The sequence below is a fragment of the Azolla caroliniana genome, unplaced genomic scaffold (genome assembly GCF_043228905.1).
Source record: "Azolla caroliniana isolate FFs.n. ecotype wild unplaced genomic scaffold, voAzoCaro1.0.p SCAF_22, whole genome shotgun sequence".
Taxonomy (NCBI): domain Eukaryota; kingdom Viridiplantae; phylum Streptophyta; class Polypodiopsida; order Salviniales; family Salviniaceae; genus Azolla; species Azolla caroliniana.
In genome coordinates, this window is record NW_028230457.1 from 3,287,702 (window position 1) to 3,359,292 (window position 71,591).

Consider the following 71,591-nt stretch of genomic DNA (forward strand, 5'->3'; position numbering starts at 1 on the left):
AAACCGTTGTCGATTCCTATTGATGACACGAGTTGCTTGCTTAATCATTACATCTTCAAAGGCGACATACATACATACTGTTGAGAATCAAGCTCAACTTGGTCTAGTGTGTGAACTCACCTTGAGAGTGAATAAACACTCCAACGGTCAAGAGTCACCATTATGTCACCTCTTTGTATTCTAGCATTTAGTATTAGTCATAGAATCACATTCTATGACACATAACTTATGAGCTTTCACATTCCCCATGCTCCATGAGTCTTGTAGTTAATGAAGAGAGAGGGTGACTATATAAAGCACCCTCCTCCCACCTTGTAAAGAAGTCGTGTCTTTCCCCTTTGTTAAAATACTTAACCTTGCATATACACTGTGTGTGTCTCTCTCTCTTTATCTCATACACACACACACACACACACACACACACACAGTTCACACCTATTCCGCTTCACAAGAATCAATCTCTTGATTCTTTACATGGTATCAGAGCGATTTGGTAGCTCGATCTAGCCCATTCGCCTCATCGTGATCGTGTGTTGTGCTCCACGCCGACGACCAAGAACCGGCTCCTCGCTATCGTAGCTTCGCTACATAGCTCGCATTCGAAGAGAGAAGAAGAAGAAGAAGAAGAATCGACATAATGAATACTCAAATGGGGAGCGCTCTCCCTACTAAGAAGTTGGATCGAAACAACTTCGCATCTTGGGAGTACAAGATGCACCAATACCTTGTCGGACAAGGCTATTGGAGCTACATCAAAGGAGCGCATGAAGACCGACCCGCCGAAGCAGCTCCCGGATACGCGATATGGGAGCAAGCCGCAAGCCCGCGTGATGTATTGTTTGGCGACATGTGTTCACGACCACATGCTCGGTTACATTCGAGAAGCCAAGACGCCGAAGGAAGCGTGGGAAAATCTACGAAAGATTTTCGCCGCCAACACGACCGCAAGGAAGCCTCAACTCCGCCAAGAGTTGAACAACAATCAACAAAGGGACATGTCCATCACGACATACACCTTGAAGATTAAGGAGCTTTGTGACTCGCTCGACTCAATAAGCGTAAGTATAGATGATGATGAGATGGTGCAAATATGCCTCAACGGCCTCGCACCATGGTTCGGCATGATGCGAACCGTCGTTCTAGCACAGGAGAAATCTCCCTCCTTCTTCGAGCTCCAATCAATGCTATTGGTCGAAGAAAACCACGTGCGTACAAGGAGCAATGAGTCGGAAGGCCACATGCTCTACATGCACTCTAATGGAGGAAGAGGACGTGGATGAGCGAGAGGCCGATTCGGCCAAGGACAAGGCGAACGAGGTCCGACCTACGACAACAACTCCCAATTTCGGCCGCAAAACGGAGGCCAACAAGGAACCTTCACAAGAAGGGGGCGCTTCCACTCCGGCCCGAGCCGTCAAAACGCAATTGAATGCGGATATTGCGGAAAGCTCGGCGACCACGAAGAAGAGTGCCGAAAGAAGATGCGTGAATCAGCTTCCACAAGCCTAGAACTCACGAATTACGCACACAATTCCGATTACGAAGAGTATAGCGGAATGTACGGGAACAACTCCGACTACGAAGATCATGGTGGAATGTATGCACACAACTCCGACCGTGGCGGAATGTTCATGATGAAACATAGCGCAAACTCTATGTCGGCCTCTACCTCAACTAGTGCCTCCGGTCCGGAAGACGTATGGTTCCGTCGATTCTAGTGCCTCGAACCATATGACATCGCATCAAGAATGGTTCCGAGAACTTCAAGAGCCGGACCAACCCGGCTATGTCGAAACCGGAGACGACACTACACACCCGATTCGGCACATCGACAATGTTCCGTTCGGAAAAGAAGGTAAGCAAAATTACATTAAAAATGTCTTGCATGTACCGACCATTACGAAGAATTTGGTCTCCGTCGGCCAAATTGTAGAGCAAGGGATGCAAGTTCGATTTAATAAAGGTGGTTGCTTCATCGAAAAAGAGGGCCGACTCATCGCACGCGGACGAAGAGAGGGCCAAATGTTCATTCTCGACTCACACAAGATGAAATCAACCATGTTCGCAAAGGGCATGAAAGCCGACTCTGACATAGAGTTCTGGCACAAGTGGATTGGCCATATAAATCTCCAAAAGCTCAAAGCAATGAAATCGAAAGGACTCGTCATCGGACTCCCAACATTTAAAGAGAAGGAGATTGAAGGTGTATGCGAAGCGTGCCAATTCGGCAAGCAACACTGACACCCATTCCTGAAAGAGCGGAACATTAGCAAAGGTCTACTCGACGTAGTCCATTCCGACGTATGGGGACCGGCGCAAACGGCTACATTCGGCGGATGCCGATATTACGTGCTCTTCATCGATGACTTCTCCAGGCACACTTGGATCTACCCGATGCGGCAAAAGAGCGAAGTGTTTGGACACTTCCAAACTTTCAAGAATGAAGTCGAGAAAGCCACGAGCCGACATGTACGTTGTCTTTGATCGGATGGTGGTAAGGAGTACTTCTCGGACAACTTCACGGCGTATCTCCAAAAGGAATGAATTCGGTGAGAATTCACTTGCCGACACACTCCGCAACAAAACGGGGTAGCTGAGCGCAAAAATCGGCACATCCTCAAAGTAGTGCGGGCCATGATGAATGAGAAGCATATGCCCACGTCATATTGGGCCGAAGCTGCAAATACGGTCGTCTACCTAATGAGTTTCCTACGATAGCGTACGTGCACATCCCCGACAAGAAGCGTCAAAAGCTTGACCGGAAGTCGGAGAAATGTATCCTCGTAGGATACTCATTGGAGCAAAAGGGGTACAAGTGCTACAACCCTTAAACTCGAAAATCTCGAGTAAGTCGAGTGTTGCCTCTTAGGAACACGGTCCGTGGTCAGTCCTTCGACCTAGACCCCAAGGTGGGTGTGGAACAACGAACAGAGCTTAAGCGTACTGCATAAGGAGAGACCCTCTGTGATTCCTTCGTGTGTAAGGGGAGACGGCTACAACCGACTCCTTATCACAGGTTGCACTTACGTATCCGAGACACAGACACTGAATTAGTCGTAGCTATACACAGAAACTCAGAGAAGATAGTATTCTATTATCAGGCGTTCTTTTACATTTCCCAAAATTTACACGCACCTCCTTAAGAGGTTTTCTGCCCTTTATATATGCAGGGTATAATTAGCCGTTCCCGCTTCCCCGCGTGAACCGTTACATACGTTACGCTTTATATAGTTTCTTATTCCTACGCTTTTGGCTGTCGGTTACTATTCCGGCGGACAACATCGAGACGTCGTTTTTGACGAGTCCGCATCTTGGTACGCACCAAAGACAACTCCAACTCTGACTCCGCTCGACCCGGAATTCGCCGAACAAGATATCGAGGATGAAGATCGCCTTACGCGCATATTCGAAGAAAGTCCGATCACGACCCGATTGAGCGGACCACAAGAGCCTTTGAGCAATCAAAGCACATCACGGCCTAGCCCGAAGATGGACAAAGGCAAGGCGAAAATGTCGGAATACGAAGCCGATCGCTTCAACGACGATGAGTCGACTCACTCACTCGACAGTGAGTTCGGCGGTTTCAAGGTACCAATCGGAGCTAAGAAAGCCCTCATCTCTGCAAATGAAAAACTCTGTCGATCCACCCGTGAAAAGAACACCGTAAGCGGATTCGGCTACAACAATTATATGGCGTACCATTACGCCTTTATGATGAAGGTAGCGACAGTACGGGAGCTGGAAACCTTTTCGGAAGCCGCGAAGGACCCGTGATGGATCGAAGCAATGAACGAGGAGATGCAGGCACTACGGAAGAACGAGACATGGGATCTCGTTTCCACCTCACCACACAAAAAGGCGATCAGATGCAGATGGATCTACAAGGTGAAGTATAATGTTGATGGCTCCGTAAACCGCTACAAAGCTCGACTCGTAGCGAAAGGATACGCTCAGACGCATGGCGTCGACTACGAAGAGACCTTTGCCCCGGTGGCAAAGATGACGACGGTGCAGACCGTAATTGCGCTTGCCGCGGCAAAAGGGTGGCACCTCCATCAAATGGACGTCAAGAACGCCTTTCTACAAGGCGAATTAGAAGAGGAGGTGTACATGATACAACCACCCGGCTTCAACTCGAGCACCCATCCGAAAGTTGTATGCCGACTCAAGAAGCCACTCTACAGCCTCAAGCAAGCACCACGTGCTTGGCATTCGAAGATAATGCAATATCTTCATCAAATCAGCTTCCGTATGTCATAATTGGACAACTCCCTCTACATATGAAGCGATTCCACAAGTCCGACCATCATCATTTAATATGTGGATGACCTAATAATTGGAGGTGAGCATCTAGTCGAAATCAATAAAGTCAAATCCCTCCTTTCCGACAAATTCGAGATGACGGACATGAAGGAGCTCCACTACTTCCTCGGCATCGAGGTAATTCGAACTCTGGCCAAAATCATAATTTCTCAACGGCACTACATCCTCAACTTGTTATACAAGTTCGGTATGGCTGAGTGCAAATCCGCGGCAACCCCGCTCGATCGCAATCTCAAACTCGATGCGAACTCCGGCACCAAAGTGTGTGAGCCGACTCAGTATCGGCAACTCATCGGGAGTCTCATCTACCTCACGATCACATGACCCGATCTCAGTTATCCGGTCGGTCTCCTTAGCCAATTCATGCAAACACCGCGTGATACTCACTTGGATTGCGCTAAGCGAGTTCTACGATACATGAGCGGCACAATGGATTGCGGCATCCTCTACAAGACCACGATGCCAATACGACTCGAGGGGTACACCGACGCCAATTGGGCCGACTATAAAGCTGATAGAAGATCAACCTCCGGATTTGTTTTCTCCCTCGGCAGCGGAGCAATATCCTGGAGTAGCAAGAAGCAGCCTATCATTGCTCTTTCGAGTACGGAGGCGGAATACAGGGGCGCAGCCGTAGCTGCGTGTGAAGTCGTATGGCTCAAGAGGATTTTGAAGGATCTGGGTGTACCCATCAAGGATTCGACCTCCCTTTACTGCGACAACATGAGCAGTATCTATCTGGCTCGGAACCCGGTGTTCCACGCGCGGACAAAGCACATCGAAGTGCACTATCACTTCATTCGAGAGCGCGTTCTAGCTGGCGATGTCGACCTACAACACATTAGCACCAATCTTCAAACGACTAACATCTTCACTAAAGCCTTAGGAGCCGACAAGCTATGGCAATTCATGACCGATCTCGGATTGACGATCCCTGACCTGCCAAGCTTGAGGGGGAGTACTGAAGAGACTATGCAATAACGCGATTCCGCAACCACGCAACGAAGCCGCGAAGAGTTGATCTACCGCGCAAAGCCGCGAAGAAAGACACAAGCCGAAGCACAGACTTCGTAACTACGCACAACGCAAGCTGGAGCACGGATCCCGTAACTCTACATAAATGCGAATCGACACGAGTCGATGCGGACTCCAGAACGCGAGTCGAAGCGAATTTCGGATATCGTCTGAAATCGACCCGACTTGAGCTTGAGGGGGCGTGTTGAGAATCAAGCTCAACTTGGTCTAATGTGTGAACTCACCTTGAGAGTGAATAAACACTCCAACGGTCAAGAGTCACCATTATGTCACCTCTTTGTATTCTAGCATTTAGTATGAGTCATAGAATCATATTCTATGACACATAACTTATGAGCTTTCACATTCCCCATGTTCCATGAGTCTTGTAGTTAATGAAGAGAGAGGGTGACTATATAAAGCACCCTCCTCCCACCTTGTAAAGAAGTCGTATCTTTCCCCTTTGTTAAAATACTTAACCTTGCATATACACTATGTGTGTGTCTCTCTCTCTCTATCTCATACACACACACACACACAGTTCACACCTATTCCGTTTCACAAGAATCCATCTCTTGATTCTTTACACATACATACATACATACATAGTACATACGTACATACACATATACATACATACATAGTATGTACGTACGTACGTACGTACACATATACATACATACATACATATCGTGGAGAAGGCAAGCCAAGGCCCAATGACCCGAAAAAACATCGATGTAAATCCGAGAGTGAGTTAACGGCCGGAGTTTGTTGTTGTCCGGACAAGTGTGAACGCAGAAGAAGAAGGTGTGCAGAGAGAGACAAAAACTTTGGAAGAATTAGGTCACATACATACATATATAAAGACCAAGGCTCTCTCTCCCCTGCACCAGGTAAACCCTAACCAATCCCTAATCCCCTTGGATCTGTGTGGATTTGTTCTCATCCCCATGCTTCTAAACCCTAACCCTACTTCTAAACCGTGTTTGATTATTGCAGCATCAACTGCTATCCCTTTGTAGATATGGTTCATCCCACCCCTGCCCTTACTGTTGTAGAAAACAGCCGCATCGACGACAAGCCCTGTGTAGATATGGCAGAGCCAACCCTAGCCCTTAACCCTGGTCTCAGTGATGAAGGCAACAGCAGCGTCAAGGGCAACCTAGGTGGAGGTATGGCATCGCCAAGCCAGAATTCTCACCCAAGCCCTAGCCCTAAATCAGAACAAAACCAAAGCCCTAATCCCAACTCCAACTCTAACTCCACCCTTGACCCTAATGGTGATGCAGGAAGCATTATTGTGAGCACTTCCACCAACACAAAGGAGAAGAAAGTAGCCCCACGCAGGTTTGTAAGGCAACAAGTACCGGATACAATCACCAATGACCCATCATTACTTGCAGCCATTGCAATTTTGCCTGCCCATTACAACTTGGAAATCCCAAAGACAATTTGGCGCCTGCGCCAGTCGAAAGCTAAGCGAGTTGCCCTCCAATTGCCAGAAGGTCTCCTCATGTTTGCACTTGTTTTATCTGATATCCTGGAGAAATTTGCCGATCTTGAAGAATGCTTCGTATTAGGTGATGTCACATATGGTGCTTGTTGTGTTGATGATTTCTCAGCTTTTGCACTGGGCGCTGACTTTTTGGTACATTATGGGCATAGTTGCCTTGTTCCCATTGATTCATCCATGATACCTTGCTTGTATGTGTTTGTTGAGATTCACATTGATGTACTTCATTTAATCGATACAATTAAGCTCAATTTTGATCCACATGAGAGGGTGGCGATGGCGGGGACAATACAATTTGGACCAGCTGTTCATAGTGCAAAGGCTGCCCTTTCAGGTGTACATTTTGAATCGGATGTGATTGTACCGCAAGAAAAGCCACTCTCGGGTGGAGAAGTACTGGGTTGTACTGCCCCTTCTATGCCACGCAACTCTGTGGATTCTTTTGTCTTTGTCTCAGATGGTCGCTTTCACATGGAAGCCTTCATGATTGCCAACCCTAGCATCAAAGCATTCAGGTTGGTTTATTTTGAAACCAAAAAACAAAATACATTAGGTTTTTGCCCAAAAAGAAAGCTAAAAGGCAGTTTTAAATTGTAATTTATATAAGGACTTTGGAATTCATCAAAATGAAAACATTGTCAGACTAACATGTTTGAAGAAGTTTAAAGCCTTGTTCTATTTATAAATTGTGAATTTACTCAAGGTATACAAAGTATCAAAATATGAATGTTTTTGGTTTAGAAATTCTTCAAAGTCCCATCTTTGCATCAATTTGAATATTTTATTTATGCATCATGAATTCATGACATAAAAATCTATCAAACTTTGAAAGTATTTCGTTCTAGGATATTTTTAAAGATGTGGATGTAATTTACGATTCAAAGATGGTTTACAAAATATGGAACCAAAAGTTATGCTTAAAATTCCATATTGGTTCAGGTATGACCCTTATTCTAAGGTTTTATCTCTGGAAGAGTATGATCACAAGGGCATGAGAAGTGGTCGAGAGAAAGCTATCAAGCAAGCGAGTTCTTTTATTGGTAAGCAATGGGGGGTTGTCTTAGGTACCTTGGGGCGTCAAGGAAACTTGAAAGTGTTATCCCATGTGGAGAAAAGGCTTGCTTCTCGAGAAATTGAATACAATGTATTTCTGGTATCGGAACTATCTCCGACAAAGATATCGTTGTTTGAAGATTCCATTCAAGTATGGGTGCAAATTGCTTGTCCAAGGCTATCAATTGATTGGGGAGAAGCATTCACTAAGCCTCTTCTCACACCTTATGAGGCAGAAGTTGCTCTTGGCTTTGTTGATGCACCTTGGAGCCGTAGCTGTTCTTCTTGCTCGTGCAACGAAGAGAAGAATGGTGATGGTAATCACAAAGAAGAATACGATGTCTATCCAATGGATTACTATGCGAGAGATGGTGGACCTTGGAACTCTTCTTATGCACCAAAACCACGGCCAAGGAAAGTGTAATCTGAAGGCGTTATTTGAGGAGGGTTATAGTATGTAATTGAAAGATGAAAAATACTATTTGAACTTTGGAGGCATTATATGAAGATGGTTTTGAAGATTGGAAGCGCTAAATTGCCAAGTATAATTTGAAGGCACTATAGGACCTGGAAGTATAGTTTGGAGGCATAAATATGGATGATTTGGCGTTGTTATCACGAGCTTGATTAAAAGTTGAACCTGGGAGTACAGGTTAGACTTTATACTCTTTTTTCACTTTTTTTCCTGATATATGCTCATTATCCTAATTTGGGTAGCTGCATTGAGGTCATTTTTAATCTAAATATGAACAAAGATGATATTATATCTTTATTGATTGGTCTATTGTGCACATAGATGGATGAATCTTCTTTATGTTTCCATACTTGAAGTTAAATCACATAGTTTTGTATTGTATTAGTGAATAATTATTTATGAGTATATTATATGTTTCTTATGTTATTTGCAAGATAGTGTGTAATGAGATATATATTATATATCCATGTTCTTTGGTGTATTACATGTTTCTTATTAGATCTTTGGTGGTTTAAATGGTGTGTAGAACTTTTCTTACATTAGTAAAAGTAATCCGCACAATACAGGTAGGCATTTGTTTTCACTGCCCATTATTTTTTCATCTCATTACCTTTTTAGTTCTTTGTGTGCATGCTAGAGAAATTGCTTACTAATATAACTTCCCTTCAATATTTTATCTAAAGTGAGTGAAGTGTGGGAACTACAGGGTTTCTCTTACAATTGGTGGTGGTACTAAACAAGGAATTGTCCTTATTCTTGGTGGTATGCATTAGTGCATTACTACTGTAAATGTGGACATAGATTTATTGACCGGTAGGTCTGCGGTGACTTTAGATGGTTGTGTAGAAGTTTTGATACAGCCATAAAGGCAATCCGCACAATGACCCACTGGTGTTTGTGTCATTTAATCATGATTATTTGCTTTTCATGTCATCAAGTTACCGTCCTAATTCTTGGTGGCTTGCATTGGGGGCATTCTCACTGTAAATATGGACGAAGATAAAATTATATCATAGTTTAACTGTGGAGAACTTAGATGGGTGTGAACTAGTATATGTGTACATCCATAAAGTTGAACCAAACAGTTGTGATTTATAAATATACGGTGAAAAAATTCCACAATGGCCTTAAGAGTTTTTCTCGATTTCCTCAATACCCTGTGTGTGTATGTTTCTCTTGAAAAATACCCTTTTGGCATTTAGGGGAATAAATAAAAACTCAAATGGGTATTTTGGAGTTCTTCCCTAATATAATATCATATGTAGTATGTATTACTATGTTTCTAATGCACAATATTATATGTTGATATATGTAAAGTATATACATACATACAATGCAGAAAATATGTTGAATGTAAAATATATACATACAATATAGCAATGCAGAGAATATGTTCTGCATGTGCATAATGCATGTAATATTGTTTGTAAGGTTGTGTCTGCATCTTTCAGTGATAATATAAGAGAGATTTGGATGGTGTTTGAATTTTTGACACATTGAATCTGAAATATTTACAGGGTTCTTATTATGGAGGCAAGATTTTGGAAACGCTCAGTTGATAACAGATTAGAGGTAATGGTGGCAGTTTCTCTTGTTATGTACTTTATGCTTTCTTTCCAGAATTTATCTTTGATGTGCAGTTACTTTTGGATGGTTGGGCAGATCATCGTCTTTCATAATGGAGATGTAGTAAAGTGACAAGTGACACAGCCTAGTTTGCACACTCTTATTTATCTGTAACACACAATGTGGGGTTATAACAGGGAATTTTTACTCTTATGATTCAGCTTCTCGAAGCTTTTCTCTGATATTTGTGATATCCTTGTAATGTTGATTAGCTGAATATGTGATATGGGTTTTATCAATGACTTGGCACCTTATTTTCTGCTGTGTTATGTATAGAAACAAGTGCAAATTTTCTGCACTGATTTTATCTTCTTTTGTCCAAGCATAGAAATGAGTATGTACAAATGTTAGACGTGTGATTTTGTCCCGTGGTCCTCAAACATAGAAATGAGGACAATAGTTCCGGTGCTCGTCTTTTTCATGCATATAAATGAGTAAACATTTCTTTGTCCCAAAAAACAAAAAAATGGTAATTTTTAGATGGTAAATAAGTAAATAAAGTGGAAATTAGGGAAATGAGCCATTTGTTCTCAAAGCAATATATCTAATGCATAGAAAGGTAGGTAAATTAAAAGGGCATTTCTTCTCTTTTTGAGTCATCTGCAAGTAGCCAATAATGGCACAATAATGACTTGGATGAAATTTATGGAACGGTTTGGAGAGATATTCTACCATATGTAGGGGGATAATATGCCCCAATGGGTTGCTTCCTTTTACTTACATAGAACACTTTGGAGAGATATATTTTACCAGATGTATGTAGGGGGTATCAAGCAAGTGCAGTAACTCATGGCTCTTTATAGTTCTCATTTTACGGTGTCAAGTAATGGTACTCATGACTCTTTATGATTCCCTGGAGGTATCATTTTATGGTCAAGCAAGTGTCATACTCTTAAACATGCACTCTGAATGAAATTGACTTTCACATGTGAAGCATGACAACTCCCTCTACATGTGAATCCACTGCCATGATGCCATTAGAGAACATATGGATATTGTCAAGAGAGTGAACCTACAATATTTGCCAAATTTGAAATGTACATATAGATATTCTTCATTAACTTTTCTGCATTGAGGTACTCTTCCATATATTTCATATGATCTTGTTTTCCCAACACTTGCATTTTCGATTTCGTAGTGATGCAAAGTGATCATGACATTGTTTTATTGTAACCTGAATATACAAAACTGCTTCCAACTCCATATATTGATGCAGCATAGTAAAGACATAATCAGAAACCTTCGTTCTTTTACAGTCATCTGTTCAGCCTCCATACCAATTCCCTCAGGCACTATGCAGTGGGTACTTCAGATTGCATAAAGTAGCTGATGTGATTATTAATGCAGGTTGTGGCATATTTCACAATGCAAAACTCCATGAAGACATTAATATATCTTTCTTTCTTAGTCTCTTAACCATAAATAAAGGGTGACCAGTGACCCATGTAATATCACCATAACATGGTCAATACATAATGTATGTATTGAACAATTGCTCCATTTTTTCTCTGAATCTCGTTGCTATGCCCCAATACCATAGGAGGCAGTACGGTTGCAAAGTAAATAAGGTAATAGGAAATTTAGGAAACTTTAATATCACATGCATACATAATTGTTCAACCAATTGTGTCCATAATCATAGTACACCAAGGTATATGGTTGACCACCAAAGGTACCATATTGATGAGCTACATGAATACAGTAACCTACCACTTAACAAAGTACCTAACTATGAGATTCAATGTCTTCATTCTTACGCATATGAAATTCCTATCATGCAATGTATACAATACACAGTGTTGACACTGCACATTAGGGATATGTTCAAGCGACAACATCTATGGTAGGTGTTTGGAGAGTTAAAACAAAAGACATAAAATCATCGTCGTGTGCATTAGTTGGGAGACATTATGGAAATGAAAGCATGTGTGAGCAATGGTGAGGAGAATGAAACTGTTGATGGGGTTGGGATAGGGTGTTGATGGGGTCACCAAGTGATAATGGGTGGGGGGTGGAGCCTTGCTCCCAAGGGGTTGAGCGTGAGGGGGGAGGGGAGAGAGATTAGAGAGGAAGAATTATTGTTATTATCATCCCATGTGGGGTTATATAGTACAGGCGGATTACACATCAACGTTATACATAGGGGTACATACCCCTCTATCCAATCACACACCCAACTCACTCATACTTTTTCATATCTACACACATGCACACACATGTGCATGTGTTCACATACGAATATCCTTACTCTTGTGCACATTACAAATACACTTAAGACAATACTTTTCACACAAAGGCTCTCACTCATCCATTCCCGTAGCTCTCGTACGGATAAGAAAAACATGGAGTATAGGTATGTGCTGTGACTCAAGTGGAGACAGTTGAGGACAAGGGGGATGTAAGAAGAAGTAAATAGGCCCTAAAAACGGGAATGGCCAAAAAGAAAAATACGTAGAAAATGGAGCTTACAAAGGAGCACAAGCCTACAAAATTATATACGTCGATGTACACATGCAAGAATTTGAAAATGGACATAGATGAATAACATCAATGTGCTGGAATATGTAGCTTACAATGAATGAACTACATTCAAAAACAATTTCAGCTGCAATGCCATTGATGTTTTTCTCTTAATCAGGTGTAATCGCACATATTCAGGTGCCGATGTAGATTCATGAAGATAAAAATTTCACCCAACAAGGTTCCATTTTCACTAACCCCTGATATGCAGATAAAAATAATGAACACTTTAAAAGGAGACTTACATGTAGCTAAACAATTCAAGATCAGAAGTTTTTTGTATGAAAGCTAAATTATTATATACAAATGCAAAATCATCACCTGTCTGTTATAATTACTCATTACATATGCACTCCCGGAATGACTCTGATAAGAGCTCCTTGTTCAAGCTCTTACCTGCATGACGCTCACCAAGTTACAGAAACTCAGGTACATTAAAAGGTAAAAGTGATCAATATTAATGCTCAAAAAAATGCTTCTAACCAATAAAGACAATCTTGTTGATTTGCTTCTCATCAACTCCCCATTTCTGCACTGGTACAATTTCATAGATATCTCGAACTGCCTGGACAATAAACGCAAACTAGAAATTGAATCGAAATTTTGATCTTGAAAACATGAATTATTTTCCAGGGCAAATAGCTCGCAAATGAAAGTTACTTGTATACACCATGTCTTTAACCTGGAGCATGTGTGACTGATCAGAACCATGTATATTCAAAACTCCTTTAGCTCGAAGAATTTCAACACCTTGTTGTTCCCATAGTAGTTGCTCCAACCACTCTTTCACCTACGTGGAACCAAACATTGACATGAGTTCACAATTCATCTTCATAAAGCTAAAGTTTTCTTTTCATCAAAACACAGGCCCAAAGTTTGATCATACCTTGTCTAGATAAGCTTTACCAATTTCAGTTATACAGACAGTGATCACTTTCACATTGTGATAATCCGGATTCGAACTTGAATCAGCCAGATCCAAAGGTATACTCTTGCTGGAAAATTGCTATCATAGATAAAGAGGTGTTTAAGTTTTCATGTTATGAGTCTTCCGAAGAGAAAGAAGATAAGAGTAGAGTTGAGGTATATGCAATTTCACCTCTCTATCATATGCTCTGCATTCAAGAATTTCACTCCAGTTAACCCGGCAGTGTTCCGTTCGAACTATCTTTGCCAAAGAATTTATTTGATGGATTTCATTCTCTAAATCACTGATTCTTTGTGCTATACTGCCTTCATCCACCTTTCCAAGCGAATCAATCTTGTTGACAATCACAACATCCTGCAATATTGACTTACAGTCAATAATAACTGAACAAAAAAGCAAATCGCTAGCTACAAGCACATTTCTGTTATTGGATAAGCACATGCCCCAGACTTGGCAGAGGATTAATCTTTAATGAGTCAATAATAACAGAACAAAAATGCAAATCGCTAGCTACAAGCACACCTCTGTTATTGGATAAGCACATGCCCCAGACTTGGCAGAGGATTAAACTTTAATGAGTCAATAATAACAGAACAAAAAAGTAAATCGCTAGCTACAAGCACACTGCTGCTCTAAAAAGCAAAAAATACCTTTGGAAGCTCCAAATTACAATCAGTGTATCTGTGGTCCAACTCCAAACAAAATAAAATATCACAACTCTTATGCTACGCTAAACAAAAATATATTTGGGATAGACGCATACATTTAAAAGAGATTCTGTATTAATGAAACTAATGATGACTTCTTTGCAATTTTATAACATTTGCGACCAGATCACATTAGAGACTTTTCCTAACCGCATACGCTATCTGCAGGAATGCCTCCGATATTTTCCCCGATTCTTTTTGCTCATGCAACTGGTAATTGAAGTTCTTTGCATCCACAACCTGTAATAGCACCAGGGAATGAATAAAGTCAAATTCTCTATTTGACATATTCGTACCTACTACTTAGATAATAAAGCTTCCATTTTTTTTAGATGTAAACCGTAATTATTGAATTGATGTAAATTGTTGACTCCAGTTCATCATCAACCCATAAGGCTGAAACTATTGCGCCAGGGTTAGCAAGGCCTGTTGTTTCTAGCAAGATATGATCAAATCTGCCACCCAAAGTAAGAATAAGAAATCCATTGCGAGCTAGCAAAAAAATACAACATTCTGAAATTATCTTTTTGATGTCTGACACATAATTTAATGTTTCTCAGTCTCAGTTCCATGCTAAATCAATGTCTAGTGCTTACAGATAAGCGGAATAAAACAATTGATAGGCCAAGTATCGAGATTGTTGATAAAGATTGGCATCATGTAAAGGGTAAGTCAAAGGGGAAATCAATGAATATGCGACATAATAATGTGCCCACAACTCGTCATACTACTTATCAAGGTAGTTCAGGAACAAGAAAGGGGCCTCAGAAAGCTCCTTGACAATGACAATTTAGAGAGAAAAAATTATCCCTTCAACTTCAATTTGATTCATTGGGATGGGTTGTAAATCCATTGAACCCTCGAGGTTCTCGTCAAGTGGGAGGACCTAAATAAAAGGTTTTTGTAGATGGCCCTGGGGATGTGGTGCATGAAAACCCATATGCAACATCAGAACACGCTTTGATTAGTTTCATGGCATCAGTTGCTCTAAGGAGCAAATGCACCCATAATATCATTGTGAGAGGGGGCATATCCTCATAAGAAGAATGTATTATGAAAAACTTTGTTTAGTAGAGAATGGGATATATTATGTGCAGTTGGTTCAGCATAAGTGTCATGAGTTAGCAGGGTCTACAATTTATTTACATGGACATTCATCAATCCATGCAAGATATCTTAGTAACCATAACTCAGGTGTGGTGTTAATTGTGCGGGATAAGTATTATCCTCAAGTTGTGTATAATGATCCTTTTGATTGGTCTTTGATTGGTCTTTGATTATAGGAATCTTCAACTGTTTAAAGCCTTCTCACTTCCACTTTTCCAAGATTATTCTCTCTTATTCCTCATTTATTGTACCTGATCAGTAGTACAAGAGTCACTTAACTACCAAACAACCACTTCACCCAAGTTCCCCGAATTTGTATACCAGCCTCTTTAATAAGAACTTTTATTTTCTCTACACTTTGGTTGTGTCGCTACTTTTTGCAACTATTTTGCTTTGTTGTCTAACAGACTTCTCACAGCTTGGCTGTATCTATTTTTTTCTTCTAACTGTTTCGCTGCTGCTACTAACATCTTTTCTCACATTGTATCAGAGCTATGAGGTCTCTATAGCCTCAGCCTGATTTTTGCCTAAGAGCACACAACCCTATCTTCTTTTATCCCATTCTCCCACCCTTAAGAGGTATGTTCTTTTCTTTGCAACCTCCCTCCCCACCCTAAAGAGGAGGTTCTCTTAGCTTGGTATGACAAAATTGATGCATTCTTTCTCTCTCCTGGGTTTCAGCACTATTATGCTGACAATAATCTCTATGTCTTTTACCAAGATGATTTGTTATGCTTCTAATTACAAGGTCCCCTCCTAAAATACAGCACCTCCACACTGACCTCAAAACCACTTGAAAAGACTGATTTAGAACTTCTCTGTTACTTCTTCGGTATGAAGGTCTGTAAATCACATGGTGGTATCTTCCTCGGCCAACATAGGTATCTCATGCCATTTCTTAAAACCTATGGCATGTCAAATTGCAAGCCACTCTCATGTCCCATGGATCCAAACTCAAAGGTATCTCATGAAGATGATTCGCCCATATTTGAAGAAATCACAAAATATAGAACGTTAATTGGGTCTCTTCTTTACTTAACTTACACCAACCCTAATTTGTTCTATAATGTGAGTACTCTCAGCCAATTCTCAAGTGCTCCAACACAAAGTCATTTGCAAGCAACTATTCATGTTCTTAGGTATTTGGCCACATACTCAAATATGGTTTCTTTTCCTAAGGTCAGGCTTTAAGCTTGTTGGCTCTTCCAACATAGATTGGGCAAGTGACATTGATTCTACACATTCCACATCCGGCTATTGCTTTGTGCTAGGCTCAAGCTTAATTTCTATTTCTTGGAAATCAAAGAAGCAAAATTCTATTTCTACTTCATGGACCGAAGTTGAATATCAAGCCTATTTGGATACATGTTATGAGTTGCTTTGGCTAATGTAATGCTCTGTCACATTGGGTGTTGCATCTCAATCTACAAAACATTCAATCATGGATGATCTTGAGCAAATTGCTTGGGTTGTGGAGGTTCTTAACTTGGATGTAAGGACATGGTTGCATGGCAATGATCCAAGATTTACCTTCCAATTTGCATAACATAGACAAACATCTGTGGAGTTTCTTAATTTGGATGTATGGACATGGTTGCATGGAAATGATCCAAGACTTACCTTCCAATTTGCATAACATACATAGACATGGAGTTGGCTAGATAGAATGTATGTGATGCATAATAATTTCTTTTTACCAACATCACTTCGTATAACAATCCAATGAGATGTGGAATTTTCAAACCACCTCCCTATTTGTTTGGAAATGTGCAATCATGCAATTGACATGTATAAATCCTTACTTGGAAATCCTCCATTATGCTTTCACTCTTCTCTTTTGTTCAACCTCACTTTGATTCTCTTATGGATCAAAATTTGGTGAATTTTTCACAACAAGTGGATAATAAGGGAGTAAAGGCATGGATACAACTTTAGAAATATTAAGATCATTCATCATATGTATGGGTTTACCAATGCCCAACAACAATGGGATCTCACAAGTGCTCTCTAGGTGTAATGCATTATTGATACATCCACCATTAGATGAGGAGCTTTTGGATATCCGAAGTCAATTGCAAGTCATTATTCTCAATTGAAATGTCAAAGTTATTGTTATGTCAAGATATGACAACTAAAGGATGGGCTCATAGATAATCAAAGTCAACCTCATTTGTTTTTCCAAAGCGAGCTAGCAAAAAAATACAAATGAAGTTTTTTTAGGCAATATTTCCACATTTTAAAGGGGCCCCTAACTTTGATGTTTCAACATTGTTGGGATTCTCGTTTTATGCCCAAGCATGGAAGGTTGGTCTCATTACATTAGTTTTGAAGTTGGCATCCAGAGTCATTTCACTAGTGGCGACCTATTCCTTTGATGGGGGTTTTGTATAATATATTTACAAAGGACTTGGCAAATAGATTACAAAGGTAGTTGCCAAAGTTGATACATCCCGCCCAATATAGTTTCAATGCAGGTAGGAACATATTGTATAATGTGTTGAATGTTCAAATGGCCATAGATTATGCATGACACACTCATCAAAATTTGATTAACGTGCAATTAGATTTGAAGAGAGCTTATGATCATGTTAAGTGGTCCTTTGTTTTGGAGTTAATGCATACAATGGGCTTTGGACCATGTATGTGTCACATCTCATATTTTTATTAGGATAAGATGTTGGGATTACATCAAATATTGCTCTCACGAGATTTGTTCATCAAGGATGCCCAATTAGCTCATTGTTGTTTGCTATTGTTACTCATCCCTTATTGGTGACTAGCAACTAATGGTGACATTGTGAGCTTACACCTTCCATCTGGGTGGCAATTGATAGTGTAAGCTTTGGCAGATGATTCTTTCATGTTTCTATAAGCCTCGCATGACAATCTTGGGAAAGCGATGCTCATATGGAACCAATTTACATTGGCAATTGGATTGCATATTAATTGGAGAAAGGGATCTAAGATGGCAAGGATCAGATAAATATAATCATGATAAACCCCAAGTTGTCAATTTATCCCCACAAGCATTCTTAGAGTGCACATTTTGTGATAGCGCCCCAAATGAGAAGTAGCTATGGTGCAACCCGGCCATGTGGGTCAATAATGTGTCAATGTAGGAAACCATAGATGACTAGGATAGAATGTATTTAGGAAAAAGGGAAGTAGGGTAATAGGATGGAATAGTCAAGTCGACTAGAAGAATATTTTGTGGGCAAGTTAAGATGTACTTAGGCTTGAAGTATGTGCCATTGACTTTAAGATAAGTACTATCTAGCACTAGCTTCTATCTAGGGAGCTAGATCATATTAAATATCATGTCAATCGACAAAAAAGAAATATCCCCATTACCATCAATTGATTTACACATTAAAGGCAACATTGAGACCAAACAAAGAATATAATCCACTCTCTCTATCTCTTACCAAGTGGCTGTGATTATTATCTGTCCCCACTAATTTTGTAGTCAACTGGTCTACATCCCATCTAAGCTCTAAGGTGTGAGCACGTGTGGACTACCATTGCGAGCTACTCTCATATGTAATAGAAAGTTTATTTTCATAAATACATCTCTATGATTATAGCTCCATATGCCTATCTAATCGATTCTCAATCTTTTTAACAGGATCTATGGTTAGAAAAGTATTTTTCGACACTTAGGGGTATCTATTGGTTATGAATGAGACGAATGGCCAATTCATTGAATGGATGTCTAGCAAGTTAATGGATAAGCTCATGTATTGGAAGTCACAATCTTGGCCATTTAGTGTATGCCTAAGCTTTGCATTTTGTTTTGCAACCTCTTCGATATTTTTTGTGGAGAAAAAGAGATAAGATGGGAATCACATGGTTTGTATGGAACAATCTAGCAACTCCTAAGCATTGAGAGGGAGTGGGAACGACAATATGAGACTTACCTATGCATATTATGGCTCATATATTTTCGTTCTTGCAAGACATGTGTTCAAACTCACAACCATGGATATCTATTGCCCAATATTTCATTGAGAATGATGGCATCATGGACAATTATTGGGTGGATGTAGTCCACTTAAGATTCCCCACTATTCATGTGCAAAACACTTGGTTGTCTCATGGCATGTAGCACTCTTGTTATTTCTATGGAAACCATTATCTAGTAAAGAGCATTGTAATTCTCTGTAAAAATTGTTGCACGTGTCTTTTCGGTTATCATGTTGAACTAGAACAGAGAGATTGCACTCTTAGGTTTAATCACTTGTTTCGTTTGGAAGTCAAAGAGGTTGAGGCTTAATCTCAAAGAATATTGGAGTTTGTTGAAGCACGACAATCATTATGTATTCTACCCAATTATTTATTTATCTAGCAACAACTACAAAATATAACATTGTTGCAAGGTCCTTTACCTCTACAAATCATAGAGAAACCATGGTTTGATAGGAATTTACAGGAACACACATCATTGAGTTTCTAGTGTTATTGTTCCATTGAGTTTCTTCGATGGCTATCATCTAAGGCTGCCCAATTATTTATTTATCTAGCAACATCTACAAAATAATTGGGCAGATGTAAGGAAGGTCTTCATTCACAAAGTTTTGATTGGGAATTTGCCTTTGGTATTATCTCTAAAGCAATATGACAGCACGCAATTACTTCTTTTAAATTGTTCAAGTGGGAGATAGAACTCATCGTTTCTTATGATGTTTGATTGCTTGTCAAATCTAGAGTTACATTTCTACAATTCGACAAGCTTTGTCATGGTGTATTTAACTCCAAGTGGGTGGGTGTTGGCACAATTAATACAATTGACCCAAAATCAAAGATGGAGATTGTTTCCCTATTTCTAAGATATTAGGGATTGCATCATAATTGGGATGTGCACAATGCTTTTATATTTGATGGTAGGCATAGAATCAAAGCATATCTACAAAAGTTGAAAGGGGTACTAATATGACAATTTTCCTTATTGGGGCAAATAAAAATTGTTTCCTCGGTGGAGTCTTTGTCTTGCCCATTGGCAATTCAATATGCTTCATTGCTCGTGTAGTGATGACCATACTCCACATGGTACACATTGTAAGTAGTGTTTTTCACACACATTTTTCAAAATAATTCTGTTTTCACCAAGAGAGAGAGAGAGAGAGAGAATAGAATACAAAATTTTATCTTCTATGATGAGGCCAATTTTGTCCTATGGGACTAAATAAACATATCATCTTGTTGTGACTCCTTCCTAAGAAGGGTATTACTAAGAATTTTGACCTATGGAACCAAGAACTCTCGATGTGAAAATAATGCATGCACACATGTGCCCACCCTTCTCGGTGGAAATTTGGGTATGACACTCACATTATCATGCCCATTTAGCAGAGAGAGAATGTAAGACAAATTGAGAGATAAAGAATAAGGAATGCACACGACACACCATAAAGGAAGGAGGGGGAGGAGGAGGAAAAGCAAGAAAGACGAAGAAGCAAAAGGAGAAAGAAGGAGGAAGACCATAAGACAAACAAAGAGACAACGAATAGAGCATGCACACAACACGCCACAAAGGAAGGAGGAGGAGGAGGAGGAAAAGCAAGAAAGAAGGAGAAGCAAAAGAAGGAAGAAGTAAGGAGTAATAGTGCAAATTAACTATACTTGTCTTGATGCTCGGCCAACTGTTCAAGTGCTTGAAGAAGACTATGTTTTACACTGCAACACACACAACCATTGGGTAGCTCAATCCACTCTTCAAAAAGGCTCTCCTCTTGGCCTCGATTAACTGCCAACTTTTCTATGCCAAGCGCCTCCCCAAATTCATTAAGTATAACTGCGATCCTTAGGCCATGTTGCTCTTTCAGTATATAATTCACAAGCTGCAAAGGATGAAGAAATTTGCCAATGAGGATGAAAAAAAAAAACTTGAAACCCAAAACCTAAACCACAAACTGTTATCTTTCTCTATGCCTAGCACCTGCTGAACTTGTTAAATAGAATGGCAATCTCTAAAGCATTTTGTTCAAAAACACTAAACCCAGAATATCATAAGATATATTGGCAATTTGAAGGCATAATTAGATAAGCAAGTTCTCATGAAGAAAAAACACCCAAACCTAGATCCAAAGGATTTTTGAACATATTCTCTTTTGGAAAAGTTCTCATGAACAAGAGGGAAGTTCCTAAAGCCTAGAATTGTATAGGAAGCCCTAACTCTATCCCTAACCCCAAACCCAACCAACCGCTAGCTCTAGACCCTAACTCTAATCACTTAATCCTTAAAAAACCCACAAATGCAGTTCAAAAACGTGAATTCAACGGAAGACAAGAGAGCTGAGAGATCATACCGTCGTTTTGCCAGAGCCGAGATAACCAGTGATGACTGTGACTCCTGTTGATGCCTTTTGAGGAGCATGATGTCCTTGCAGAGGCACGGCAACAGGAATCTCTTCTTCTTCCATATTAGAAATTCAAAAAAGAGAGGATGAATTGCCTCACATAATTCTTGAGGGGAAAGACAGTGTTCTGAATCAACCAAAGTAAGAATAAAATGAAAACACACACAAAGCGCCCAGAAATCGGCAATGGTTCAGTTTGAACTGGACTGAACCGTGAAACCGCAGCTTGACGGTTTAATGGTTTAAACAGTTCAGTTCAGTTCAAGTTCAGGTTTTTTTAACCGTTCGAATTGGTTCGATTCAAACAGTTTGAATCCGTGGTTTAAATGGTTTAAGGTCATCACTTGAAATTTGTTTTCTTAAACATTTTTCTGAACAACCTTTTCATTTAAGCGTAATTCTTGACATTTTAGGGGAAATTTTTTTAATTTGAGCTATAACTTGAAAACCGAAACTGAACCACGAAACTGCACGGATCTTACTAGGGGTACATCTTTTTAAGGGGGCCTTAATGTAATACGAGATGTGTCATGCACTTACCTACACACCATGCCTTCAATCAAGGGTTGGAGACTTATTTACTAGTCCTTGCCTCTCTCTTTTTTAGTGTAATATTGCACTTTAAGGTCCTTTAACACCCAACCCCTCGATATGTTTACCATGGCTAAATCATGTACATGCCCACAACATCCTTTGATTCTTTCCACACTAATGTGTTGTTAACATATTATTTCTAAAACCACCCTTAGAGATACGAAGTAATGCTTATTTATGTCTCTAGACTCTTGAAGTAAAGTATGCACAATAAACAACTCATGAGTCTAAAAAGAGGTTATGAGTGGACAAAGCTACTAGGTTACAATCCTTTATCTCATGCCTACTTTTTGATAGATCAAGAACCATATTAGTCTTATTCATTACTCTTCCAGCAGAAAATAGGAAATGTATAATTACCCACAACATTGTTGTGCATTCCAAAGAATAGTCCTCCATATAAACAAGAGTTTCTTATTACATTATGAAAATACCATTACATTTCGAGTATAGAACGCAAAAAATGGTCTTTCAACATTATCAAAATGTGGATAAATGAATTGATCACTTTCATATATAACTTTGATGAATAGTGATTAGTCTCTCTCAAAAAAATTGAAGGTAATGAATTAATCACTTGATATATATAACTTCGATTATCAGTGATTAGTTCTATTAATATTTCAGAACGGACAAAATGCATTCATAGCTCTTGGTAAATATAAAGACACAAGAATCGATTCATGGCATCTCAACTCCTCCCATAAGGCGCTATTGTTGACACAGGTGGACCATACGAATATCTCCACTCATTGCAAGCTGCACATTTATCAATAGCAATGCCATTTTGAAGCGTACAAAATTTGCAACTCCAAGATGATGCCACCGCAGAAACTTTTTTGGCATTCAGCTCCATGTTTGAGACATTCTCCGATACTGCTTGTCCGAGTTTCCTTTTCATGCACCAATAATACAAAAGGAAATTAGTAAAGAAAAATACCACAATTTATATAGGAATTTGGTAATAGGTTTATATACAATGCTGTTGGGAGTTTGGTTTCCTCTATGATTTACTACCACAAATTCAGAGGAAAATTGAAGTATTATTTGTATTTCATTTGTTTGCTCCATGCAAAATAAAATTCAACTGAAAAATTTAAGAAATGTTTGATATTTTGTAGTGAATGAGGGGGGACACCTTTTTCCGGAGCACCCATTCAACTTTGGCTCATCACAAGCTGCACATTTGTGAAGAGACTCCACATTTTCTAGTGTACAAGATTTACATGTCCAACTTTGTGCATCTACCCAAGCCCGAACTGTTGAGCATGCCGCACATATTGTAGCAAGAGGCTGTTCCCAAACAACAATAAATATAGACATATGACATTGGCAGAAAACATTGTTCACAAAAACGATAAATCAGATAGTTAAATAAGATCAACAGAAAAGTCGTTCAACAACGAAGTTAGATAGACCAGGCTCAGTCAGGAAATTTGTCGCATACAACAAATAGAAACATAAGATCACCAGAAATGTAGATGTGGTCTCACCACCCAGCCATAGACATCTATAGCATGTCTCTCACCATAAGTAAAGTAACCCAGGCTTTTTTAGGCCTTCAAGCTATCTTACACTATTACAAATATCGATTTTACAACCATATAAGTCTGTCCATCCATGATCCCTAGACTAGTAAACTAATCCTATGGGACATTTTGATGACCACAATCCTAGGAGCTAAAGTTCCAGAGACTTTTGACATATCCTAGCTATCTATGATTTTAGGGTTCCATAACCTATGAATTTGCCCAACCATTTACATTTAGTAAGTATATGAGTTTTATTATTTTTTCCTGTTCTTTTCAGGGTCTAAAATTATTTTCCATCAATTAGTCTTTTTTACCAATTAGCTGTAGAGGTTTCACACCACATAAGTCATCCCTGATTCCTAGGATGCTGAATTTGTTTATTCTTCTATCTACATTAAATACTAGAGTGGATTAATCATTCAGGACATGGGAGAACCACTTTTATTCTTAGATATATAATTCTTTCTGTTCTCACATTACTTACCGGGTTCAACAATGTGCATGCAGTACACTCCCATGAGGAGAAGTTGGAGGTCAATGCCACAGAATGATCTTGATTACTACTACTAACACTTGGATTCACTGATACTTTGCTAGTAATGGATGGGTTTCCATGACACTTTGCACACTCTCTTTCTTCGGCTTTCTGTTGTCCATCCGATCCAAGGGTATCCGGAGCACCGCACCAAAGATCATCTCTCAACCTTCTTTCAGCTGCCATGGCCGCAGCTTGGATAGGGCTCAAAGCTTTCATGATAGCATTATCACCACCTAGCCTCCTTGGACCATTCGACATGAGTGAACCTGTATGAGCACGTTTTTCAGCAGCTCCAAGAAGAGCATTTCGCATATTATATGATGGAGGGTTGTGAGTGCGGCCCCCTAATCGAGTCCCTCGAGCATCGAACCCTTCACCAGTGCCAGAGATGCCTTTTGCTATCAATTCTTCACATTCCTGCTAAGTATCAAAATATAAGACATTACATGCAACGCATAATGTGATGCATTCTCTCGTCTTGTTCCCAAAAGGTAATGATGAATTAACTGTAGATGAATTTAGCAATAATCAATGAATATTAACAGGAGCTGATATGAGAGCTATATACGTCATGCAAACATTCTTAAATAAATAAAAAACAAAAGCACAAAAAAATTTCATCCCCAAATCTAGATTTTGCCAATCATTTCAGTTTATGACTCTCAAAATAGTAGGGCTGCTTAGGCAGAGCCAGTGTGAAGAAAAGATAAGAACAACTATGTTTTGATACCAAGACAGAAGCTTTAACAATATCTTTCCAAACTAGACTTCTCAAAACAACAGGATGCCTTTTTAGAGAGAGGAGTGCTAATAAGCTTTCAAGGGAATGGGCACGGGCACCCGTTAGGTGACACCTTTGCACAACCCTAGTTTCCTAATCAAACTATATTAGTATTAAAAAATGAAATGAAAATACCTTGGTAATCTCATCAAGCAGTTTGTAGAATTTTGCGTCATGAGGTCCATGATCATTATGAACCAATTCATGCAACATGGTGCCCACTAAGGACTCATAGGGCAAGAATTCTTCTTCTCTCCCCGGCTTCCGGAGTCGTATTCTAACCTCCTTACCAGCCCCAATATTCAACCCTAGAAGAGCAGAATTTTTTGGGCTATTCATCACCAGAAGAAACCATTGATCGGTTATTCTATCATCAGCTAGCAATAACAAAGTTTGGAACCACTTTTACACAGGGAAAATCCATGTTTCAGATAAAACAGTAGGTAATTTGAATCACTGGAAGAAACCGTTGATCAGTAATTCTATCATCAGTTAGCAATTAGCAAAGTTTCAAACAACTTTTACATGATAAAACCCATGTTCCAGATAAAAGTTTAGGCATACAGAATGAAAAAAACAAGCGCGTTTTAGATGTGCAAATCACAATGCGATACACTGTCAATTATTTGCATATGTAATGATGAATTAACATTTAGAAGCAGATTTGGTAGCACAGTAGATATGGTTCAAATATTCAAATGAAAAGCTAGATTACAAGGGTATAAATTTGATACCAAGAAAAAGCACCCATTACAAGAGCCAAACATATAGTTCAATTACATAAAAAAAAACCTCAATTGCATAGAATCAATGATATAATTCAGAATTCAAATATATGAAAGAACAAAAAACTTGATTACAAGAGCAACGATATAGTAAAATAAAAATACACTACAAGAACAACAATATACTGAAAAAAACTTCCTTGCAAATGATAAACGATATAGTTCAAGTGCATAAAGTGTAAATAGGACAAACATAAACAAAGATCGAATATGAATGAGATCAGGATATCGTTCAAAAGCATCAAATCAAAGATATATCCAAATACATAAATCCAAAGAGATTGATCAAACATATAGGGACAAAGAGATAGATCAAATACAAGGAGACAAATATATAGTTCAAATGTCTAGGCCCAAAGATAGATTCAAATCCAAAACAGCAATATATAGTTCACATATATACAGCCCAAGACACGTTCAAAACACACAAACGAGAAAGACACAACCACGAAAATAAAAAATTTTGAGAGTGGATGAGATGAAAAGCTTACTAGAACTCAGAGAGAAGTAGAACTCTCCATTTTCTCTTCCTCATGATGGGCTGCACCTGCTTCGCAATCTGTTCGAGAAGTGCGCGAGCATCGGAATCTCTGGACCGTCCAATCGTCTTGATCTCCCATACTTTGGACAAATCTCCACCTTCAATCGATGACACAACCGGCATTCTCTCGCTCTCTCTCTCTCTTCCCCTTTATCTACTTGGTTTGTCTGATCTTCTTTTCTCTCTCTCCACACTCTATACCTCTGATCTTCTTCTTCTTCTTCTTCTTCTTCTTCTTCTTCTTCTTCTTCTCTCTCTCACTCTCTTTATCTATCAATCAATTTATCAATCAATCTACTCTTGTTTCTCTAATCTTCTTTCACTCTCTACACTTTATTTCACTGATCTTCTTCTTCATCTACCCTATCTATCAGTATATCTACTCTGTTTCTCTCTCGTTCTCTATCCTCTGTTTTTCTTTCTCCCTGCTCTGTTTCTTCTTCTCTTTTCAAAAAACTTGTTTGTTATTTACACACATAAGTAAGTACATACATATATTATAGGGAAAAGTACGAGGGAGGATACCCCTGGAAGTTCATCTATTTACCAGAATGCCCCTGGAAGTTCCAAATTTACCAAACTACCCCTATGTCCAAAAAATTACACTTTATAAAGTAATTATACACTCAAATCTACAAGCCCTATTTACCAAAGATGGAAGAAATGGACCCGAACTAGCGCTATTTACCAAGCCCTATTTACCAAAGATGGAAGAAATGGACCCGAACTAGCGCTATTTACCAAGCCCTATTTACCAAAGATGGAAGAAATGGACCCGAACTAGCGCTATTTACCAAAGATTTGAGTGTATAATTACCTTTATAAAGTGTAATTTCTTGGACATAGGGGTAGTTTGGTAAATTTGGAACTTACAGGGGCATTCTGGTAAATAGACGAATTTCCAGGGGTATCTTGGTACTTTTCCCTATATTATATATACATATACACATGTATGTGTGTATATATATATGTATATGTATATGTATATCCATAGAACGTAATATTCGTGTTCGTGCAAGCATTCAAACGTTTGGAAACGAACACGTTTGGAATGGGAAAAATAGGTGATTCTTGTTTTTCTCTTTTTTGTCATCTATTATCATTACAATTTAGTGTACCCTAGTGGTAAGGAGCCATGCTAATGCTTTATCAAGGTCTTGGGTTCAAATCTCCAATTTTCTCATCTCTCTCTCTCTCTCTCATTAGTACCATGTCGTAGCAAAATTTTATGTTAGTGTTATAATAGTTTTTTCCTTTTATTTTTTTATTATTAGAACTAAGCACAACCTAGTGATAAGTTGTTGTGCTACTATTACTTGTGTCTTGGGTTCAATTCCCAACTTTCTCATATCCTCTTGTTAGTGTCATGGCAAATTTTTATGTTAGTGTCATGTTCCTTTTTCTTCTTTTTCTTTCTTTCTTTGTTATAAGAAATTAGGTCACCCGCGTGATAAGTTGTTATGATACTACTGCCTATGTCATGGCAAAATTTTATGTTAGTGTCATGTTCCTTTTTCTTTCTTTCTTTCTTTGTTATTAGAAATTAGGTCACCCTAGTGGTAAGTTGTTATGCTATTACTGCCTATGTCATGTTTTCTTCATATTCTTGAATATACGTTTTATGAGTTTTTGATCGTTCCTTTTTTTCTTTCTTTGTTATTAGAAATTAGGTCAACCTGGTGGTAAGTTGTTATGCTACTACTACCTATGTCATGTTTTCTTCATATTCTCGAATATACGTTTTATATGAGTTTTTGATCATTTGATTATAATTTATAATGACATATTTTGATTCAATCTCTATAGTTCATACTCATTTTTTTGTAAAGTTCTAAAGTGAGGATGATAGAAATGTCTTGATTCGCATCCCAAAAGTATGCATGTGATACAATGCAAATATTGCATCCATACTTATGTTGGTGGTTCACAATGGATTAGAGTCAACTTATTGGGATTGAGAGTGAATCAATATATAATATAGACCCTAGTCAATCCAATCCAACTTTGAGATGATTTACCATACATGTTTGATTGAATCATTCTCGAATTGGAATGCACACATGATACATATGGTTCATTCTATGTGTATATCAATATGTATATGTACATGTATAAGTATAAGTATATGTATTCTCTTTTCCATTTTCCATTTTCCATTTCAAAAACAAAACATCATCATTTCCTACTCCTGCTCACGTGGTGCAACTTTTGACCAGTCGGACAAAATGCCTCTTTCCATCAGTTTCCTGCGCTTCCTGGATCTCAATCCTCTAAATGATCAATTGAAAGATTCTCATAAATTCATGGATTGTACGATTGTCCGTTTTCATACCATGAATCATGGGCCATTATTATCCGTCGTGAAAACTGACATGCTCCAGAGGCTATCGTATCACACATTCCCACGAATTTGTGATTCCCTACTCCTAGCACAAGAAAATCAAGAAATTGTTCGACAGAGACATTGTCCCATCTCATTGCCTTTCCTTCCATTGGATTTGTTTGTGAGGCATGCTTCAAAATTGTTGTTTGTCCTTTGCCCAATCTATCATTGATTGTTTATGGCCATATTGTTTCGAAAAAACGTTGTATCATGCCTTTGGAGCATTACTTTTTGAGATATTCCCAACATTTCAAGGAGATTTGCTATCAATGGGAACCATATTGTCTTATAATTGTCCAAAGACTATGGCATATGTGGTCATTGCCTTCCCTTCCTATATTTTGGCCAAATCTCAAGCCCTACATCAATGCCAAAGACATCTCCCTCAATCAACGACAAACAAATGGATGACTGAAAACATGGGAAAGAAATAATGTCTTCCTCACGTTGTCAACCATAGCCATTGATAAATGTATGCCTTAGGATTGTATCTCATTCTTATATTTTAGCAATAGATGAATGTCAAAGACATCTCTCAAGTGTTAGAAATATAAGCCTAGACATGTGTTTGTGAACACACCCTAGGTAGGGATCCTCATGTGAAAAGTATTTAGGGTTAGTCACATTTTTTGTAATCGCGCCTATATATATAAAGCAAATATAGAAGTTCATGTGTATATTCTCTCTCTCTCTCTCTCTCTCTCTCTCTCTCTCTCTCTCTCTCTATGTATTCCCACACTAACACTAACCCATTGCAGAGATTTCAATATCAAGCATCCATTTCCTAATATTCTCAAGTAATATTAGACCATTGTTGAGATATCTCACTTTCTCTCTCCTATTGGGTTCTACTCTAATGATAAGCATAAATTTATCAAAATCTTATTGGTTCCATTTTTCCACAAACCACAACACATACTATATGAGTTTAAAGCATGACCTTCTAGTCTTCATCATACAATACAACTTACCACTAGAGCTATATCCTTTTGGTTTCGCAAAGCTATAGAAACACGTGTGCACAAACACACAATCTCTTTAGTCGGATCAAGCTTGTTTTTTATTTGATACATATGCTATTTTGATAAAAGAAAAAAAAAACTTTCCTCTCGATCTCTCATCTTATACTATGTTTCTTCATCGTCACTTAATAGCATCTTCATCCAAGATGTAGAAAGAGAAGGCCCATTCAATTCTCCTCATCTCCTTTCCATGAAACCAAGGAATCACTTCTGGACCAAGCAAATGGATATAAAACTTGCACTTTTTCACATATTAGGATTGAAAGCATAATTTTATCGTTCTTACTACTATTAATAACAAATCCTCTAATTGATCAAGTCATTTTTTACACCTTAAGATTAGGCCCAATTGTTTCACATGAAAATACATCCATCCAATCTATTTTCATCCTCAAGTATAATGTTTATTACGTCACATCTCTAAAGAGCCAACCAACAAAACATTGGATCCTAAACCATAATGTGAAACTATTGTTTCCCATACGTTCATTGGAAATTATCGTTGCATATGAAAGAAAAAGGTGATAATGTAGTACCAAAGCTTATGATTTTTAACCTTAAGGTTGTTGGTTTAAGTCCAAAGGAGGTTATGGGTGTAAATGTACGCTACCTATAAACCCCATATAGATTATGGTTTGGAGATCGAATAACTAGACTAGGTGGAAATTATATCATTACCTTTTACATTTTTCTTAATAAAGTAAAAGTGCCAAACTTCTACATCATTTATAACTTGCACAATGAAATGAATCTTATGAGTAAGTTGGAAAAAAAAATTCACTTAGTGAGGCCGCTAATGAAACTCTCCATGGCTTTCCTCAATTTTACTTCATTAGCTTGTAAAAGCCAATGATGGAAGACGTCGAGTTTGTCCACGATTCATAGTCTTGGCGACAGGCACACGGGTAGCATTTCGTCGAAGGTGTGAGAGTGTGAGGAAGTGAACAAGAATGTCCTCGTTCTCATTCGCATCGTCCAGGATCGCTTCGTAATGGGGATAAACGCTAGGGTCCAAGTAAGCCTTGCAAGACAACACGAAGAGGTAAGGCAACGATGGGACCATGCTAGAAAGTTGGACATCATCGACGAGAGATGGTATAGATGATGTTATCCTAGCGAGCCGGAGGCCATCACGTAAGCTCATCTTGGCTTCCTCCTTGACGATGTGTAGTGCGGATGCGGCTAGGTCAACCGAAGTGTGATCAAGCGTGTTTCCCATGTTTGTTGTCAATGGAGGAATGGTGGTGTCCATGGTAACCCCTTTGGGAGCTTCATCTTGTATTGCGGGTGGTGATAATGATGATGGAGTACCAACCATGGGTTGTGGTGGGGTCGTTGATGGTGATCCGGTACTTATAGTGGCGGCTTCTTCGAGGAGCCTCCGCACCGCGATGTCGGCCTTGGTTCGGATGAATACAAAAGGCGGTCTCCCAAGATGGAGAGCGTGTCGAGCAATTTCAAAGTCGAGGGTGTGGAATCGATCACTCACAATGAGGATGAGATCGAACGCGTAGAGCTTCTTGTCAATGAAAAATGTGAGGGATGGGTGTCCGACAACGCCCGCACCAGGGAAATCCCACAACAATATTCCAGTCGGAAGGCTACTGCTATTGTTATATGCCTTCACTTCTCTGGTGCCTTCTCCTCCCATCATTGCTCTATCTTCACACACACACACACACACACACACACACACACAAAGGAAAAAACATTCATCATTAAGTGTCTTGTACCCCCATTGGGTTGATCCTTTAGGGCTTCATATCCTTACCATGCACCACATGACAAAGTTGTTCTAGGGTTTTTTGAGTTATTAAGGGTAACTCCAATTACTTCTCTTATAATCACTTGCATGGACACCTCCCATCCCATTTAAAGAGAGAAGTAACACTTTGCAATTTCTCTCTTTGAATTAGGGTTTCAAAGTTTTCCAATGCACACAACACTAAGAGGTAGGTCACTCGGGAATCTAGGAATTTCATATTACATATGAAGAATATAAGGTTTCTATGTGTATTGGAAGATATGGGTTTTGTTTTGACTTGCAGTGAGACATGCTATATATCCAACCCTTCTTTGATTAGGTTTCTAATTTTTGGCAATTGTTTTGGTCCCCCTAAGGACCGATTTGTCATGAGCCAATAGTACATCCATCTTTATCTTGTGATCCGACTATGATGAAATGCAATTGACACCATAGAGACTCAATTGTGGTTCTTGGCAGTCATTAACCGACAATGCACTATAAAATTCATCTATGAACGGATTTAGATATATTGAGGGTGATTGATTAACTATATGACATGCAATCAAATATTTATTATTATGAACAATATATTATTGATCATGGAAAAAATAAAACATCCCAAGAGAACAATTATAGGTACCAAAGGAATGTTCAAGTTAAACATGCATATGTGACATTTAAAATTGCCTTTGTGGTATCCAACCAAAATTTCCATCAACTAAAAACCATATGAGAGATTTGGGGGCCTAGGGCAAGAAATATCTCACTAGTATCATCATCATTGAAATGGAGAAGCCCATTGATTAACGATGACTTCCCCACGCTCTTCGCTCCTACCACAGCTACATTGAAATCATTTGCTTTCATTTTGTAGAAGGTCTTTGCATCAAAGACCATTTGCTCCAAGTTTTCAATGCTAATAAACCGTAAAGACTCAGTCTTGTCTATTGGTGGTTCTGGTGGTCGTGTGGCTTTCTCAACAAACTCTACAAACCATCTGATAAGTGACAGAATACCCATCTCTATCTGAACCTGGTAATGTCTTACCACAAGGTCAGCACAATTACTCAGCCATGGACAAAAATCATGCCCATCCCTAAACTTGGTATAATGTCTTCTGACAATACCTGCATAATTACTCAACCATGGAATGTACAAAAATCCTTCTCATCTTTAAAGACAAAGCCAGGTGGGATAAAGACAAAGTTACTTCACCAATTGGCAATGAGTGTTCCAATCATTTCTGCTCTGCCAAAAGCATATACACAGGATAAAGCATAAACCACATGAGATTGCTTCATTACAAAGCAAACATGAGCAAATAACGATTCTCAAGATTCAAATCTAGAGTTTCAGACTACTGATAATGTATAACTATTGTCTTAAAATATCATCATCATACTCTTGAGGCATATGGAAAATGGATTAGGAGCATTTTGAGTTCATCCATTCCATCATCATCATTCAAACAAATTATCAAATTGAACTTTTAACATATTATCAAATCAAACTTTTATTCTTGACTAGTCTCCTACAATTGCAAAAACTGAAATCAAGAAAATGTCTTTCATGTGTTGCTCAAAGTTACTATTACTAGTGAAAGAAGACCAGATAATTGGAATCATAATAAATAGTTTAATTTTAAAAACCGTAGCTCCAATTATCAAAATAACTGGAATATTGCCAATCAATGAAGCTGCATTGAACTGCACTCAAAATGTTTTGTTCCAATTACTATGAATTGAGCAGAACTCCCAGCAATTAAATTCACAGTAATAGAGTGAGCCTTGAAAGATGAGACAAAACTGAAACCAAACACCCATCCGCATCATCGCATTACTGTACAGACTCGGGCTTTTTCTCTCCACACAAAAAACCCAGTTTGTCTTTGTGTGCTTCAGTTTCATTCAATCAAATCACTCGTCTCCAAACGTTGTCTTCTTGCCTACGAACAAGTCCATGTAAATCAGCAACATCATATATATGTATTTTACTTATTCTACAGATGTACGTGTAAAATATACAGTACCATTTTACATAAATATGCAAATACATCATGTTATGTCTAGTTAGATATAGACATGTTATGCAGTAACAGTTTACATAAATATGCATTATACTTCTATTAAAATGTTAGATATAGATATGATATGCACAAATGCAAGACAATTAATTACATACACATACATATAGGTCATATATTTCATCAGATACACATGTATAAATATTTGCATTCATATTTACTTATATCCTTGTATACATGCACTCTTATATATCAGATATAAAACTGCACATAGTCTTTTACCTGAACCAAGATATAGATATGATATGCACAAATGCAAGACAATTAATTACATACACATACATAAAGGTCATATATTTCATCAGATACACATGTATAAATATTTGCATTCATATTTACTTATATCCTTGTATGCATGCACTCTTATATATCAGATATAAAACTGCACATAGTCTTTTACCTGAACCAAGATATAGATATGATATGCACAAATGCAAGACAATTAATTACATACACATACATAAAGGTCATATATTTCATCAGATACATACGTATAAATATTTTACTTATCCTTGTATGCATGCACTCCTACATATCAGATATAAAACTGCACATAGTCTTTTACCTGAACCAGCGAGACTCACTTTCTCCCTGGGACTAAATCCTCTTCCACCACCAAATCCTCCCCTTCCTCCCCTTCCTCTCCTTCCTGTTTATATATGATGCAAGGAGCACATGAATAACAATGTTTTATTTGTCTCTAAAACATACTACTTTCCAAGTGAAAAGGACAATCGTCAGTTTTCATTCAAAATAGGACTATACTCTAAATCCAGTTACTATTTCCTAATGCATGTGTTACATGGCATGTTAGAGTTCTATTTCCTAATGCATATGTTACATGGCATGTGAGTTCATAATGTAGAGAACGGTGTTTATCTTTTGTAGAGTAAAGTAGGAATCTTATACCTCCTCCATCACTGAAATCCCCTCTACCACCACCTCTTCCACCACGGAAACCACCACCTCCACCTCCACGGCCACCAAAACCACGACCACCACCTCCACTACCTGGTGCAGGTGCTCCACCTGCTTCTTCAACCATCAATGACCAGCCCTCCAAACTCGATCCATTGTACTCAATGGCACTTGAAAGACCTTGTTTATCTTTGAAATCAATATATGCAAACCTACAACATATCCAGATGTATTATTTTAGGGTATACTATATGCTTCTCCATTCTGAATTTTGAAACAGTCTCTATGCATTATAATTAACAGAATTATGTCTTGATAATACATAATAGAAGAGAAGGATAACACTATCGCACTGCCTGAAGATTAGAGAAGAGATTGAATTTGACTAACCCTTTTATGTTTCCAGTCTCCCTGTCTGTTGGTATTCTGATTTTTTGGACTCCACATTTACTGAAGTGCTCAGTCAATGAATTGCGGATCTGCAAAATATATACATGCATGTAATTTGTCACAAATATGGGAAATTGTGAGGCCGACTTAGCAGGCAAAGGAGCAAGAGACCCATGAAATGAACATAGATATGTCTGTATGTACCGTGTCTTCATCTTGAAACTTGTCGAAACCCCTCACATATGCCGTTGCGTCAGAACCAAATCTATTGCCTCTGGAAAAATGGTTAAAAAAAACTTCACATAAGTAGTATTCCTTAAAAAGGGAAGCTAAAATGCACAGGAAGCAGGATGCACTCATGAGCCATGATAGAAATTGTAATTCCTTTTTACATTTCATACAAATAAATAACTCAAATGATTATATAACTCAAATAAAATAACTCAAATGTTTATATATTTATTGAAGCACTAAGAAAAAATATATATATATATACCCAGCAGGAGTACCGAAGTCCCTCTTTCCTTGACTTCCTGGCGTGTTAGTATAAGCACGTTCTCGTGCTAAATCCACAAAGATTTCACGGCCAGCAAGCATCTCTCCTGACTTTTTGCAAGCCTAATAAAGATAAAACCCATCTCCTTACCACTCACTGCTATAAATTAGAAATTCAAATACAATGTTTTTAAATGTCATCCTACTTCCTTATATTCCTGGCACTCATTCATGTGGCTCAATTAATTTTCAGAACGTTCGAATAAAATAATCATACCTTATTTGCTCCATCTTCAGTGTTGAATTCTACGTGTCCAAAACCACGAAATTGACCTTCTCCATCCATTGCGAGGCGTACTTCTTTCACTTCACCAGCAGAACTAAAAAATGCTTTGCTGATCAAATTGAAGCAAATATTAGTTCATATGAATATAACCCAAAACCATGCTCAAATGTATTAAACCCTGAAAGAATAAGCAGAGGCACTCAAAATCTAAAATTCAATATATAAATCCCAATAACACTGTAAAAATAACTTACACAGATTCTTCATCAACACTCCATGCCAAATTCTTCACAAATACCGTCTTGCTTCCTCCACCACCAGGGGTAGCTGGAGCCGGAGTAGTTGGCTTCAGCAAAAACATTGATGAAGTTCAGAGAAGTCATAACATAATACAGTCAAAACTTCAATCAAAATAATAACTCAATATAGTCTTACCTGCTTAGTTTGCTCCTCTTTCTTTGTATTACCATTAGCAGGCTGCAAAAAGCAAAACAATAAAACTTCAAACAGTCCCTGACGCTACAAGTAAAAAACCCAACATAAAAAGAAGAAAATAATACAAATACAAACAATAATAATAATAATATTACCTTTTTCGCCTTTGGTTCATCCTCATCAGAATCATTCTCATCATCATCATCATCACTTTCCTCATCACTATCTGCTGCAGCAGCCTTGGCCTTTGGTTTTTCTTCTTCATCTTCATCAGAGTCACTTTCTTCTTCATCTTCAGACTCTTCATCAGAGTCACTTTCCTCTTTCTTCTTTGGAGCAACCGGTTTCGCAGCCTTAGTCAGCTTTGGTTCATCTTCTTCATCACTGTCTTCTTCATCGCTGCTATCTTCTTCCTCGCTGCTTTCTATCTTCTTTGCAGGGGGCTTTACTGTAGGCTGCATTACATAAATGTATTGCTTACACAATATATTTGATATACAATTTCAACAATATTTTCCAATGATATCTATTTAAAGATGTCATAACAAATAGACAAATTATCACCTTGTCGTCTTCGTCATCATCATCACTGTCATCTGATGATTCATCAGAGCTAGTTTCTTCTTTCTTTGCAGACTTTGCAGGAACGGGTTTGGCTTGCTGCAACTCCAATTAGTTGGATGGAGAACAACGCAAAATAATGTCAATTAGAAAATCGTATAAGAATGATGACAAACATCAAAAAAGAAATTTATACAACAAAATTCACAGAAATATTACAAAAACATGAGTTGAACACGTTCACAATAACTTTGCACCAATGTCCAAACAATGAAACAAAAGATAATTCTGAATACACTAGTTACAATAGAGAATGGCTCCAAAAAAACAGGAATATAACATACAATTTGAACATTTCAATAATAGATATATCAGTTCATATTACCTCCACATCACTATCTTCAGATGAATCATCATCAGAAGAGTCCTCCTTTGAAGGTTTTCCTTTAGCAGGAGCAGCCTTGGTTGCTGCCACTTTCGTCTTTGCAGGCTGAAGCATTATTGTTTACATCAATACAATTTAAAGGATCAAAAGAAACCGAACACAAAAAAAAACCTTGATTGATCATTTTTCTTTACCTCTTCATCACTATCTGAATCGTCTGACTCATCTGAACTTTCAGGCTTTGCAGCAACTTTAGTGGGTGGAATCTTAGATTTGGAAACTGGTTTAGCAACAACCTTGGCAGGCTAAAAGTAACAGTAACAAAGCTCAATACAATGAAAATCAAACAAAAAATGGCATAAATGAATTTGGCAGTAGTATATAATTGTAAAAACAACTATCTATCAAAGACTTGAGAAATCTTACTTCTTCATCGCTATCAGAATCGTCCTCATCTGAAGAGCTTTCCTTTTTCTCAACTTTCTTACCATTCTTTGTTGGCACGATTTTAGGTTTCACAGTCACAGCTCCATTTTTAGTTCCGTTCTTCACAGGAGTCTGAATATATAACACATAATCTCATTCTCCTCATTATATACAATATATTTCAAAAGCTATTCCAATAATATTAAAATTTCTCAACATATATTATTCTGAGACAGAATGTCCCTACCTAAATAAAGACTTTATTATAACATTACAGATGATGATTCAAGCATTTAATCAACATGACGATATTTGAAGATATACATACCTCTTCTTCCGATGAGTCATCAGAACTCGACTCTTCAACTTTAGCCGACTGTAATTCGGAATAATAAGAAGTGTAAGCATAGAAAGAACCAACGTAAATAAACACCTTATCAGAAGTATGACTACAGCCCAAAAGCAAACGCAAATAACATCTTACCTTCTTCTTGGTAGGTTCCTCAGCTTTTGATTTTGATTTTGATTTTTCAACCACATTCTTCACAGGCTAAATCAAATAATCCAATATGTACATACAATATAAACATCAGGATAAACAAAAACCAATCAGTAAGATTCTTGTATCTCTAACAAAAAATGCAAAAAACATAAGCAATGAAGAAAATCAAAGAGATTAAGTAAGTTGTTAATTATGCAACATGAAGATTTACAATTTTTCAGGTAGACTGTTAATTTGTCATTTTGGATTTACTTCAGGGCTTACCTTGGCTACTTTCTGCTTCTTTGATGACTTCTCCAACTCGGGCTCCTCCAGGCTTCTTTTCCCACCTTTTCAATATACAAATCACAGCCCAAAACTAAGACTCGGGCAAGAAATGAAACAAAACATTAACTCACAAATGATCTTTTCCATCACACATTCTTCGCATTTAACACATTCAATGTGTGACAAACAAGTAAGAGAGTGAGCAATTTCGCATTGTCAAATTAACAAAATTCAGTAAAAAAAAACTTAATGTGCGTTTCTCCTTCATGATTTTCTCTTGAGAGGAAAGGGCCCCTCGAGGATTCCTCTCTCTTCCTTTCCTTCGTGCTGTTCCGTGCGTAAAGCCTCACAACAACATCATAATATCACATCAAATAGATTCCTGCCTCTCTACTACATGCGTGGAATAACAAGGTTTACTGTTACAGTTTCCTATGGATAAGGAAAGGAAACCCCCATGATTGATTACACAAGCAGAGAAAACAAAAGTGTCCACTCTCATTCAGGATTTCTTATGTAGGAAAGTGGAATTTCTTGGCTCTCCATGGTTTTATCACATGTAACAAACGAGTGAAGGTTATATTATACTCTCAAAGTGAACAAGATTGTGCGCTATTATTAACGAGCTAAAGACCCTAATTTCCCTTTTCACAAAACAAACAAATACAGTCGCCAATTTCCTTCAGCATTTCTTATGTAGGAAAGTGGAATTTCTTGGCTCTCCATGGTATTATCACATGTAACAAATGAGTGAAGGTATATTCTCTCAAAGTGAACAAGAATTGTGCGCTATTATAGTAAAGAGCTAAACATCCTAATTCTTCAGGATTTCTTAAGTATGAAAGTGGAATTTCTTGGCTCTCCATGGTACTATAACATGTAACAAATGAGGTCAAAGTGAACAAGAATTGTGCGCTGGTAGTGAAGAGCTACAGATCCTAATTTCTGAGTTTCTAAGAAATTGTGTGAGCTTCTAATTTCCCTTTCCTCAAAAAACAAACAAATACAGCGCAGCGTCTCTTCCTTAAACACTTACTGCGTGTGTTAAAATAAATTTTAACAAAAGAAAAAACAACAGTTTGAGCAAAAGAAAGAGAGACTAATGCTTACCTTTCTTGGCCGGAATAGCGTCGACAGGTGCAGCAACCTGAGATAAGCAGAAAAGAAAACATTTGTGTGTGAGAAAACAAGAGCCAAGATGAGCCAGAAGAAAGAAAGAAAAGAACACAATTTCTTCTTCTTTTTTTTACCTCCACAGCTTGCTTCTTAGACTTGCCCATCGCTAAAAAAAAAAAATAAGAAGAAAGCACAGAGATTTATGTTTAAGTAAGTAAAGCTGCTGCGAGCAAAGAGCAAAGAGGGGAAGAAAATCCTACCCCACCAAAAAAAATAACAAAAAAAACAGATGGGGAAAGCGTCTCTCAAAAATTCTTCTTGTCTCAATTAATCTCTTTAGATAGGGTCTGAGCGCACATGTGTGAGAGAAGCCATAGCTGGAAGCTTACCTGCTTTAAGCTGGGAGAAGGAGGAGGAAACGACGGCGATAAGAAGAAGAAGAAGAAGAAGAAGAAGAAGAAGAAGAACAGTGAGAGAAGAGAGGGATTTAGGGTTTCTGCAGCTTTGTGGGCGATTTATATATATAGATATATGTGTATGTGTATGTGTGTGTTCTCTCTCTTTCTCTCTCTCTCTCTCTCTGAGAAAAGAAGATGGCTAGGGTTTCTCTTATAACACTCAGATATTTTTTCCCTTCTAAGGATTATGTATGAGGTTTTAGACTAGGGTTTTTTATTATGTATAAGAGTGTCTGTATTTACTATTGATATGAAACCCTAATATGTAGGGTTTCTCTTACAGATTGTAGTAGTAGTAGTAGTAGTAGTAGTAGTAGTAGTAGTAGTAGTAGTAGTAGTAGTAGGGTGCCCCAAGTGTTGCCATTCCGCGAACAAATTGTCCGATATTTCTCAGCGACCATCACGCAAGCACACACATCTGTCCCTTCGCAAACTCCTACGCCAGCTGTTTCTGTGTAAAGCCATATGTATGTCTATGTCTATGTCTATGTCTATGTCTATGTCTATGTCTATGTCTATGTCTATGTGTACGTGTCCATATGTCTATGTCTATGTCTATGTCTATGTCTGTGTACATGTACGTGTACGTGTCCATACGTATATGTGCATGTGTACGCGTCCATACGTATATGGGTATGTGTATGTGTGTGTATGCATATGTGTCATGTACGTGTATGTGTATGTGTACGTGTACGTGTATGTGTAGGTGTAGGTGTATGCGTATGCATATGTGTAGGTGTAGGTGTGTGTGTACTTGTACTTGTACTTGTACTTGTACGTGTATGTGTATATGTACGTGTACGTGTGTGTGTGTCTATGTGTATGTGTGTATGTGTATGTGTATGTGTATATGCAAGTGTATGCGCGAGCATAGGTGTAGGTGTAGGTGTACTTGTACTTGTACTTTGTACCTGTATGTGCAAGTGTATCCACGGGTGTAGATGTAGGTGTAGGTTGTATGGTGTATGTGTAGGAAATATTGTTCCCCATTTTGTAGGCTTGATCATCGCATATCCTCAATAATTTGATCGACTCGTTTAGTTTGACCATTAGATAGTAGATGATTGGAGGCAACTCATCCGCGAATTCGTACACCAACTTGCGATCTCAACCTTATTCATCTAACGTTGCAAACATTTGATTACACATAAACTTGTATGTCATGGCATAATTTAGGCCAAAGCTTTCTTTTTTCTAGAGATTTGAACGAGTGTTTGATGTATTCCACAATGTCTAATTGTGGGTGTATGTATCATGACACTAAAAGAAAAACATGAGGGAGTTGGTGGACGCAAACCTTTCCTTTATGTTATACGATGAACCATTAGAAACGTAAAAGGTTGACTTCCAGATTTAGCTATCAACAAATATCTTTTGAAGAAACTGTTTGCAAGGTGGTTCCTCTAAGTTGATCAAAATTTTCAAATTTCAATTAAGTGAAACTAAGCATTTTTACCTCATACATGCCACTAAGAACATAATAATTGCGTCCATTAATTAAACCTTTGTGATAACTAATGGAAAAATCAACGTCTTGGATGTGATTTGCCCATCTACCTTTTACGAGCAACGAGATCATGTTGATCACAATTTTCTTTTCAAGATTGGTGGTCTATTGTGACCATAAAACGAATACCATATAAATAATGTCTCCATGTTTTAAGTGCATGAATGACCGCAAATAATGTTATTTTTCATGAATTGAATACCAACATAAAATAGAATCGAGTTTCTTACTCTCGAAAACAATAGGTCTTCCATCACACGCTAAAGAACAACAACAATTGCATAATTACTAGCATTGATTTCAACCTCGAAAGCTAATGCATACATGTATCATGAGGATGATGGAACATTCTTGCAAATCTCATTACAAGGAATTAGTCCTCGCAATTATAAATGGTCAATGTCTCATATGAGGACTGTTATAGGGCCCACAATTAGTGTTGGGTTCAACAAGTGTGCGAGGCATTACTTTATAGGAATTGTTTGTTAGGAACGACGGTCTAGATTTCACCGTTCTAATAGTTGAGATGAATGGACGTGTTGCATATTCATGTGTGTTCCAATTGGTTAACACGCAAATGTTTTACATGCCCATGTGTGTGTCTCTTATTATAAAATCAGCGATAAACCAATATTAGATTAGGGAATCTCAAGTTCATCACATGAACATCAAGCTTTTGTATATTTGAATTTGTGCAAATGAGCAATTCATGAGCTACAACATTGATGAATTGTATTTCTCTACATATTACTAAGTGTGATCACTTATTTCTATTCAAAATTCCAACATTTGTGCCAACTGATCATCGATTAGTTTGTACGAAGTAGCCTTATCAAGCATATATGCATTGGGGATCCATTGATTTGATTGATTTCTTACAATATAGCATTTGTTCCTCATAAATGTTTGGGAAAATAATAGTTTGAACTTCAATAATATTGAGGAACTAACCTTTATGGTTTGAAGTTTTTTTTTCTTCTGTCAATGTGAAAACATTTTGGTTTTCTATTGGAGTTAGAGGCAATAGTCTTTTTGTATACCCCCTTTTTGTATAATATTCACAAGAAAGGAGAATGTGCTTAATGTTTTGACCCACATCATTAATGGATTTCAAAGTGTTTCCCATTGAATTATATACACTTTATTGAAGTGCAGACATCTTTATTGTGATCCTTCTTTGAAGTACAAACTCAACAATATCTTCAAAGGTTTCTCTTTTTTCTTTTTCTTTTTCCAAAAAATATCTTTAAAGTTTTCAATATTCTTATCATGCAATATCCAATAATGGTATGAATTTGGAATGCCAGTACGAAAATAAGCTAAAATTCATTTTTTCCCCTCAGGTCTCAATTTTTTATTTCCGTTTGTATGTAATGAACATAATCCTCAAGAGAGTGAAATGCCATAGGTAGATAGCGTCATTAGCTTTTGTGTTGCTTCAATTTGAGAGGGTGGTTGTAGAAATTGTTGTTTCAACTTTCAAGATGTCAATGAAGTTATTCAACGTATTGGGCAAATTATTTGTAGTATGATGATCCCACATTTTTATCCAAAATTTGAGTCACAAGCTAACAACAACTCCTACATTCAACAACTCGGCTACAACCGGTCAGACTCCGACCCATGTTTATATATTTGGCAATTGGCTGACGAGTTCCGGATCTATCTGATCCTATACGTCGACGACATACTGATTGCAGGGAGCAATCAAGTCGAAATCGGAAAGTTAAAACGGAGCCATCACGACAAATTCGCAATGAAGGAACTCGGACAAGCCCAACACATATTGGGCATGAGGATCGAGCGAAATCGGACGGTAAAGACTCTCCCAACTCTCCCAGTCCGACTATATTTGAAAGGTGACGAAGCGCTTCAACATGGAGAATGTGAAGCCAACATCAACACCTCTTCCGACGTCGATCTGACTATTGGATAAAGACTCTCCTTCGACGGATTAGGAGAAAGAGCTCAATGGAAAGATGCCCTACACATCGGCCATAGGAAGTATCACCTTGTGTTACCCTATGTAATTAGTTAACACAGGGTGTCCCTTTGGAACACTTCACAAAAGGGGTGGTACGGTAAGGAATGTGCAGACCGTAATACAGAATCGATCCTTCCCGGTTACTATCCGGAACGATTAAGTTGATACACGCGTATGATAATCACATTAAGCACAGAACGACATTAACAAGATAAACAATACGTAAAGACACAACACTTCTCTATTAATTATCCGTTGTTAATTACATCGTCTCAGGATCCTTTTATAGGTATCCGACTGTGTTACAAACCGGTGCCAACCGGCAACCGGCTACGAACCGGTCCAGATCCGAATCGGCATATCGATTCCGGGTCCGTTCGATCTTATAATTATCATAATTTATCTAATTACAACTCCCAAAACCAGCTCCCCGTTCATACTCTGGCCTAACCAGCCAACACATGGCACGCCCATGGGATAATACATTGTAAGTCGAAACCACGGTTAGCCCCTTCATTCATCCTCCAAAATGTCCATAATGCTCTGGTCCAGGGGTTCCAACGGTTCATTGGGTAGTTGCTCCATCGACTGCTGTTGTTGCTCCCCCAGTTGTAGTAGTAGTTGTTGTTGGTCTCCGGCCTACTCTTCCTCTCAGGCTCTACTGGTCTCTGTTGGAAGTAATGTCGTCTGTGCGGAAGATCTTGAAGCACTCGATTCCTGTTTATTCTCCTGCGTATGACAGAATGTAGGTCGTTGCAGAGAGAGAGAGAGAGAGACACACACACAAAAGAGTTTCTTATTTCATAAAGCAACCATACAACAACCAACCCCACAAAGAGGTTACAAGGTCACTATATATAGTGACTGACTTAGGGCAACTACCCTTTATGCTAATTACACAAATGGCCAAAACGGGATAGTGTGAATACGTCCATTATACACATGTATTCGACACTCCCCCGTAATGGGCGTATACATGGGTTATCTAAGATTACAGGTATAGACTTAGGTTCTCGGACATATCAGCTTTGTTCGAGTCGGCAGGGTCCGAAGGCAGAAGACCGAACTGGTCGGGTCGGAACAGTTGAAGCCGATCATTAAGGAACTGATGTCGGTTGTCGGGAACCATCCTGCTCTGTGTCCGGCTCTAACCGGACTGGTTTGCCGTTACGCCCATCTGATGCCGAAGAGACCGAAAACGGTCTGCCGAAAGACACTTGGTCATTCCATCTGCGACATTGTCGGTTGTGGATATTTTCTCTAGACCGATTTTCCCTGAAATGACGCAGTCCCGAACAAAGTGATATCGAACGTCGATATGTTTGGAGGCGTTGTGGTGAACCGGATTTTTTGACAAGGCAACAGCACCTTGACTGTCGCTGTAGACAACTGGAGCCGAGTCATGGTCGACTTGTCGAAACGTGTGCGCCAGCCGACCGAGCCACAAAGCTTCTTTTGCTGCGTCGGACGCAGCTACATATTCTGCTTCGGTCGTTGAGGTCGCTGTGCACTCCTGAAGTTTCGACTTCCACGAGATTGCTCCATTGCCGAATTTGAAGCAGTATCCGGTTGTTGATTTCCGACTGTCTATACAGCCGGCGAAGTCCGAGTCGGTGTAACCGACTACGCCTGAGGTTCGGTTCGGTCCGAAAAGAATGCCATGGTCTTTTGTGCCAGCCAGATATCTGAACACATGCTTGACTGCGTTCCAATGCGATCGGCCAGGATTGTGCATAAATCTGCTAACGACTCCTACGGCATGAGAGATATCAGGCCGTGTCGCGACCATCAGGTACATAAGGGAGCCGACTGCCGGTGCATACGGTACCGACTTCATATCTTCCCCCTCCGGACCGGATGTCGGGCAGTCTCGCTGAGAGAGCCGAAGATTCATAGGGAGCGGGGTTGAAGCAGATTTGGCTGATTGCATGTTGAAGCGTTCCAAGACACGTCCGATATAGTCGGTCTGAGACAAAAAAAGGTGTCGTTTGTCGCGATGCCGACTGATCTTCATGCCGAGTATGTGTCGTGCCGGACCGAGATCCTTCATGGCAAACTTCAATCGCAGTTGCCGAATGAGATCGGCAAGTTCGCCCGCGTGGCGTCCAGAAATTAGCATGTCGTCCACGTAAATGATGAGGAAGATGGGTGATCCATCTTGAGCTGTGTTGGTGAAGAGACAATGGTCCTCATCGCTTTTTGAGAAGCCGATCGATGTGATGAAGTCGTCGAACTTCTTGTACCATTGTCGCGGTGCCTGTTTGAGGCCGTATAGACTCTTCCTGAGTCGGCAGACTAGATGTTCTTGGCCAGTCGCCACGAAGCCTTTTGGCTGCTCCATATAAATTTCTTCGTCTAGATCACCATGGAGGAATGCTGTTTTGACATCTAGCTGAATCAGCTCCAAGTTGTCGGCTGCCACTACGCCGAGTAGGAAACGAAGGGTTGTCATTTTCACCACTGGTGAAAAAATCTCGTCGAAGTCGACGCCGTATTCTTGTCGGAAGCCCTTCGCAACTAGTCTGGCCTTGTACTTTGGGGTGGTCGAATCAGACGTCTCTTTTAGTCGATAAACCCACTTGCAAGGAAGAGCACGTCGGTTCCTAGGTAATTCGACCAGATCCCAAGTCTTGTTTGCCCGAATGGAGTGCATTTCCGACTCCATCGCCAGATGCCAGGTGGCTGAATCGACGGATGTCGATGCTTCTTCGTAAGACGTCGGTTCGCCGGCGTCGGTGAAGAAAATTCCAGGAGAATACCTCTCCGGAGGTTGCGACAGTCTCTCGGATCGTCGAGGCATGATTGGACTGGTCGCATCGGGTATCGTGGTCGGATGGTCCGAAAGCGGATTGTTCTGCTGTGCCGAGTCGGAGTTGTCCGAGTCGGTAGTGTAAGGTTCAGCTACCCGTGAAGCTGACCGTGTGTTGAGAGCGGGGCCTTCTTGAAGGGTCGGCACATCGGAAAAGGTTACCCTTCGGACTTCGATCGGTTTTTCGACTGATGGATTCATGGCCGACTCGTTGAACACAACGTCCGAACTTCGAACGATTTGTCTGCGTTCGGGGTCCCAGAGTCGGTATCCCATTTCGCCGTTGGATCCATATCCAAGGAAAATGCATTTCCTGGACCGAGGTGCAAGTTTTCGGCGATCATCTTTCGGAATAAGGGTGTACGCCTCGCATCCGAAGATCCTCAGCTTGTCGTAATTCGGCTTACTGCCGATCCATAGTTCCTGAGGAATTTGAAGTCCTAGAGGTCTACTTGGCGACATATTGATTATGTGTACTGCCGTGAGTAGAGCCTCTGCCCAGAAGCCATCCGACAGTCCGGAGTGTTGGAGCATGGAAACTGTCCGTTCTTGGATTGTCCGATTCATGCGTTCGGCAATCCCGTTTTGCTCCGGACTGTGTGGTGCCGTAAATTCTCGTCGGATGCCGCGTTGTCGGCAGAATTTGACGAATTCTTCAGATTTAAACTCTCCCCCATTGTCTGTCCGAAGGCATTTCAGCTTTCGGTCGGTTTGATTTTCTACCATAGCGAGCCAGTCGGTGAAGATCGAGAAGACCCGATCTTTGGTGCGAATTGGATAAGCCCACACCTTTCGAGTCGAATCGTCAATAAAAGTGACGAAGTAAGAGGCACCACCGAGAGACTGATGCGGCATTGGGCCACAGACGTCCGAGTGGACCAAATCGAGAGGTCTCGATTCTCTTGGTGCTGATGTCGGGTGTGATGTGGCTGCTTGTTTGCCATACTGGCAATGCTCGCAGAATTGATGGTCGGAGAAGGAGAGTTTGGGGATGTATCCGGCTCTAGATAGGTGCGTGATGCCGGCCTTGCTGAGGTGTCCTAATCTTCGGTGCCATAGTGATGACACAGGAATATCCACCAAAAACAGGTTACCCTCTCTGAGCGTAACATGTAACGGATACAGGGAGTGTATCTTGGGTCCTCTAGCAAGCAGGAGGTTCCCCCTGTGGAGTGTCCACCCTCCCGAAGAAAAACCGGCACGAATGCCGTCTTCATCTAGTTGTCCGACTGAGATCAATGGCCGTGAGAGCTCGGGTACATGTCGGACATTGTGGAGTACAAGTGTAGAGCCACCTGCAAGGTTGAGCTCTACTGTGCCGATTCCGATGATGTCACAGTGTTGCGAGTTACCGACCCGAACTGAGTCGGAGTGACGGATCGTGTATTGCCGAAATTGGGATCGATGAGGAGTCACGTGAAACGACGCGCCCGAATCCAAGAGCCATGTGCTCGATTCTTCAGTCGTGAGCAGAACTTCTGAGCCAACTGGATTTTCGATTGATAGTATGTTCGGGTCGTCTGGTAGCACATCAGCTGAGAAGCTGACGTAATTGATCTCCTCATGCCGGCCACTCTTCTTGTTGTTCTTGTTCTTGAGTGCGCGGCAGTCGGCTTTGATGTGTCCGGGTTTCTTGCAGTAGTTGCAGATTCGGTTATCCCGTGACTGGCTCCGTCTTCGCTGATTGTTCGGCGGCCGTGAGGAATCTCTTCCTCGTATGTTCGATCGGTCTGTCGAACCTTGTACTACGTAAGCGTCGTCTGTTGAGTCTTTGGCGAAAGACTTTCTCCGAGCTGCTTCGGTCAGGATTGCGCTCGTGACTTCGGAGTATTTGACAGCCGTGGTTGACGCGTTGCACACGGTTGTGACGAAAGTTTCCCATGATGAGGGAAGGCTGCTCATGAGTATCATTGCTCTGAGTTCATCCTCGATTGCCGTCCCCTGTGACGAGATTTGGGAGCTTATGCTTTCGTACTCATTGAGGTGTGCTTGAACCGAGTCGGATTCTTTCATCCGCAAGTTGTAGAGGCGCCGGATCAGAAACATCTTTGTTGCGGCGACCTTCTTTTCGTAAGTGTCCGACAGTGTTTTCCACAGTTCAAATGCTGTCGTACACGATTGCACCGTAAAGTATACCGATTCCGATAGGTGCATCCGAATCGTGGCGCGGACGATTCTGTCCAGCTTCTGCCACTCAATTGGTTTGTATCCTTCTGGAGGTTCTTCATTTTCGATGGGATCGATTTGCCCCTTGACTATGAGATAGTCTTGCATTTGTTCCTTCCAGAAGTTGAAGTTCGATCCATCGAACTTTCGTAGACTCATTTCTGACGAGCCGGATGTTGATGCCATCAAATTCGGTTTTGGTTAACGAAGCTCGGTTCGGAGTTGACTACGGACCTTGTTGGAGTGCAGCCGGTTGGCTCACCCGATATTGTTCTAGTCGGGTTTGAACCCGAGTCGGTTCGGCTTCGGAACTTGCTCGAATTGACTTCGGTAGCTTGAGGGACAGAGCCGACTGGTCTTCCCGAATGTTGCCGAGTCGGAGTGAGCCCGGTTCGTTTCGGATATATATGCCGAATACCGATTATTAAAACCGATTATCTGAACCGATTTTGCTTCGGTTGACTGCAGCAACGAGAGAGACGGATCCAACTGATCCTCCTAAATGTCGATCAGCCAGATGAAGCATGAATTTGGGGTTGCTGTCTTGAGACCGATCTGCACCGAGTGGTTACAACGAGCGGCGAGCAGCGTTCAGTGACCTTTTCGGATGCCGTTTAACCGAGTGGAGCACGATCGTGTCAATGTTGAACAAGGGGATTTCACCTCGAGCGGTTACGATCACTAGGAACGGAGTACAACCTGCTGGCTTACTCCAAGCAAGATAATCTAACGCGATGAGATGCAAACCTGGTTTTTTTCTTCTTCTCCTCTCTTCTTCGAATGACGCAGGAAACCGAATGCAGAGACGACGGCCGACAGCGGATTGAGGGACCGACTGCTGTGCAGGCTCTGATACCAGATGTTGGAAGTAATGTCGTCTGTGCGGAAGATCTTGAAGCACTCGATTCCTGTTTATTCTCCTGCGTATGACAGAATGTAGGTCGTTGCACAGAGAGAGAGAGAGAGAGAGAGACACAAAAGAGTTTCTTATTTCATAAAGCAACCATACAACAACCAACCCCACAAAGAGGTTACAAGGTCACTATATATAGTGACTGACTTAGGGCAACTACCCTTTATGCTAATTACACAAATGGCCAAAACGGGATAGTGTGAATACGTCCATTATACACATGTATTCGACAGTCTCGACATTTCTGGCTTCGGATCCTTCATCCTTGGCTCCTCCTGCTGTTGCACTAGGGCTCTGTCTGGCTCCGCCGGTCAGACTTATTCTGGATGTTCTAGTCGGGCTTCGTTTGGTTGGCCTCCTCCGGTCCTGGCTACATTCAGTGGCTGCTCTGGAGATTGCCCTCCGTCACTAATGTTAATTGTCGTTGACATTTGCGATGTTATCTGCCGTCTTCGCTCCCGTTTGTATCGCTCGAACTGGAGTTGAGTGCCAAGCTGGTCATCATCCACTTGTTCTACCAACTGCCTTACAACCGCCAATTATTCTCCTGCCAGGGACAAGAAATTGTCTGACAAATCCTCCCGGATGGTTACAATGCTCTCTGCATCCATCTTGTAGAAGTTGTCACTGTCCTTTCTCCGGTTTTCCGCATCCGCTTGCAGCGTCTGTAATTGCATTGAGCTTTCATCAATCATACTCTTTGTCCTTTCTTTCCATCCTAGCACAATGGTGCGGATCCGGTTGAGCCCCGTCTTGGATTTTTCCTCCTCAACCTGCTTTTCCTCCTTTAACTTCTATATCAGGCCTGTGGTTGCCCGTGGTTGCACCTCATATTCCAGCAATTGGGTATGATACGTTGTATGAACCCTATTCAAAGTGAATTTTGCTTGTTCCATCTCGTCATAGTGTTGTCTGGTAAGCACAACCCTTTCTCTTGCCGCTTGCTCTAGCAACTTTGCTGACTCGACCGCCTTTGTTCGTTCTTCCGACAATGCCTCCGTTTTTTTGGTTACTTTATTTCGGAGTTCTTCAGTTGTGGCGAACAACCGACCCTGTTATGCTCTCTCTTCCACTTCAATTTGGCTTACAACCTCGGCTACCTGCTCTCCGATCCATTGCAACTGTTGCGAATCAAGCTCAACTTGGTCTAGTGTGTGAACTCACCTTGAGAGTGAAGAGACACTCCAACGGTCAAGAGTCACCATTATGTCACCACTTTGTATTCTAGCATTTAGTATGAGTCATAGAATCATATTCTATGACACATAACTTATGAGCTTTCAAATTCCCCATGCTCCATGAGCCTTGTAGTTAATGAAGAGAGAGGGTGACTACATAAAGCACCCTCCTCCCACCTTGTATAGTGTTGAGTCTTTCTCCTTTGTCAATATACTTTTACCTTGCGTATTCTCTGTGTTTCTCTCTCTCTCTCTCTCTCTCTCTCTCTCTCTTACACACACATAACTCACATCTCTTCCGCTTCACAAGAATCCATCTCTCCACAAACCCTTGTTGTATTGTTGTCTTTAACGACAACTCCTTCTCTTGTTGTGCCTGTCGACCCGGTGAGATTGGTACTTCTATTATCGTGACTGGCCAAACAAGCTCGGTTTCCTTCCTTGGCTCTGGTCCCTTGGAGCGGGGTGTCGGTGTGATGTCCTTTACCGAACTTGATTCGTCCCCCTTCTGCTCCGCGTCGCTTCTCTTCTGGCAACGTAGGAGAGTGTCGGCGGGTTCTTCCTCCGCCTCCTCCTCTTGGGTTCCCATGTTTATCCCTTGAGCCAAGTTAGGCGGCTCTTGCTCTTGTTGGCGCAATTTGATTTTAAGAGGCCTAACCGGTTGCTCTATCGATGCCTCTGTCTCCGCTTGCCGCTTCCGACTGGGCTGCTCCTTTTCTTTCTGTGATGAACCTCCCTCTGTCCAACTGGGAGTGTGCTTGGCAAGGAGTTGTTGCCGCTTTGAGGGCTTGTTTGGTGTCGTATCGGCCATTCGGCCCCGCTTCTTTGCCTTTAATGTCGGCATCGGCGGTACCAGGAGAGTGAACCATTGAGCCACTACTATCCACACCTTCTTACCATCTACCACCGATTGTATGGTCACTCGCAAACAATCAACGATGATTACCGAGCAATCCACCTCTACCCTTCGTATGTGGCGATGATGATTCTGGCTTTGTTCTTTGGCATTGCCGAGGGTCAGGGGTGCACGAACCCATACTCGTGGAGCACACGAGCTACTTCTCGGAACAAGGCATTGTTGTCGCCTTGTGTCCGGTATGCTTTGCTGGCCAGGGAGTACTCTCTGAAGAACTTCATCAACGTCTCTAGGGAAGGATTCTCAATGGAGTAGATCCCTCCCTCCGGCAATCCGATTAAGGCGCGGATGACCTCCTCCGTGATTACTTCTAGGTCGATCTTCTTCATGCGGAGGTGCCTCTGCTATCCATAGGAAGCCCTCCAAGCCATGTTGAGTGAACCATATCTTGGCAGTCTCGGAAAGCGCCATGGGTTCTAGCGTGTCCTCTGTTGTGGTGGTGGTGGGGAGCTTTTGGTGTGCCTGTGGTAGCTTCTTGCGTTTGCCTAATCACATGTATCTGCCTCTGTGTGCTAAGTGCTCTGTGTTCGCGATATGAGAGAGTCTCTGTTATGCGGAGGTTTTGTGTTCCCATCTTTGCCGCCTTTTCTCGATTTGTGTGCATGCATGTCGTTGCTTTAATAGTGGCTGTGTGTTGCGTGGTGTGGTTTAATTGGCTGACGTCACACCGTCTTGAGGTGTCTGTTCATTTTTTAATGGCCTTCATTTTTCTCTTCTTTTCTTTTTGCCTGCAGTCGCCGCGTCTTTACTCCTCGCCCCTGCATGATGGTTTTTTTTTTCACACGCATGGTATTCTAAACCCTTGTATTTGGCAACACTAGATTCGTTGAATGTTCCTCCTCTTGGTTGTCGGCTATCCGCTTGCCATTCCCGATTTCTGCTTCGGCATTCGGTTGTTTGAACGGGCTCCGGTGTTGGTATGTGGTCTAACTCGTCGTCTTCCGGGTCGTTTGGGGTATCATGGCTACTACGATAATTCAATTGGATGTTATGTTCGCCGTCCAAATCCGATTCGATGGCGGAGAAGGCTTCTGAACTGCCGTCTCTTGCGGCAAGTGTCTGTAGAATGGACTCCGCTTCCTACAGACTGCTCAGACTACTTCCTTCGTCCGGGTGGTGGTTCTGTTGCAATCGGAGTGACTCTTCCGCGACTTGCCGAATCACTCTGGAAAAAGACCAATCCGACTGGATCTCCTCCGCCGCCTGTTGGTAAGCCTCCTGCTTCTGCAATCTCTCGGCCAGTCTTTTTGCTGAAGAAACAACATTGAGCGAGGATACCGACTGGAATGGAAACAATCGAGAAGCGAACGAACTTGGATACAGATTGAGGATCAAGTGAGAAGCACAGGAGCAAGGATGAGCGGATGACAACAAATCGACACAAGGCCAAAATCGAGAATCTGACTTTAGTCGACTCCGACAAACAAGCTGATTCGAACGGAAGACAACTCAACCGACTCGAACCAACTGAAACTTGAGATTAGTTGAACTAAGGTAGACTTCGATTTTACCTTTGTTGACTGACTTGTAACATAAATTTAGATTAATTTTGTAATCTAGGCTTATAGGGGAGATAACCCCAAATCACTTGTATACGTAGGAAAGAGTAGTCGTTTTACAAGGGAGTTTGTTGTCATAAAGGCAAACTCCTTCTACTTTGTATCTTGGCGTGAACACCAAGGAGAGAAAAATCCCATGCCAGATTGAAGTTCAAAGGTAAGCTAACATGCTTTTATTGTGGAAAACCTGGACACTTCCAGAAGGACTACTGACATCTTAAGAAGGACAAGAGTGTCGGTAATAATGTCGAACCCAGGAAGATTCCTGATGAAAAGGGCACTTCGGCCATTGCTACGACCAATGAAGAACTTTTGTTCATTTGTGAACAGACAAGTGCAAACCTAGTGAGTGAAGAATATACTTGGGTGATCAACTCCGGTGCATCTTTCCATATAACTCCGTCGAGAGAGTATTTCTCAATTTATAGAGTTGGGGATCATGGTTATGTAAAGATGGGTGACAATGGAGAGTGCAAGATAGCTAGAGTCGGAAGTGTCAGCTTGACGATGTCGACAGGGTGTCGACTGACCCTGAAGGAAGTTCGACATGTCATGAAATGTAAGGAGTACACTTGGAGAAGTGTGTCATTTGCTTAGTCGAAAAGCAGAATAGAGCAGCATTCCACACGAGACCACCAAGGAGAAGAGAAGTTGCACTGGAACTAGTCCACACAGACGTGTGCTATGTGGATGCTCCATCTCATCGGGGTGGACAATAATTTGTAATGTTTATTGATGACTATAGTCGGAAGACATGGGCCTTTGTACTGAGGTCGAAGGATCAAGTACTGTTGTTCTGCAAGGAATTCCAGGCAAGAGCTGAACGGGAGTCAAGTCGGATTGTAAATAACCCATTTTGTATATTAGTAAAAATACACCCGGGGCAAACTGTAGAGTTGAGCAGAATAGTGTGTGTTGTGTATAGTGTAGAATCGTGAAACGCGTACGTGAGAGACAAAAGAGAGCGAGAGAGTAAGCGGCGCCATAACTACGAAACTTTGAACGCCAAGAGCCTTGGGAGGCTATTACACTCTATAGACATAGTGTTGTGACATGTTCTGGCATGTATATTCTTGATATAGTGGAATCTTTGTTCCCGTGGTTTTCCCCGTTTAGGGTTTCCACGCAAATAATTGTGTACTGTGCATTTGCTATTTTCACGTGTGTTGTGTATTTCGAGTTAGTCTTTCTCACATATTTGAGATTCGATGCTCATCAAACAGTCCTCCGATCAACAATTACCACATTATGAATGACAATTACTTGACTCTATTTTAGATGATTTTCAAGACATGTTTCCTAATGAATTGTCGTTTACTTTACCACGAAAATGTAATGTGCACCATCATATTGAACTCATCCCCAGTGTTGCTCCTGTGTGCATTCCACCTTATCAACTTAGTCGATTAGAAGAGGATGAGACCGCTAAACAACTTAATGAATACTTGAGAATGGGCTACATTAGGTATTAATAGTAAATCACCTTGGGATGCACCAATTCTGTTAGTTAAGAAGAAGGAAGGTTCATGGTGAATGTGTATCAATTATCATCGTTTGAATAAAACTACAATAAAAAAGACATGTATCTGTTACCTCGTGCCAATGATTTGATTGATTGTTTGCATAGGTCCTGATATTTTACGAAAATTGACTTACGAACAAGTTATCATCAAATTTGCATTGCCGAAGATGATATTCCTTAAACCACTTTTCGTACGCACTATGGCCATTATGAGTTTTTAGTCGTGCCTTTCGGGTTGACTAATGCTCCAACCACATTCCAACAAAGCGATGAATGACGTTTTCCGAGATAAACTCGGTGATTTTGTTACCGTCTTCTTGGATGATATTATCATATATAGCCATACCTTGCAAGATCATGTTCAACATGTTTGATTTGTTTTGTAAAAGTTGCGTGACGACTCTTTCTATGCAAACCATTCAAAATGTGATTTTTTCCAAAAATCTACTATGTATCTAGGTCATTTAATTACGAAAACTGACGTTGAAATGGACCTTCTCGTATTGAAAAGGTTGGCCCATTCCCTGTAATATTCGTGAACTTCGCTCATTCTTAAGATTTGTTGGATTTTTACGTTGTCGTGCCTATTGGCTCCAGATCGTTGCGTGAGTCCTCCTTGTCCCATTCGGAGGAACAAAAATGCAATTTTCATGTAGTGTGCGAATTACACTACGACAATGTAACTCAATGCGTAACTATTCCAAATTGACGACACCATTAATTGACCTTTTAAAAGATCATCCACGTAAGTTTGTCAAACCAATTTCATGGGATGGAAAACTTCACACATCATTTGAGACACTCAAAGAGTATGTGTGTCAAGCTCCTACTCTTCTATTACCGGACCCTTCCAAGCCTTTGTCAATTGAACCGATGCTAGTGATTATGCTATTGATGGTGTTGTCCTTTATCAAGACGGTCATCCTATTGCTTTTGAAAGTAAAAAGCTTGATGCTACTCAATCTTGGTATTCGGTTCAAGGGAAAGAATTGTTCACGGTAATACATGCACTAAAAACATGGAGGCATTATCTCTATGGAAATCAATTTGTGGTTACAACGGACCGTCAATCATTGAAGTATTCTTGTGACCAGCGAGATCTTGTTGGTCGTAAAGGCCGTTGGGTGCCCTTATGCAAGATTTTGATTTTTCCATATGATATCGCAAGGGTTCTATGAACACCGTTGCGGATGCTCGTAGTCGCATTAAAGAAGTTAACATGCTTAGCTTCACGGAAATAAAATATGATCTTTTAGATTATCTTCGAGGGAAATATCTTGATGACAGTTATTTCTCGAAATACTCGACGAAAGCCGAATTTGGTTTAGATGTCGTTACTAACACCCTACCCTCGAAGGTAACCTTTATCATTACAAACGGTTTGCCCTACCGTAGTGGAAAGGTCTATGTTCTAGATTTACCAAATGTAAAACAAAAAAATCTTCATACATGTCATGATGCACCATCGGTTGGTCATCATGGAATACAACACACTCATTCTCATGTTGAGTACTTTTTTCTAGCCTAAGATGCGCTCCATGGTTATAACATACGTAGCATACCATACACGTGCAATACGTATGTTACGTATTTTATAAGTACTCTAAATTTTTATTATAAGTTCTTTGAATACGTATTTAAAGGTTGAATACGTTGAATATGTGGTTGAATACGTCAAATACTTGAACACGTTACACCATTGATGTTGAATGCAAAGATACTTGGAATTTGATTAGTAAATACAAATTATCTTTATTTCCCTTGGATAACACATGGTTATCTATGTTTCAACTTTCAATATTTTAAAATGAAAGTGGAGATTCAAGAACATAATTGAAGTTTGAATCAAAACGCATATTATTTCAACCCTCATAGAAAATGAATAAAGTGATAAAAAAACTATTAGAATTTAAAACTTTCTTCATACTCATAGTAAAAACCAACAATACATTATCTCCATGCAATTTTCGATTATGTTTCTTCTTCTACATCATCATTAGAAGATTTCGTTGTTGTACCATCATAGTTGTCCACATAATCGCTATCAGAAGATGAATCAAGTATGACATTGTCAATGTCTTCATCCTCTTGATCTCCATCATCATTACCATATTCAACATTGCAAGCCTCAGTTGTAGTTTGTCAAGTATTTACCCTTCTTGTACTTGCAACTCTCGCACAAACTCTTCTAATAGTGCTAGAACTTGACCCCACCAATCCTTCATCCACTATCATATTGGCAAACTTAGATCTACTTCGAGTAACCCGACCAATATGCATAGCCTCTGCTTCCTCAAAATATGCTTGTGCGGCTTGAGTATCAATATTGGTTGTTGATGGAGGCATTTCAGCAATCTTGTCAATGTCTATCTCATCAGGATTTACCTAAATCAAATAATATTTTGGTATCATAATCATGATTCATAATATTTAAACCATAACCAATTAACAAGGTTCGTTAATTAACCTACAAATGTTTTTTTAAACATCAAGTGTCAAACATGAGTAAGAAAGATGTAGACTTGCATTGGAAGACCAACATGAGTTTGAAAGCGTCAAACAAGCCTTACGTTTTCTCTAACATATACTAATCTCTCCACTTGTTTCACTTTCAAACGGTTCCTCCTTTTTGTATGTGCCAATGCATGTGCATTCCAATTTCTTTCGACAGCTCCAGAAGAGCAATCCTATGACACAAAATATTAAGCAAACAATACATGTCATTGTAGAAGATTAATAAAATTGAAACATTAATAAAAAATGAACTATAATACCTGAGACTATACTCTACAAGCTAATGATTGTAGTAAGGGCACATTGTCCCCATATCTTTCCCACCATGAAACAGGTTTACATTTTGCAATGTGTGACTTTGATAGTTCATTGCTAAATCGGCCCACACCATTTCTATACATGTCAAATTGATCTTGCAAGATTTCACATTCATCTATAGAATATACCTTTTGAATATATGCAAGCCATCCATCAGTCATCTCTGCATTCATAATAATTGGTTGATCTTTGGGCTTCCATAAAGGATGCAAAATATGTGCAACAATATGAATTGGCTTTTTTGAACCACGACCAACGACAATCAAAACATTCCAAAACCTCTTTATATCTGCATTAACATTTGGCAAACTTAAATCAAAAGTGGAAATCAGTTACCAAAATATGCATAATATAGACAACAACAATGATTCAAAGAAATGAAAAAGATGCAATAAACAACAATTGTACATACTACATACATAGTGCATAGAAATAATAATATTAGAATAGAAACGTATTACTTGTCCTTGTTTAATGTGTCTTCTCTCGCTCCTCGTTGCAACGTGTCTCTAGCCCTCCTCATGAACTCATAAAGTAAGCCCATTGTAGATCCTTCACGATCAGTTAACCGCAAAACAAAAAACAATGGACACATAATTGAAATTACAATCATAATTGAAGGCAAAGTAGAGCTATCTTGCACAATGGACTTCACCTTGATAACATTTGGCTTTTTGGAGTCACTCCAATACTCCCAATAGTTACTAACCATAGTTTGTTCAAGGGCTCTCCAAACTCTTGCCAGCCTCTCAAGGACAATAAGAATATAGCCAAATCGAGTGGCACTTGGCCTAAGGAGCACAAGAGATGAATAGTTGCTGAAATTTTTTCGTGCATTCCTTTTCTTGGTGAATAGTCTAACCACATAATTTGCTCTCTTGTGCACTCCTCGAACCCAAGACAACTTCCCAATGTCCTCTAGCAATAAATCTAAACAATGTGATGCACAAGGAGTCCATACAAGGCTTGGGAATTCAGTCTCTAGAATGTGACCCATGCTAACACAATTCGATGCATTGTCAGTGACAATTTGCACCACATTTTCTACTTTTACTTCATTTACTATAGTTGATAGCATTTCAGCCAACCATGGACCATCGACCCTTGTAGAAACACCACTACAATCAATAGTTTTAAGGTACAAAGTGCCATAACAACATGAGACTAAAATATTCACAAGTGCACGCTTGCTAGTGTCAATCCATCCATCTGAAAGTATGGTAACTCCATATTTTGGCCAAAGGGCTTTCACATTTTCCACTTTGTGTTGCACATTCAAATGCTCTTTCTTTAAATATTTAACTCTTAAATCATTGTAGGCAATACCACTATACTTTTCCCCAATATCAAAGAAAGCTAACAACATGTTCCTCCAACATGACATTTTCAAAAGATTAAATGATAGATTACCTTCCACAATGCATCTAACCAACATTGTGTTTGCATGGTCTTTCTTGATCAACATAGCAGCACTTGATCCTCTCCTTATTGTGCTTTGAGTGAGACTTTTTCTTCTTGAACCTTTTGTATCTTCAATATCAATAGGAATTTGGTCTATTGAATCCTTCTTAGATGAGGCACTTATGCTAGCCATTGAAGGTTGTGATTGGAACATTGAATCAACCATTGAATCCACCATGCCTTCTTGAAGCTCAATTTGTTGTTCCATGGCTTCCACTTCTTTAATGCATTTTAGCTTCTTGCGAGTCAATTCACTTTCTTGTGCTACCGCCATAGCCTCTTGATATGCCTCTAGAGTTATTTGCACACACTTTTCTATACCTTCACCTTTAATTCCAGCAAGGTGAGTGTTGAGCGGCAAGCTCAACTGGGGCCGGATCGGCTGAATAAGCCTGAGCCGGCAAGCGAGACGGATCGATAAGCCGTGAGCAACCGAGCCGGCAAGCAACAGAGCCGGTGAGCTGGGGAGCCGGTTAGCCGGATCCAATCGGTAATTGGAAGCCTAGTATTAGTTTAGACTACTAGGCAATTATAGTCTCGTAGTAAGTGTCAGAAGCTCGTGTGAGCATTGAAGTACGCGGTACTTGTGTCAGTCCCACGAGGACTTGTATAAATAGTGCTACTGAGCATAGTTGTATGTGACAGAGTGTTTTATATATTTTTGAATATAGCTTTGAGGTTCTGCTCTCTCTGCCTCTCCCGTGTACTCTGTGTATTCCCTAATTTCTCTGTTTTCTAACGCTTCCGCAAGTAATCGTTGACATGGTATCAGAGCGCGAGGGTTGAGAACCTTTGCAGCCGACAAACGCTTGAAAGCAAACCCTGAACAGGTCGTAAGAACAACAAACAGAGAAGTGATGGATAGAGGGATGGCTAGCTCGCTCCTTGTGGAGAAACTCGACAGATCCAACTACGCATCTTGGTCGTACAAGATGCACTAGTACCTGCTTGGGCATGGCTACTGGAGCTTCGTCGAAGGAGCCAACGAAACAACACCTGATGTGGCACATAAGGATTTCCCAGTGTGGGAACAATCGGCAAGCAGAGTAATGTACTGCTTCGCGTCCAGTGTCGGAGACACAGCTGCTGAGCCACATCCGAGACGCCAAGACGCCGAAGGAGGCTTGGGGAAACATGAAGAAGGACTTCGCCGCGAGCACCACGTCTCGGAAGCTGCAACTACAACAAGAGTTGAGCAATGTCCGACAAAAGGACATGTCGGTAGCGGATTACACGGCCCGGATCAAAGAGATATGCGACTCGCTTGCCTCTATCAACGTTACCGTAGAGGAAGACGAGATGGTACAGGTCTGTCTTGGGGGCCTGGCGTCTAAGTTCAGAGCGTTCTGAACAGCAGTGTGTACAAGGGAGAATACGTCGTCATTTTTTGACTTACAGTCGATGCTCCTTGTAAAGGAGAACCACGCCGGTGCGTCAACTAGAGCACCCAATGACAACCGGATGTTGTACACGGAGGCGGATCGGTCCCGTGGGTGTGGTGGACGAAGCGGGTCCGCACGCAATGGAGGCGGTCGAAAAGAGCAAGAACGAAGGCACAGAGAACGTGCGGACAACAGTTCAGGGACTTCCATAGGCAGGGTGAGTCGAGGTGGTGCCGGAGGCCGGCAAGACAAATCCGCAACGAAATGTTGGTACTGTGGCAAGAAGGGCCACAAAGAAAGCGAGTGCTGGAGAAAGCGCGCCAATTCGGACAAATCTGAATCCGGCAAGGCCGGCAAGGATGGCCGGCAAAGCTCACATTACGCGAAGGGATCGGGAGGATCCAAGTACGGTAACGGGCCAACCTTGGTGATGAAGCACGAGGCGAACTCAATGAAGAAGACCACTTCCAAAGTGGAGGAAGTGTGGTATGTTGATTCTGGTGCGTTGAACCACATGACGAACCACAAAGAGTGGTTCTCCTTCTTGGAGAAACCGGATCAACCAGGAGTAGTCGAAACCGGAGAGGATACTCCTCACCCAATCGTGCATGTCAGAGAAGTCCCTTTGAGCCACGTCGGACAGAAGGGGAAGCTGATGAATGTATTACACGTTCCAACAATCACGAAGAACCTGGTGTCAGTCGGACAGATCGTCGACCACAGGATGCAGGTGCGGTTTATGCACCTCGGGTGCGTCATCGAGGAAGAGGGCCAGATTATTGCGCAACGACGCAGAGACGGGAGGATGTTTATCCTCGACACCAACGACGTCGGCACCGCTATGTTTGCAAAAGGACAGAAGGTCGAATCAGACATCGACCTGTGGCACAAGCGGATAGGCCACGTCAATTACTAGAGGCTTCAAGACCTGCAAACGAAAAAAGTTGTTTTCGGTTTGCCGAAGCTCAGCGGCCAGACGGCCCAAGTATGTGAAGCCTGCCAACTCGGGAAGCAACACCGGCTTCCATTCCCTACCGAACGTAACCGGAGCCGTAACAAGCTCGACCTAATCCATTCGGATGTGTGGGGACCAACACAGAATGTTAGTCTTGGCGAGAGTCGATATTTCGTCTCCTTCATCGACGACTATACACAACACACATGGATCTACCTCATTGAGCGGAAGAGTGAAGTCTTCGAGTGTTTCCAGAGTCTCCAAAGCATGGTGGAACGGGAATCGGAGAGGAAGATCAAATGCTTGCGGTCGGATGGCGGGAAAGAGTACTTTTCCGGCCAATTCAACAATTATCTGCAACAAACGGGAATTCGGCGAGAGTTCAGCTGCAGATACACACCACAATAGAACGGTGTTGCCGAGAGGAAGAACCAGTCGCTTATCGATGCGGCAAGGGCAATGGTGGAGGAAAAGAGCATGCCCAAATTCTACTGGGCGGAGGCAATCGGAACGGCTGTCTACATCCAGAACCGGATCGGTGACAAGGTGTCAGCTTACGAGCTGTATTTCGGGCGGAAGCCGAATTTGAGACACCTTAAGATCTTTGGTAGCATTGCATATGTGCATGTACCGGATGAGAAGCGGAGGAAGCTGGATGCAAAATCGGAAAAATGCATCCTAGTCGGCTATGCTCAAGAGCAAAAGGGTTATAAGTGTTATAACCCCCAGACAAGGCAGGTCCGAGTTAGTCGAGATGTCGAGTTTGATGAATCGGCATTGTGGTACTCCTTACTGACTCTGACTTCCGAATCTAACCTGGTGCCGGAGGATGAGGCTAGTGAGCCCGAAGCGGCCCAGGTAGAGGATGATGAAGCGTGGACTCAGGATGAGAGTCCGGAATCGTTTCGGCTGAGTGGGCCGAACGAGAGACTGAGTCAATCTGACCAGTCCGATCAGGAACCAACGTGTAGTGGAGACTCCGCCGTGCACTCCCCGCGCAAGGAACCGAGGAGATGGTTCACGCGCAAAGAGAAGGGGAAGAAGAAGATGTCGGAATTTGAAACCGGCAACGATGAGTTGGATCGGTGTGCATCCGACTCCGGCAAGGACAAAGGTGGATCTTCGGCAACGAAGATCGAACCGGCCAAGAAAGGCCTTAAACCGGGTAACGGTGAGTTACGCCGGTCCACCTGCCAGAAGGATCCCGTCAAGCGGTACGGGTACAATGAGTACATGGCACATCACTATGCATACATGACTAAGGTTGCGGAAGTGCATGAGCTGGAGAGCTACACAGAAGCGGCCAAGGATGCAAATTGGTGTGCCGCTATGGAGGAAGAAATGCGGGCACTTGTTGTCAACGAGACATGGGACCTAGTTGACCCTCCCCGTCACTATAAACCGATCGGATGCAAATGGGTGTACAAGATAAAGTACAATGCCGACGGTTCAGTTAACCGGTACAAGGCCCGGTTAGTGGCGAAGGGATATGCGCAGACCCACGAAATCGACTACGACGAGACCTTCGCTTCGGTAGCGAAGATGACGACGGTTCGTGTGGTACTGGCGGTTGCTGCAGCAAGGGGGTGGCATCTTCACCAGATGGATGTGAAGAATGCGTTTCTTCAGGGTGATCTGGAAGAAGAAGTCTTTATGACTCAACCCCTCGACTTTCAATCGGAGATGAACAAGTCGGCGGTATGCCGGCTGAAGAAGTCGTTGTATGGCATGAAGCAAGCCCCTTGAGCTTGGAATGCGAAGATCACGCACCGGTTGTGTAAGATGGGGTTTGTGGCTTCCAAATCGGAATCTTCGTTGTTCATCCGGCAAGGCTCAGCCGGTTCGGTATGTATCCTAATGTATGTTGATGATTTAGTCATCACCGGACCGGGTGTTCCAGAAGTCAACCGCATCAAGTCCCAGTTGTCTGACGCATTTGAGATGAAGGACCTGGGGGACCTTCATTATTTTCTTGGGATCGAGGTGATCTAAACCCCCGACGGCATACTACTCTCACAATGACATTACGTCTTGAATATGTTGTACAAGTTCGGCATGATAGAATGCCAACCTGTCTCCACACCCTTGGACCAGAACCAGAAGCTTCGTCCCAACTTCGGACCGGCCTGCAACGAGCAACAGTTCCGATAGATTGTCGGAAGCCTTATTTACTTGACTATTACGACCTGACATAAGCTATCCGGTCGGAATGATAAGTCAGTTCATGCAGAAGCCAACTGTGGAGCACCTTCGTTGCGCGCAACGGATACTGCGATATGTAAGCGGCACGAAGGACCGGGGACTGTTATACCGAGGAGGTATAACCGCTGAGCTAGTCGGTTACACAGATGTTGACTAGGCCGGCGATACGTCGGATCGCAGATCCACTTCTGGTTACATGTTTTCCCTAGGGAGCGCCGTTGTTGCGTGGAGTAGCAAAAAGCAACCAACAGTGGCTCTATCAAGCACTGAGGCCGAGTACCGGGGTGCTACCATTGCCACCCGCGAAGCCATTTGGCTTCGGCGACTACTACGAGACTTCCGGATTGAGGTACCAACCCCGATCCTGATTTATTGTGATAACATCAGCAGCATGCAGCTCGCCAAGAACCCTGTGTTCCATGCTCGCATGAAGCACATAGAAGTGCATTATCACTTTGTGCGTGAGCGTGTCCTGAGCGGCGAGGTCGAACTTCGTTATGTTCACACGGATTGGCAAGTTGCCGGCATCTTCACCAAACCGCTCGGATCGGACAAGTTGCAACACTTTACCGAAATGCTTGGTGTTCAACATCTCGACGTGCCACACTTGAGGGGGAGAACGGGCAAGGACACCGGAACGGCCAAAGGTAAAGAGATTGCCGATTGCGCTGATGAGGGAAGCACCAACGAAGGGAAAGTAAAAAAGGATAGAGCCGATCGAAGGAAGAAGGCTAAGACCTGGACATGGTCCGATGTGGTGAAGGGCTTGGAATTAGAAGATGAGTCGGGAGCAACCGATTCGGACAAGAGCTGGAACGAATCGGAGACAATCAATTCGGTTCAAAAGACAGATTTGGAAGAACCAGATCAATTCAAGGCCAAGCAGACACAGATGAAGCGGAAGTTGATGCCATCGCGGAGAAATCGATGTATTGATAAGCGCCGGAGTTATAGCAGCGAAGGAGCTGAGAGGGGCCTATCGAGCAGACATACCGACCGAGAAGGTCGGGACGCGCAAAACAAGAGGGGTCGCGACAAACAGAACCGGACCGGACGAGGAGCGCGAGCAAGGCGGAGCGACGCCAAGAGAAGTCGGTTGGAAGAACCGGATGCCACAGAGACTAACACTAAGATCCAAACTCAAGTTGAGCTTGAGGGGGAGTGTTGAGCGGCAAGCTCAACTGGGGCCATATCGGCTAAATAAGCCTGAGCCGGCAAGCGAGACGGATCGGTAAGCCGTGAGCAATCAAGCCGGCAAGCAACAGAGCCGGTGAGTTGGGGAGCCGGTTAGCCGGATCCAATCGGTAACTGGAAGCCTAGTATTAGTTTAGACTACTAGGAAATTATAGTCTCGTAGTAAGTGTCAGAAGCTCGTGTGAGCATTGAAGTACGCGGTACTTGTGTCTGTCCCACGAGGACTTGTATAAATAGTGCTACTGAGCACAATTGTATGTGACAGAGTGTTTTATATATTTTTGAATATAGCTTTGAGGTTTTGCTCTCTCTGTCTCTCCCATGTACTCTGTGTATTCCCTAATTTCTCTGTTTTCTAACGCTTCTGCAAGTAATCGTTGACAGTGAGCAACTAAACGTGTTAGTGTCCCAGACCCATGAAAACCACATAATCTACAATCCCAATAATAGTTCCCAGATGACTTCCCAGCTTGTTTGTTCACACAATATTTATCCATAAGGGGGATTCCTTGCGTGGCATAGTTGATTGAGTATGACAAGTTCTAGAGACTCGAAGTTGTCTTTTATATTGTCCTAGATTCATGAATTCACAATGTTAAATGTGTGAATAAGGAAATCATGTGATGTAACAATGTAGGAAGAAATTGTTTGAATGATAGGCATAACCAAATGACAAATCTGAATGGAAGATGGCTACCTAAGCAAATGGCATTCTATCCCTATTAAGAGGAAAAAATTAGAAATGAATTATAAAGAGCACCATATGGAACTTTTACTTGTGATGTAGGCGTGCTCTTGTATGAAGACACTATTGTTTGATAAGCCACCATAAGCTATCTGCCACCAACATTGCTGTATTAAAGAAGGGATAGACACACATATACCAAACCATACATGTAACATGTTATACTATTATCTATACAATAGTCTATTTATGCATATAAATTGATGGAATTTGTGTTTTGATGAATTCAATAGGAAAAACTCCAAATAATCTTGGATGGCATCGTGGCGGTGATTTAACAACTCTACCGAATCACCGATAATTAGCTTTTATCAAATTAATAATCATTGAAGAATGCTTGAGAAGAGAGTAAGAGTGTAGTATATATAACACACTACATTGATTGACCATAAAGCTTATCACCCCCCATAACGTTTATTCTTCGATGAAACAAAGAAGACTAAAGTGGGGAGAAGTAAGAAACTACTTATGCCTCCAAGTCTTGTAGTATTTCAATAGAAAATGAGTGTTGAAGAAGCACTTTTCTACAATAACCCCTTTCCACAGACTGAGGAGAAGGAAAAAGTAATATATCCAATGATTGAAGGATTTTATTTAGGCTTTCTAACCGAATAATTGTAACTAAATGAGGGAGAAAGAAGAGATGATTTCTTCCTGATTTAGTCCAACTTGCTGCTCAATCATACAATATCAATGGAAAGAAAGGAAATTCCTCCTTACTTACGTCTAAGTTCAAAAGCAATTTCTCCTCAATTATGAATGCAAACAAGTTAATCAACAGATTTTGAAGCATTTTGATAGGAAACAAGTCACTAAATTAGGGAGAGAAATCCCTAATTAAGCCCATCCAATATGCATGCCTTCCAAAGAATTAACATTTTCAAGAACATCAAAAACTAAAACAGGCAGAAAAAAGAGATAATTTTCTACAATATATATCTAGATTATAGGTAATGAATTGAAGATTAATGGAGTCACGTTAGATAATCAGCAGACAAATGACTCTTCAAAATTTTGATTACATGTAGGGAGAAGGAAAAAAGCAAATTTTCTCCTAAATAAGTTCACTTTTACATCAAAATCGATAGATATAGGTCTTTCAACACACTGAATAGAAGCTCCAATAGGAAGAATCAAGTAGAAATGTATCCCTCAATTGACAGGACCGAGGGGGCTAAATTTCAAGAATTGATCTCTCCTGAGTTAACTGCAAACTAGGAGGTTGTTAATTTAGGCAGAAATTACCTCTGTTAATGAAGTTTGAACAAAAACATTCCTTGCAAATTGCTTCATAGTTCGGATTTCGTGTAAGCAACTTCCATATACCTGTGTAAAAACCTAGTATCTACAAAATGCAAACACTCGTTACGAAAACCCCCAAATTTTTTTTTCATTACTACAAAAAGCCCTAGAAAATTAAATTTTACATTATTTACAAATTTAGGCTTAGAAAAAATGATAATTCCAAAAGGTAGAATACATTTAGAATACGTGTGGGTATTCTAAAACGTACTCTATTTATAAAATACGTGTTTTTTAACAACATTGATGCGCTTAGACGTGCATAAATATGTGACACAATGCTTACAATGTCAAATTAATAAGTCATAACAACTTAAAGCTGTTGGTCTTAATTTAAATAAATGGGAAACTATCTCAATGGATTTTATTGTTAGTTTACCTCGTACATGGAGGGATCATGATGCCATTTGGGTTGTCGTTGACCGACTAACAAAATTGGCTAGATTTATTCCTACCAAAACCACGGTAACCGCTCAACAATCAGCTTATCAATTTGTTGACGAGTTATTCCGTTTCTATGGATTATCGATGGATATTGTTGGTGATTGAGATTCCAAGTTTACTAGTGACTTTGGACTCAGGTCTTTAAGAAACTAGAAACTACGTTGAGCATGAGTTATGCAGATCATCCTCAGTTTGATGGAAAAACTAAACGAGTTAATCAAATTATTGAGGAAATGCTTCGAGCTTGTGTAGTAAAAACCCCTTCTAAGTGGGAGAAATACCTTCCTATCTAAGAATTTGCATATAGTATGTTGAGAATCGAACTCAACTTCCCATAGAAATAGGTTTCACACTAGCTCATGGACATACTAGGCTAGTTTTATAAATAGTAGAAAGGGCCCTTGCCCTAGTTTAGTTCGTATTTAAACCAACCTTTTGTAACTTTGTTATTGTTGGATGATAATATACAGTCTTCTTGGTTAAGAACTTTCTCTCGGTTGCGTAACACACAAAGTCCTTCTGTTGCATACAATCACTCTCATTTCTTTACATGGTATCAAAGCACGTGGTAGCTTGATCCAAGCCCACACTGAAGAAACGTGTTCACGAAGAGCCGGCTAATCACTACACAACATTCACACAGACCGAAGAAACAGAGAAGAAATCACCATGAATACTCAAATGGGAAGCGCTCTTCCTATGGAGAAGCTCGACAAGACAAACTTCCCATCTTGGGAGTACAAGATGCATCAGTACCTTGTCGGACAAGGATATTGGAGCTATATTGAAGAGCTCATGAAATGCAACCCAACTCGACACACGCCGACTACCCAACGTGGGAGCAGGCCGCAAGCCGTGTGTTGTATTGCCTTGCATCATGCGTACATGTCACATGATCACATGCTTGGCTATATTTGAGAGGCGGTGTCGTGCTTTTTGGCGTCAGATCGTTTGCGTGAGTCGAGTGGAACCACTGGGGTTTTGGACTAGGAAGAGGAAGAATTTGAGATGATTTTAATTATGAATAGATTATTATAAACTTGTGAATCCCACAAGTATAATATATTTTATTAATTAGTATTTAGATAAGAATATGTATTTAGATTGAAAGAAAGATATAAGAAACTTGTGAATCCCACAAGTATAGATTATATTATTTTCGTGAATCCCACGATTATATTAATTGGTTGGTGTTTTTGGAAATATATCCAATTTCCAAGTATTTCACCCCCTTATTACATTGTGCTCCCCATCCTTATATGGTGATGAGAGAGTCTTCACAATCCATGCTTTTTTTCTAACTATAAACTCCATGCTTTTCCTATAGATAGACTATATGCTTTATCTAAAGTGATCATGCTTTTTCTATCTTGTGCGTTTTTTATCGACTATAGCGTTCATGCACGCTAGATATGCATGCGTAGTTTTTTCTTTTAGCATGCGTTTTTCTTTTAACTAAAGTTTATCCTAAGTGAACTTAACTTTCTATGTGGGACATCTACTTTTGAAGACTAATGAAATGCTAGTGTAATGGTAAGGTTTCACATTATTAACATGGAGGTGCAAGGTTCAAATCTTGCTCTATACATGTATGATTTATTTTGACATTTTCTTCTATTTCTTCATATTTACTAAAACGTTACTTTATAAGTTTTTCATGTAGTGTACGAAATACACTATGATACTCGCCCCCTCTGAACCCGCACATCCTCCGGTATGTGCTGAAGTTGTCGGTGATTGTTAGTCTCGTCCGTCCGTTCTCCGCCCGATTGGTTTCGTTGTCGGTTGTGTTTGGTTGCCGGTTTTGTTCGGTTGTTGGCTATGTCTGGTCTCCGGTTACCGACCCTCGTAATTCTTCGTTACTTGTTGTACCCTCCGTTTCTCTCGCTATGTCAGCTTGTCTCTCCATTTTGAGCATATCCATTCTTTCCACCCGAACCATTGTCGCCATCCGATCCACCATAGTCTTCGTTCATTGTTTGCATGGCCATGGTTGGTTGTCGCGGCTCCTCGTGCTCCTCTTGAGCATAACCTTTCATGTCTTGTGCATGTTCCATGCTTCCCACTTTGTTCACTTTTATCGTGTAATCTTGCGTTAGAGTTGACAATCTTCATGTTAGAGCCCTCCTCCTTTGTTGAGATCTCATCCTCGGTAACACCCTTTAAATCCGCTTGGCCCACTTGGCCCTCGGCATCCGTGGTAGTGTCTTTTCTTGGCCTCTTTGTTGTAATCGTCGGCCTCAATCTTTTCGACCCCTGGTTTAGTTGGATTAGCTTCTTTCCGATTTGGTCTCGTCTGATCCGCTTTCGGTTGGATCGTATTAGCTTCTTTCCGATTCGGTCTCGTCTGATCGGCTTTTGGTTAGATTGGCTTTTGATTGGATTCTTATTCGGTCGAATCAGACTCGGTTGATCGGTTTGGACCGAGTCAGCCCCCTTCCGGGTCGGTTTCGATCTATTAGTTTTGGTTTTGGTTGGCTTTCTTTTCCTCGTTTTCACCAGCCTCGACCGGTTCATCATCCGACTAAGTCGAATTAGCTTCTTTCCGGATTGGTCTCATTCGATCGGCTTTCGGCTAGGTCGGCTTCCATCCGTATTTGCGTTTGGCCGAATTGAACTCGGTCGATCGGTTTTGACCGAGTCGACCCCGTTTCGGGTTGGCTTTCTTTCGGATCGGAATTTCGTCCGGATCATCTTCCATCCGAACCGACTTCCGAATTTACCTTTCTTGCCGCCACCTCCCGTCTCTCCGGTCTCACGTTGCTTCTCGGACACAACTGCTGAAGTCTCTAGGATTAGTGGGCAGGAATCCTCGGTATTATCATTCTCCGTCGTTTCACGCATATCCACCTTCTTGGCTATCTCTCCGTTGTATGCATCAGCTTCGGCCTTCATTTTCTCTCCGCCACCTTTCGTCTCTTCGGTCTCATGTTGCCTTTCGAACGCAACCGCCGGAGTCTCTGGAATCAGTGGTGGGGAAGTCTCGATATGGCCATCCGCCATTGATTCGTCCATAGCCACCTTCGATTCGATGTCATCTTTTGTGGCGACCTCCTCAATCAAGTCCTCCTTGCTCTCTTTCACTGCATCAATTATGCAAACATCAATTATGCTTACCCCTTTTTCACCCGATGTTTCAGACACTTGTATTCCGAAATCTTCTTCTACACTTGGGTTATCGGCCTTATCCTTCGCCATCGTTCTTTCGCAAGACAAGAGGGTAGCTTGTTTTACACCCTCTTCTGTTGCACCATCATGTTGTATTTCGGCCTTCATATCGGCTCCATCGTTTGTCTTCAATCGACCATCCTTAATTGGCCATGTCGTTGACAAGATTCTCATCTTCCTCTCATCATGTCTCCGGCATACCCTTTGGACTTCGGCCCAATCTTCGGTAAGACCATTTGCACCGTCATAGTCTTCGAGTTCAATCCCGATGTCCATCCTTTCTTTTCGATCGATCGATTTTACGAACATTAGGACTTTATCCTCTCCCACCAATCGTTGTTCCCGCTCTGAGAGTCGAGCAAAACGATGCTCGAACTCTAGGAATGCTTGTGTTGCACTTCGGTGGGTCTTCTCTGATGCCACCCATTCGTCAAACTCGCGTTGATCTCGTCCCTTCGATCTCTTGTAGTCATATGCCTCTCGTAAAGCGTCTTCAAAGGACCCCCATGTTGGATTTTGTTGCCGTATCTTGTAGATTCTTTCTTGTAACTCATCCGTGGCCACCCGACTGAAGGATATCACTCGCAATCCTTCCAGTATCCCACATCGCATCATCTCCGCTTTGTAGTCAAGTTGTCGTAGTGTATTTCGTACACTACGTGAAAGTAAAAATAATATAACCGATTTAATTACATATAAATAAATAAAATAAGAATATCAAGATATTTATCACGTGCATAGGGCAAGATTTGAACCTTGTACCTCCACGTAGCCAAACCTCAACTTTACCATTATACTACCTTATCTTTAGTATTTTATAAATAGATTTAATAACTATAAGTGCTTTATTTGCGCCTACCTTTATTAAAAGGTAAATCGTGCATTTTTAGAGTGTGTGAATATTTTATAGAAAAAACGCAAGCAACTAAAAAGTGACTCATGCACATCTAGCGTGCATGAGCACTATATTTAGCAAATAAAAGCAAGGATTAGAAAAGCATCACATGCACATTTAGTGTGCATGAACATATTAGAAAAAAGCATGTAGCTATGCTTAGTCTCTCCCATCACTACATAAGGATGGGGAGCACAATGTAATAGTGTGTGAAAATATTTGGAAATTGGATATATTTCCGAAAACACCAACCGATTAATATAATCGTGGGATTCACGAAAATAATATAATCTATACTTGTGGGATTCACAAGTTTCTTATATCTTTCTTTCAATCTAAATACATATTCTTATCTAAATATTGATTAATCGAATACAATACACTCGTGGGATTCACGAAATTTCTATCTCTCTTTCTAATAATCTATTCATTACTAGCCTCATCTCATATTCTTCTTTCTCCTAGTCCAAAACCTCGGCGGTTCCCACCCGACTCACGCAACGATCCGGAGCCGAAAGGCACGACAACGTAGATAGCGTGACACATCATTTCCGTTGAATTCCCCATTTCGTTGCACAAGTCGTTCTACT

At 40.8% G+C, this 71,591-nt stretch overlaps 5 protein-coding genes across 7 annotated transcripts; 1 reads left to right on the top strand and 4 right to left on the bottom strand.

Moving 5' to 3' along the window:
- The first annotated feature begins 6,284 nt into the window (after positions 1–6,284).
- Positions 6,285–10,315, top strand: LOC147849830 (diphthamide synthesis DPH2 family protein). Its single transcript, XM_087337186.1, has 4 exons — positions 6,285–7,365; positions 7,790–8,555; positions 9,896–9,950; positions 10,041–10,315. Exons 1-2 carry the CDS (start codon positions 6,362–6,364, stop codon positions 8,325–8,327), a joined length of 1,542 nt encoding a protein of 513 aa, XP_087193312.1. The 5' UTR covers positions 6,285–6,361; the 3' UTR covers positions 8,328–8,555; positions 9,896–9,950; positions 10,041–10,315.
- A 2,227-nt stretch (positions 10,316–12,542) lies between these two features.
- LOC147849831 (Cobalamin biosynthesis CobW-like protein) lies at positions 12,543–21,700 on the bottom strand. Of its 2 annotated transcripts, XM_087336950.1 has the most exons (10): positions 21,572–21,700; positions 20,886–21,103; positions 14,500–14,614; positions 14,310–14,399; positions 13,624–13,806; positions 13,411–13,530; positions 13,207–13,314; positions 13,008–13,089; positions 12,846–12,920; positions 12,543–12,724 (listed from the first exon to the last, which is right to left on the bottom strand). In XM_087336950.1, exons 1-9 carry the CDS (start codon positions 21,683–21,685, stop codon positions 12,859–12,861), a joined length of 1,092 nt encoding a protein of 363 aa, XP_087193076.1. In that variant the 5' UTR covers positions 21,686–21,700; the 3' UTR covers positions 12,543–12,724; positions 12,846–12,858. The 2 variants fall into 2 exon arrangements, 1 of the variants encoding a protein (XP_087193076.1); XR_015531714.1 differs by lacking the exon at positions 12,543–12,724 and having other exon boundaries at positions 12,840–12,920; positions 13,185–13,314.
- Positions 21,701–22,711: 1,011 nt separating this feature from the next.
- LOC147849832 (zinc ion binding protein) lies at positions 22,712–26,582 on the bottom strand. 2 transcript variants are annotated; one of them, XM_087336947.1, is made up of 5 exons: positions 26,344–26,582; positions 25,203–25,398; positions 24,233–24,703; positions 23,355–23,509; positions 22,712–23,109 (listed from the first exon to the last, which is right to left on the bottom strand). In XM_087336947.1, exons 1-5 carry the CDS (start codon positions 26,514–26,516, stop codon positions 22,908–22,910), a joined length of 1,197 nt encoding a protein of 398 aa, XP_087193073.1. In that variant the 5' UTR covers positions 26,517–26,582; the 3' UTR covers positions 22,712–22,907. The 2 variants fall into 2 exon arrangements, with proteins under 2 accessions (XP_087193073.1, XP_087193074.1); XM_087336948.1 differs by having other exon boundaries at positions 25,203–25,444; positions 26,344–26,484.
- A 3,694-nt stretch (positions 26,583–30,276) lies between these two features.
- Positions 30,277–32,666, bottom strand: LOC147849833 (uncharacterized). Its single transcript, XM_087337141.1, has 2 exons — positions 32,313–32,666; positions 30,277–31,460 (listed from the first exon to the last, which is right to left on the bottom strand). Exons 1-2 carry the CDS (start codon positions 32,563–32,565, stop codon positions 30,631–30,633), a joined length of 1,083 nt encoding a protein of 360 aa, XP_087193267.1. The 5' UTR covers positions 32,566–32,666; the 3' UTR covers positions 30,277–30,630.
- A 494-nt stretch (positions 32,667–33,160) lies between these two features.
- Positions 33,161–39,575, bottom strand: LOC147849834 (uncharacterized). The gene is made up of 19 exons (XM_087337188.1): positions 39,544–39,575; positions 39,404–39,440; positions 38,291–38,355; positions 38,009–38,074; positions 37,853–37,900; positions 37,525–37,656; positions 37,293–37,403; positions 37,099–37,203; positions 36,717–36,812; positions 36,308–36,607; positions 36,153–36,194; positions 35,972–36,063; positions 35,709–35,826; positions 35,433–35,554; positions 35,141–35,210; positions 34,937–35,025; positions 34,538–34,758; positions 34,194–34,277; positions 33,161–33,490 (listed from the first exon to the last, which is right to left on the bottom strand). Exons 1-19 carry the CDS (start codon positions 39,571–39,573, stop codon positions 33,462–33,464), a joined length of 1,857 nt encoding a protein of 618 aa, XP_087193314.1. The 5' UTR covers positions 39,574–39,575; the 3' UTR covers positions 33,161–33,461.
- Between the last annotated feature and the right edge of the window lie 32,016 nt (positions 39,576–71,591).

Excerpts from the sequence above, each read along its gene's own strand:
- LOC147849830 (XM_087337186.1), top strand. The coding sequence starts at position 6,362 with ATGGTTCATCCCACCCCTGCCCTTACTGTTGTAGAAAACAGCCGCATC. Across the intron at positions 7,366-7,789 it reads CCTAGCATCAAAGCATTCAG|GTATGACCCTTATTCTAAGG; the intron begins GTTGGTTTATTT and ends ATATTGGTTCAG.
- LOC147849831 (XM_087336950.1), bottom strand. The coding sequence starts at position 21,685 with ATGGAAGAAGAAGAGATTCCTGTTGCCGTGCCTCTGCAAGGACATCAT. Across the intron at positions 13,807-14,309 it reads TCCTGCAGATAGCGTATGCG|GATGTTGTGATTGTCAACAA; the intron begins GTTAGGAAAAGT and ends TCAATATTGCAG. Across the intron at positions 13,531-13,623 it reads GCAGAGCATATGATAGAGAG|CAATTTTCCAGCAAGAGTAT; the intron begins GTGAAATTGCAT and ends TATCTATGATAG.
- LOC147849832 (XM_087336947.1), bottom strand. The coding sequence starts at position 26,516 with ATGCCGGTTGTGTCATCGATTGAAGGTGGAGATTTGTCCAAAGTATGG. Across the intron at positions 23,510-24,232 it reads CATGCACATTGTTGAACCCG|CCTCTTGCTACAATATGTGC; the intron begins GTAAGTAATGTG and ends GTTTGGGAACAG. Across the intron at positions 23,110-23,354 it reads AATGGGTGCTCCGGAAAAAG|GAAACTCGGACAAGCAGTAT; the intron begins GTGTCCCCCCTC and ends GTGCATGAAAAG.
- LOC147849833 (XM_087337141.1), bottom strand. The coding sequence starts at position 32,565 with ATGGGTATTCTGTCACTTATCAGATGGTTTGTAGAGTTTGTTGAGAAA. Across the intron at positions 31,461-32,312 it reads TTTCAATGATGATGATACTA|ATAGAGCAATGATGGGAGGA; the intron begins GTGAGATATTTC and ends GTGTGTGTGAAG.
- LOC147849834 (XM_087337188.1), bottom strand. The coding sequence starts at position 39,573 with ATGGGCAAGTCTAAGAAGCAAGCTGTGGAG. Across the intron at positions 36,813-37,098 it reads CTGAAGATAGTGATGTGGAG|CAAGCCAAACCCGTTCCTGC; the intron begins GTAATATGAACT and ends TTGGAGTTGCAG. Across the intron at positions 36,064-36,152 it reads AAGAGGAGCAAACTAAGCAG|CCAACTACTCCGGCTCCAGC; the intron begins GTAAGACTATAT and ends TTTTTGCTGAAG.